The following is a 72,089-nucleotide window of genomic DNA, read 5'->3' on the forward strand; positions in this document are numbered from 1 at the left end:
CGGGCACCCACAAATCCTTATATGGACAGCAAAAAAGTAAAATAATTAACTTTAAATGATTCTTGGGCTTCTTTCTAACTCTTGTTTGAATTACTTAAAATTTATGATTTGTATGTTCAAATTATGCAATTGTAATTAATAATGATGACATGAAGATTTGATTTTTAACATTCAACAAACTAAATAAAATTATATGAACTTTTTAAGGTAGTCAAAAGCACTTAACATTTGTTACTCATTGCAGAAAGCAATCCCTTCAGTTCCTTGTTACCTGTGGATATACATTAAGTTTGACCAAGACATGTACTGAATATATATATAAACTATTTTGTTTATTATAATCCTACTTCTATGTATCCTAAGAGATGAACAAATAAAACACAACTGTTTTTGTACCATTTTATATCCAAAATAAAAGGACATAAACAAATAAGACACGGGCCGATTTAAGGAAATGAAAATATACAAATAACATTGTTGTTCTCATAAAACCTATAATGTGATAAATTGAGGATAATTCAAACACACAAACACACACATATATATTGCAACAATCACTGGAATGAAAACATCTAAATTAGGGCATGTGAATATAATGATTTACCATGGCGCCGTTGTACAGATGCATTACTCGGTCTGCCAGCTGCTAACAACCCGAAACTATCATTAGTTGATCAGATAAATAAAATAGTCATTCAATATGACTTTAATTATTCCAAAAAATTTTGAATTGAATTTAAATGTATAATGAATTGGCAATTCAAATAGATCATGAAGTTAATATAAGCTTTATACATGAAGTGAAAAACAAAACAAAAGGAAAGTAAGAAGAAGTAAATGGAGAAGAAAAAATTATATATATAGTAAGAAAACAATGCCAAGTCAGGAAAATGGTTAGGGTGGTTAGAATGAAATGCTACAAAACTAACATGGAACCACTTTTAGCAGTAATATCAAGCTTTAAGAAATTTGACCTTGGCCGGGATATATATATATATATATATATGCTACAACAATCGATATGTAAACGACACAAATATATACTAAAGTTATTACCAGAACTCTCTACAAGAGGGGAATCGGGTTCCGCATTCGGTGTTCCTGCTAACAATGTAAAACTATAATTAATAGATCAAAAGATAAATTATATTCATACACAAAATAATAGAAACGCATACCTGGGTTAGAAGAACGGTTACCCTGGATGTTGAATAAGAAAAGACGACTTTTGAAAAAAATTTCCCACTAAGAATTTTAACATAAAAAAAGGAAATAGCTAGTATCATGATTAAAATTATTAAGAACAATAACGTTATATAATACACGAATATCTTACGTTTTCATGAAGTTTTGCACGTTGAACTCTTCATCTTGCTATCTCGTATTAGAATAAATGAAAAACCACTTTAGAGTTGGGAAGATTTGAGGGTTGGAAAGAGCTAGTGTGACTGTTGATGAAGGTTGAGAAGAGAGGAGTTGTGAAGATTTGAGGGTTGGAAAGAGTTACTCTGACAGTTGATGAACTTTGAGAAGAGAAGTGCCGATTGATGAAGATTGAGAAGAGGAGCTGTGTGAATAGAGAAGAGGTTATTCTTTCACACAAATCTCCTCTACTGAACCTTCATCAACTATCATAGTAGCTCTTGAGCACATAATATATGAGAGTGAGTTAGAGAGAAACAGATACAAAGGAAATGAGTTTTGGCAAGGTATGATTTATGAATGGCGCAATTAATACTCATTTCCGCAAGGACAATCAACGGGGCAGGAAAAAAAGGCTTTTGATAGTAGGGTAATTGATGCTCTGCAAGTTTTCTAACTTCATCCATCCATCTGATAAAGTGAGATGGGACGAGGTTAGAGAAAATTTTCTTAGGATCGTATGTTTGTTCAGTATATATTATTTCATTATCAGTATATATTGTTAAGGGGGTTTAGCATGCAATGAATTGAAAAACAGATATACACATAAATACTGATAATGAAATAATATATGCCTATAAATGTTTTTCAATTCATTGCATTATCAATACCGATAATTGAAAAACATTTATACGCATACAATGCCAAAACTCATTTCCTTTGGGAACAAAGGAAAAATATATGAATCACTTGTTCAGACATTTTATCAAACAACTCGTAGGCATCAAATAACTTACCCTAATTTCTACAAATTAAGCTTAGCTTAGCTTCTACAAATTAAAATCCACATCTATACTTGTTAAAAAAAAAAAAAAAAAACATTAAAATTGCTATTGCTATACTCTTGCAATAACAACAATGGCGCATGAATTGATCCAGCATAATCACTACAAAATTTAAGAAGAAAAAAAAATTAAAAAAATAACAGGAATTGAAGCTACTTGGAGGGTAATCTCATGAAATCCATTAGTGGGTATTAACTCTAAATGCGTGTACATGTGTGTGTGGATATGAAATAGGGTGGGTATTGGATCTAAGTAAACAATATATATATATATGTGTGTGTATGAATTTCAGGAAACCCGGGTATTGGTTCTTGGAGAAGAGAACTGATGCCGTGTATATAGAAGTGTGCGTGAATAGATCTGTGAGTATGAAATAGGATGGGTATTGAATCCAAATAAAATAGTAACGCATTGTCAATTTGATGAAAATCGTCGCAGAACGTCGCCGGAGAAGATGACCAAAAAATTCGTCGGTACAATGCGTTCCTATTTTACCACCCTTTCATAATTTCTGTAATTGGGTGGGGCCTTTCTCCAACTAATAGATTATAAAAGGGAACTTTGTTGTTTTTTTTTTTTTTTTTTTCTAGGGTTTCTTTGTGTCTAGAGAGAGAATGAGATGCTGAGCCTTATCAGATTTCTAAAATCCAGTGGTGAATGCTACGTTCTCACGCCCTTCTTTATCTCCTAACTCTCATTTCCAACCCTCTAATATGCCATGAGTTACATTTTCTTTACATTCCATGTTGTTAAATCCATCATTTACTATTTTTTCCGGTCTTAGTCTACTATCACATTTTTGCATACACATACATGACTGTTTACTTGGATCCAATACTCATCATATTTTATACCCACTGATCTATTCACACACACTCCCATATACACTCCATCTCATTTCTCTTCTCCCAGAACTAATACCCAAAACTATTGGGTTTCCTGAAATTTACACACACATATACATACTGTTTACTTAGATCTAATACCTACCCTATTTCATACCCACACACACATGTACACGCATTTAGAGTCAATACCCACTGATGGGTTGTCTGAAATTACCCTCCAAGCAGCTTCAATTCATGCTATATTTTGAATTTTTTTTTTCTTCTTAAATTTTGTAGTGATTATGCTGGAACAATTCCTGCACTATTGTTGTTATTGCAAGTGTATAGCAATGGTTTTTTTTTTTTTTTTTTTGACAAATATGTTCAAATGGTAGACTTGGATTTTAAGTTGAAGAAGTTAAACTTCTGCAACTTAAAATCCACAAGCTATTTGACGCCTATCAGTTGTTCGATAAAATATCTGAACAAGTGATTCATGTATTTTTGTCTTCCCTCGTTCCCAAGGGACGTAATGCATTATTTGGATTGGTATTTATATTTTTCTTAGGATTTATAACTTTAACGGTAGATGACTAACTGCAAATTATGTTATGCCAAACTGAAACTTGTATATGGGGTCAAATACAGGATGCAAGCTTGCTTGGTAATGCTGACAACTTGTATAAGGGAAACAATGAATTGCTTCGCTGGGTAATTCTGATATTTTGGACTATATTTTTGTCAAATATTAATTTGAGATTCTTTAGTGGTTGATTCTCTGTTATTGTCACTGGTTTATAATATGCCTGAACTATTGATGTCTTTTTAGGTGAACTTCTTTACTCGGGAAAGTAATGGATTGCTCGGATTGGTAGTGTTTTGTTTTTTGCCTCCGAACTATGTTCTGCTGACTACTTTAATACAAGGTCTGAGCTTGCCTTCTTCTATTGTTCCCAAGAGACACTTTGCACTGCCTGGCTTGGTAATGCTTACTGAAATATTTCTTGAAACTGCTTATGACTCTCTTTTTTAAATATTTTTGGTGAAAAATTTCACGCGTCCTTAGAAGGAGATGGTAATCGGTTTTTGGTGGTCTGATGCCAAGGATGCAAATACCAAGGATGATATCATTTGTTGGCTACTTTTTAGAATCACCACGCAACTTTAATCTCAGACTTGTAAGAGGTTGCCATATAGTGCAAAGGCCCACAATCCTTATACCTCACCCAAAGAATTTGTAGAAACCACCCCCAACCAGCCCCACCTTCCCAAATCTTACCTCGATGGTGCTTGAACCCAGCATCCACATTCATGATATCATTTTACTTATGTTGTTCGTAAGGGATCGGTAGTGTTTTGTGAAATAATAAATTTTTATGTTTCCTGAAACTGCTCATGACTCTCACTCCTCCACAGACATAAAGCCAACATGTCGGTAGTACACCCTCTCGAAAACACACAATCTACATCCAAAAATCGACCAACCCTTACACTAGTTCTTTCAAGCCCTTATCACAAAACTGATCACGAAGATTCTTGGGGAATACACCTGTGCAGAACAATCTGCTCCCCAAAAACCAGTTATCAGCTCCTTCTAAGGACGCCTGAAATTTTCCAACAAAAATATTTAAAAAAAGAGTCATGAGCAGTTTCACACTCCTATATGTAATTTGTATGTTAAATGTCCATTTGGTTTATATAGCAACCCAAAACCTGGAGCTTGCTTGAGGTATCGGATAATTCAAAGAACTGCATTCCAATGTGGCATCCTAAAAGATCCAATTAACTGACTTACGGCACTAACTGCATATGATATATCCGGTCGAGTGATAGTGAAATAAATTAATTTCCTAACAAGACGTCGAAATCTGCCAGGATCATCAAATAGATCACCCTGATCTGACAAGAGTTTTGTATTTGGATCCATAGAAGCATTAATTGGACGACCAACCAACATACCTATTTCTTCTACTAAATCCAACACATATTTTCTATGAGATAAAGTTATACCTTCCTTAGATCTAGCAACTTCAATACCCGAGAAATATATGAGTTGACCCAAGTCTTTAGTGTGGAACTGGTTTTGTAGAAACAACTTAAATTTAACAATACCTTCAGAATCATCAGCTGTGATCACAATGTCATCTACATATACCACAAGGAAAATGAAACCAGCTTAAGTGTGCTGGTGAAACACCGAATGGTCTGTCTGACATCTTTTAAGACCAAATGCTAATGCTGCCTCAGAGAACTTTCCAAACCAAGCCCTTGGAGATTGCTTCAGTCCATGCAGGGCCTTCCTGAGGCGACAAACTGTATGACGATACTCCCCTTGAGCAACAAACCCAGGTGGTTGTTCCATATAAACTTCTTCAACTAAGTCGTCATGTACGAAACCATTTTTCACATCTAATTGAAACAACGGCCAGTTACGATTGGCAGCAATGGAAATAAGGACCCATACAGAAGAAATCTTTGCAATAGGGGAAAAAGTCTCATTATAATCAACACCATAAGACGAGCCTTCAAACGCTCAATAGACCCATCGGGAAGGCATTTGACAGTGTAGACCCACTTACAACCAACCGGTTTGGAACCAGGAGGTAAGGGAACAAGATCCCATGTCCCAAGGGCATCCTGCAAAGTCTTGGGTATAACAGTAGCAGATAATGTGGATAAAAAACAAGATAAAGAGGGTGAAACATGATTATGTGAGACAAAATTAGAAATGGGATCTGCAGTAACACAAGAACGAATACCTTTACGCAAGGCAATAGGAAGATCATCAGCAAGAGAAGGAATCTCAATAAAAGTACACAATTGGGGCGGGGTTGCCTGAGATCGTCGACTATACACTTGTAGTGGTCGTGGTGTGACAAACTCTAATGAAGTAGACATAACCGGCAGCGGAAGCAACAAATCAACATTTGAAGATGAACCATGGGCAGAGAAGTAAGGAGTGTCCTCAAAAAAGTTAACATCCATACACACAAAAGCACATCGAGTGTTAGGATCCCAACATTTATAACCTTTTTGAGTCCAAGAGTATCCAATAAAGACACACTTAATGGCACGAGAAGACAATTTATCGGTGCCACGACGTAATATGTAAGCAAAGCGCACACACTCAAAAACACGAGGAGTAAATGCAAATAACGGTCGATTAGGAAAAACAAAAGAATAAGGGCATTTCCAATTAAGAACGAAAGATGGCATACTATTAATTAAGGGTAATTTACACAAACCCCTCTATGGTTTGTCATAATTACAAAGACCTCCCCTCTGGTTTGAGAATTTACTTGAACCTCCTCTAATAATGAAAATATCCTACACAGACCTCCCTTCTGTTAGAGTTAACGTCAGTCAACAACGGAATATGCTGACATCATGTACAAATTTTACTAAAATTTCCATAATACCTTGCCCGTACTAATTAATATATATATATACAATCGTTGTTAGTGTAAATGGGTGTAAATATAATTTGATGGGTGCTCATATTCTATGGGTGTAAATGTGTCTCTCATGCCATGGCAATAACTTTCAGAATGAGGAATTTTTTATAATCATTGCAAACCACCATTTTTACATCAATAATAGGAGTGTGTGTGTGTGTATATAAAGTGGTTTTATAAATAGATGATTCGTCACTTTGTTACAGGGATCTTAGAAGCAGAGCCCCTTTTGCAGGTGTTTCCTTTTTTTCTGTTTCCTTTTCCCGGTACTGTTCATATTAGGATTTCCACTATGAAATCAGTTTTGGAAGCATCAGGCAGAAAAAGAAAAGAAGAGCGGAAAATAAAAAAAAGAACAATTCCCTTGGTTTGATAACAATTGGTTCCAGCTTTCAATCTTTAAAAAATAATAATAATAATAATAATAATAAAGCATCATGAGATTATCACAGATCTCCAGTAAAAAAAAAAAACTGAAGATCTGGAAAATAATTTCTCAATTTTCTCAAAGCATATATACATACATATTGCAACTTTGAATTCCATAAGAATTTCAGAGCAGAATCCCAAGAAAGAACTATAGCAGCCTCCCAAGTGAATCATTCTAAATGAAATATGATACCATGACTACCAAATATGACATGTGAGTACGTGATAATAGACTTCTTTAATAAGGAATTAAAAATTTGCTTAAAGAAATTACCATGACTAGCAAAATAAAACCTAAATGAAAATTTATTTTAGCTCGCCCAATCCCCGATGCTCAGATTCTTCCCAAACCCCACCCACCAACCTCCCCTCCCCAATACCAACCATATCATGAAGCGAGACCACTGTCTTCCTCCTTATCAAGAACAATCCAGCGGCGGCAGCAGTTACTTTCTATCTCTCTTTCTTTTCTCGAATCTGTCTTCCTCCTTATCAAGAACAATCCGGCGGCGGCGGCAGTTACTTCCAATCTCTCTTCTTGGCTCGACTCCATGATTTCCAAACTCAACCCTCTCCCTCTCCCTCTCCCCAATTTCGATTCCATTCCGTCTCCACTTCCGGCGATCGATGAATTGAAAAGAATATATATATAACGTCACTCTTATAAAAAACTTATGGATATTTTAGTAATTTAAAATAACAAAGCGAGAGTATTTCAATAATTTTGACAGATCCGTTAGTGTGTTTGACGATTCGTCACATATAAGAGAGGTCCGAGCTATTTCAATTAAATACCTATTTTTCTGTTCTGCTACGCTTCATTTTGTTGAGCATAAGAACAAAAGTTTGGTGCAAAATACTACCGAGAGTCACAAAATATAGAAATAGCACATTTGACATATTCCATAACATTATCAAATTGTAAAATTTTTAATACACAGCCAAACTGGACCTCAATTTTTTTAAGAAATAATTGAAATATGTAAAAAATTTAAGACTGGCCTTTTATTAAAAACATCTCAGTCATCTTGAATAGTCATCAACGAAGTTAACAAAATATGAAAAACCTGAATTACTCGCATGACGCACAGGACCCCAAATGTTAGTATGTACCGATTCAAATAAAGAAGACCGGCGATTATCGGGGAGGAAACACGACTCTATGGTGCTTGCCTAATTGACATGACTCACATTCTAAAGTAGACACTGACCTAAGAGAAAGACCGGCAGACTTCAAGTACCTTAAGGATGGATGACCCAATCGATAATGCCACTGTTGGGCATTGGCAGAGACCCGTGAATGGAGAGCAGTACCACTAGTAGGCGACTCACAATCCAAGTAATACAGACCATTTTTCGCAAGGCCACCACCAATTGTGAACTTCATTTTGAAATCCCGAAAGACACAAAATGAGGGATAAAAGGTTACAGAACAGTTAAGTGCCTGAGTGAGCTTGCTCACTGATAATAAATTGAAAGGAAACTCAGGAACCAATTGCACAAAAGATAACAAAATGGAAGAAGTGAGGTGAATGGCACCCTGTCCAGGGACGAGTCCTACCATCAGCGAGAGTAACAAAAGTAGAAGTAACCTTGTGAAAATCAAAAAATAAGGATTCATTACCCGTCAAATGGGTAGATGCACCAGTCAAGAATCCAAGGAGAAGATGAAGATTGGAAGTGTGAAAAACACGAAATGTTACCTGATTGGGCGAAAGTAACAACACCGTCAACAGTTCCGGCGTGTGCAGAGTTAACTAATGAATTAAACTCGGCTGTGGATAGTGTGACACTATCAGTAATGGAAGATTTTGAGACTGGAGTTTTTTTTTTTTTTGGTTATTTAAAAAAAAAAAAAAAAAACTACTGTGTTCCCAAATCAAAAAAAAAAAAAAACTACCGAGAAGGCAAGACAGAAAACTGGACTGATTCCGGATCTTAGAAATGGGTCGGATCCAGTAAATGGTCGGCAGAACCGGGTTGAACCAGAACCGGATCTCTGCAAACCTGGTTTTAGTAAACCAAGGTTGGGATAGTTCACATCCGTAGCCAAACACAGCTCTTCTTCTTCACTGTGAACGCCGACGAGGACCACAAGCTGCTGCCGACAACAAACACACGAGGATCTGAGGTCAAGAATGGAGAATCGAGACCTCCAAAAGGCGAAGCCCCAACCACAAACACAGTGAAGCCTCTACAAATCTCTCGGCTACAGCAAAGAACCACACTCAGTTTCAAATGAAGAAGCCGGCCACAAAATCAGTGGCAAATGGGGACTGCATAGCCAATCGACAACTGGCAACAGCAACAGAGAGTTTACCGCCGACTACAAATCCAAGGTCCCTCGAAGCTTCACACACCTTTGTCGACTACACAATTTGCGACGGAAACAACTTCAGATCGAAGCTCTGATACAATGTGAAAGTTTACATGGGAGAGATAGAGCAGTTGGAGAGAACTCAAATTGGAGGCTCAGCACCTTTATTCTTATTACTTCAACGTTAAACATAAAAGGGTTTGTATACAAAAATAAGGAAGGTCTATTTACATAATGGCCACAAACTCTATATATAATTACTATATAACCCCAACATAAGTATATATCTACATGTAAATGTTCCAACAATTGATATATAAAAATTTAAGAGTAAATTACAATGACCCTTCCTGAAGTTTAGATTAATTGTAATTAAATTTGCAGTTTGTCATTTTATTACAATGTGACCCCCAAAGTTTACTTAATTTTGCAAACACCTCCCCTCCGTACAAAAAGTAATACTTTTTGTCAAAAAATGGTTGAAGTGACCAAAATGCCCATCAACCAAGTAAAAAGACGTTATTACCCTTATAGTATTATCAAATGACAAATTTTAATGGACAAAAATGCCCCTCTCCCTTCCTTACATTAAAATTTAATTTACCAAACATATTCAATTTATCTTATAAATCACTTATAAATTTATTTTTTAAAATTTTACAAAACTTAATTATCTTGAAAATAAATATTTAATTAAAATTAAAAATTCACATGTTAAATATGTAATTTATATTTAAATTTTATATTAATTACATTTTAATTAAATATTCAAATCAAATCTATATTTTAAAATAATATTTATTTACAATTTAAAAACAAATAGATAATTTAATAATTATTATTTAGATTAATTAATTTACATGTAGGTGTTAAAGAAAGAGAAATTAGAACTCTTAATTCGGATTGACTATTTTTATTTTAAACTGCCTTACTCAATTTATTTAGAAATAAAAAAAAAAACAAAGAAAAAAAAAAAAAAAAAAAGCACAATTAAAAATCCAAACGCACCACCACTCCACTCCCTTCACCGCCACCGCCAATCCCCACCCTCCTTCATCACTCTTGTTTCCCTTTACTCTCAAACCCAACCACTTTTCCATTTTCGCCACCACCAGACCCACTACTATACCACCATAGCCACTACCATTAATTGTCTTTCAATATATATATATATATACATACACACACGTGTATATATATATGTACACACTCAAGAGCCACCACCAGACCCACCGCCACTACTGTTAACTGTCTTTCAATATATATATATATACACACACACTCGAGAGCCACCACCAGACCCACCACTATACCACCATATCACCCTTTTCTTTCAATATATAAATATATATATATATACATATATACATACTCAAGAGCCATAGATCGGAAAGCGCCGAACGGAGAGGTTTTTTCGAAATCCTGCAATTCTTCAATCAACTAAATATCCAACTAGTCTAACTAATTGTTTGTTCTCATCTCGGCTTCTTCCCCGAACCTTCCTCTATGCTCGGCTTGAGCCGACGATGTGGATGAAGAAAGATTCAAAGTCAAAAATTTTGGGGGAATACTTTTTGAGACCAGATTTGGAAACCGATTCCACACAGAAAAAAAAAATTATAATTTTAGGGGGAGTACTTTTTGAGACCAGATTTGGTGGTGGTGGTTTGGGGGGTGAAAATGGTGGTGGTTTGGGGATGTGGCGGTGTTTGTGGAGGTGGAATGGTGCGGAATCCATGGTGGTGGTGGTGGTTGACGAGGTGGGGATTGCGCTAGTGGTGGCGTGGCTGTTTTTGCACCCAAAAATTGAAAAAGAGACTCTGGAGATTAATGGAGTTGAGACTCTGGAGATTGATGAAAAAGTTGTTCTTAAGGACGCTAGGTAACAAATGTGGGGTTGTAAGTATAGGGAGTAAAATTGACGTGTGATATATTTAGACATTTTGATTATTTTTATAATATAATAATGAGAGTAGATAAGTAAGTTCACAACAAAATCTAACAAAGGGGGGTCCTTGAAAAAAATGGCAGACCTTCGGTTTAGTTGCAATTAGTCCAAACCTGAGGGGAGGTCATTATAGTTTACCCAAAATTTAGTTCCTATTTGTTTTATAAAAAATCCATTTATATTGCACATGAGGGTAGTTTGGGTATTTAAAAATTTGTGTGAGGGTTATTCAAAGCAAGGGTGGTGAAGGTTCAGTCAAAGAAACCTTAAGGGAGGTTGACCAATGTATTTTAAAAACTTTAATCCATGAATAATAAATAAGAACTTGAAGGGAAATAAGAACTTGAAGAGAGGTTAGCGTAATTTACCCTAAACAAAATGAAGATCATACTGGTTTAGTAATCTGGAGCCTAATCTTTCTTGTTCCAAACCAACTCCTATTCTAGACCAAGTTTTTGTAGGTGTACTTTTTTGCTGGGTTGCGATTCCATCCTTTCTTTTTTGAGTGTGTACCATTACTCATTAACTGATCGCATTTGTTAATTGTTGCTTAAAAGAATTTGTTCCATTGACATTTGTCTTGGCATGCCTTCTCATGGTTATAAATTTGGTATGCATGTTCTTCTTCCGTATCTACATTCCATATGTAAAAAACAATGTTTCTTTGCAGAAGATCTTCAACTCTCATTTGGTTCTATATATTTTTCTTTTTGAAAAAAAAAAAATCAGGAAGAACAAACTTTTAGACATTTATGCTAAGAAACTCAGTATAGAAGCAATCAATTAAACTAGAACAACCACTGTACAATTCCTTAGTGTTCTTGAATCATCTATCTCAAAATTAGATGCTTCAATCTTTATACTCAAAAAAATAATCAATCCGAACCACCTCATGTTGTTTTCATATTCTACATCTCCTAAAAATAGGTTCATTGAGCTTGGAAGCTTTTTTTGTTCTTCTCTTCACATTTGTATACAATTTTGACCATTTTTATAAAAATCCCCAAAATACCCTTAAGGGCATTGGGCATTTTAAGCTTTTCAATCTTCAATTTTAAACAACTAAACAAAGTTATTCTATGTACAAATTTCTAATGCAGGAATAAACTTACTACTGGATTTTCCAAACCTAAGAGTGCCGTTTTGATCATACGACTATTTTGGAGTAAAACTGGTGAGAGAATCAATTAAAATAATTAGTACCAATACATCGAAGAAAGTCACATAACAATAGTGTATTATCCTTAATCCCATAAACATACCTATATTTTTCGGATTCTACTCAATCCAAAGATTTTTTCTCTCCCAACATATAAACCTGAAATAATAGAGAAAATTTTAATATTTTTGAAATATGAAGATATAAAACTAGAATCATAATTATGAAGATACATAACATAGTAATAATACGAGGAACAAAAAATATCATTATAAATTTTAAAACCTGAACATCGACGAGGCATATCACCCTACACAATCTTAAACTTTAATCTAATCCTCCTCTGTTCGAATGATGCGAGAATAAAGCTCCAAAAGTTGCTACAGCGGTAATCATTAGCTCAATCAAGAAAGCGGTTTATGAAGGTAGAAGGCCGCCTCAACACACACACTCCCCTCTATTTCACAATTTTCTGTAAACTATAATAATTCGTGTTAAGCCATTAATCACAAATTTACATGAATCCCATATCTTAAAACTTCATGATTTTCACATATCTATAATGCATAAATAAATACTAGTTAGATATAAATACCTCGATTCACGATATCAATTCTTGTTAAAAATAAAGTCCAACATCCAGATCCTTTGGCCACGAACTAATCTGCAACTCTGATCAACAGGTAAAGGTGGAAACTGGTTTCTCTCTCTTGGCCTTTTGCACACATAAAACTTTTACGTGTTGTTTCATTAATTGTACATAATTGATAGAATATATGCACTTTTATAAAGGCAGAGAGATGACCAGTTTTCCTTATAGTAACATAATTCTACTTTCCATCAAAGTAAGGAATAAAAAAGGAAAACACTTCTCCAATAAGTAATTACCAAAAAGGTAATTATAAGTTGACCAAAAATAAATAATATTAATTGATATCTATTTACTTACCCACCAAGTAATATGTCACATGTCCAAATCATGTGGGTCACAATTAAATAAATAATCTTACATTCTCCCACTTGGCACATATGATAATTTCTGTAGTGGTTTAGTAAAATAGTCATTAATGTGCACCATAAATCAGATTAACTCATTAAATTGGTCATCATAAATACCATGGTAAATAAATTACCAATGCGAGTTATGGCGGTTATATATCCTTAAATGACACAGTCCCTTCCATGTACCACAACACTAGGAATCTATTCAACATAGTCTATAAATGAGAAGTATCAATAATGATCTAACAATAATGTCTTTTCCAAGACTATTCCTATTACTACTTATTAAAGCAATACGTACATGTACATTAATTAATAGAAAATATCATAAACACATTTAATCAGCGCAAAATGTCAAATATATATAAGCACTATTTAAGCAATTCACAATTAAAAAAATAATCATCATTAACTACATTTAAGACCCATTCTTTCAACATGTTCCATAAATGTCTTAGATGGTAGTCCATTCATTAATGGATTGCAATCATAAGTTGTGTGCTTATAATTTCAATAGACATTCGTTGTTTATAAATATCTTCTTTAATGATAAAGTATTTCAACTTTAGAATACCTATCATTTTTCATACAAGAAGATCAACAATTGCAGCATAAATTTTCAGCAATCTGAAAACGGTACCCATAACTCCAAGTCCTGAAATAAATTCTGCAACCATAAATTATAGCCTCAAAGCATGCTACAAATTGAAATTTCATAATAGACAAAGTAATCATAAATTATTTTGCACTTTTTCATAATATTGTTCCTCCAACCAAATTTTCTAGAACTCTTTTAATATATGCTTTATGAGACAATTCTAAAAATAAATCAATGTGATCTATAATGAAATATTTCTATTCCTATCACATAGGATGCCTCATCCATATATTTCATTTCAAAGTTCTTAGAGATAATTTTTAGTTTCATATAATAAACTAAAATCACTACTAACAAATAAAATATCATCAATATATAGAATCAGAAATATAAACTTACTCCCACTAACCTTCTAGTATATACACTGATCAACAGTGTTTTTCTTAAAACCAAAAGAAATAATGGTATCATTAAACTTAATATATCATTGTTAGGAAGCTTATTTAAATCCATATATTGACATCTTAAGTTTACGGACCATGAATTCTTTACCCTCTAATATGAAGTCTTCAAGTTGTTCCATATGGACTTCCTCTTATAAACTCCTATTCATAAAAATTGTATTCACATCAATTTGATGTAACTCTAAATCATAATAAGCTACTAATGTCATGATATTTTAAAAAATTCCTTCTTAAATACTAGAGAGAACGTTTCTTTATAATCTCTTCATTCATGACACTAATCCATTTAGTAAAATTATTACTGTTAATGACTTGTGAATATGTAACCGGATCCGTATATATCTCACTATATATCAAAATCAAATTCTTGCAGATATATCACATAGTTATCCGGAATAGCAGATCTCCTTTCTCTTTGAGATCGTCTTAATGTTATTCCTTATGATTCTTCTACAATCTATTCATTGGTGACAATCTCATTATAGAGTTGTTGATCATTTAATTCTTCTTCGTTGTTATACGGTTCAACAACTGAAGGAACAATTATTTCCTTATAAGTTATGGGTAAAAATATTTATACCCTAACTTCAGAAATAATCAAATTCTTATTTTTATCACTCCCACTGATTTCACCATTCTTAATGAATCTGACATTACCGGTTTCAATAATTATCGTACTATGTTTCGGATAGTAAAACTTGTACTCTTTAGATTACTTAATATCCACAACATTATGGGTAACGAGAAATTACTTAACATACTCCTAACCAATTCCATAAGAGTATAATTACGCCTTACAGCTACACGCTTCTGTTGTGGCATGTATAGCAAGGTGTATTGAACACAAATGGCATATATTTCAAGGAGTTTAACAAACGGTTAGAGTATTAACCTGTTTCATCATACTTTACATAATATTCGCCACCTCTATATGACCTTATGATTTTCACTTTCTATCTAGTTGTTTTTCAACCTCATTTATGTATACTTCAAGGGTACCCACTGCTTGAGATTTTTCACACAACAAATAGATATATCCATAACGTGAAAAATCAACTATAAAGGCAATAAAATTTGTACATATTATTTATGCAACTTTAATGAAAAATAATGAGTTCCTAAACCGTTAGCTCTGATACCACATGTAAACTATAATAATTCGTGTTAAGCCATTAATCACAAATTTACATGAATCCCATATCTTAAAACTTCATGATTTTCACATATTTATAATGCATAAATAAATACTAGTTAGATATAAATACCTCGATTCACGATATCAATTCTTGTTGAGATTAAGTCCAACGTCCAGATCCTTTGGCCACGAACTAATCTGCAACTCTGATCAACAGGCAAAGGTGGAAACTGGTTTCTCTCTCTTGGCCTTTTGCATACATAAAACTTTTACGTGTTGTTTCATTAATTGTACATAATTAATGGAGTATATGTACTTTTATAAAGGCAAAGAGAGGACCAGTTTTCCTTATAGTAACATAATTCTACTTTTCATCAAAGTAAGGAATAAGAAAGGAAAACACTTCTCCAATAAGTAATTACCAAAAAGGTAATTATAAGTTGACCAAAAATAAATAATATTAATTGATATCTATTTACTTACCCACCAAGTAATATGTCACATGTCCAAATCATATGGGCCACAATTAAATAAATAATCTTACATTTTCCGCTGCGAATATAAGGGTTTAGAATAAAGCCCTAAAGATCTACAAGCTATGAGCGAACCATGTCTGGTTCTTTTTAAGATATCGGACACCGATCGGACACGCTGAAGAAACGGGGACATTTTGTTTAAAATAGAGAGGAAGAAGATGAAGAGAGCAGAGATGAAGAAGTTGAAGAGGGAGACGACGTGGGTATTATATATATAATTTGAGTTTATGTGTTTGCAGATCTGAAAATTGTGAAATAGAAGGGAGGAGAGAAGGGCCGGAAGAGATGGAGCGCCTCCGTATTTTGAATGAAATTTCCTAAAGATGGAGGATGATGAGAGAGGAGGTGAGAACTGCGATAAGAGGGGATCTATTTGAAAGAGAGGGTCAGATAAAGAGAAAGAGAGGAAAACAGAGGTAAATTATTTATTGTTCAGGTTCAGAGGTTGAAGGTGATAGAGAAGAGAGAGTTTAGACCGTGTGAGAGATAAAAACAATAGATGTTGATATAGATATAGATACAGATATAAGAAAGTTTCTGAGCTTAAAGCTTTCGATAAAAAAATATATAATATTAAGTTTCTGAGCTGAATTATTGTTCGGATGCATAGGTTTAAGTTACATATCAGAGTGTCGGGATTTATATGTCCTAGCATAGCGAATTCTTATTTAAATTAAAGTGACATATGTTCCTAACGTATCTGAAATATTTATGCGTTATACAATTGGTGAATTCAATGTATTATGTTTCGATTCATTATGAAATTGATAGTGTTCACTTGATTACAAGAGATGTTTATATACGTATGTGATAACGACCAATACATGAATATAAATAATAATTATAAATTGTTCTTAGTCGGTAATTATGGATGGACACATAATTAATTAAGATTTGAACTGGATCCGCGTTAGGTTGAGATATATTGCGAGAGCCGTCGTATGCAATTGCTCCCTATCACTGTCATGGCATTTGACTCTTAAGTATAAGAGAAGTATAGACTCTTTTATTAATTAATAATTATTTTAATTTGTTCATTGGATACTTCGGAATCCTTAGACTGACATTTTGGGTAGTTATATAATTAATAATTAGAGAGTTATATTCTCAATATTTGTATTAATGCTACTTGTATTTATTTTGTATTGATTATGGTTGATCACAAATTAAATTTGAAGACCTTCGCGTATTTTTAGACAAAATAATTTATTATATATTTATTTATTTAAATTATTATTTTTGTCAAACAAATGTTTTATTGTGATCCAGCCAGAAATAATCAAAAGTACCAAAATAAATATATTAATTAAGTAGTCGGATTGATGGCTTTATTTATCCGATAACTAATTATGCAGAGAGGGGTCAAAGTGCAACAATGACTTAGAGGTTATTTATTATTTAATTGGAGTTCAATTAATTTCTTTTAGTGGAGTATAAATTAATTAATGAATTAATTTAATTGGGTCAATGGACCGGGCCGATTATTAATTCATTGTAACCAAGAAAATAATAAGCCCAATAGGATTCTCACTCATAGTCCAACTTGATATTGGAATCCTATTAGATTTGAGATATGTGAATTAGAGATTGAGAAGAATTTATTATTTCCTTATCTGATTTTTATGTTGCCTATATACATGTGGGTTCATGTATGTTTTAGATGAGACTTTAGATGAGAGATCTCAGGTTTACTCAAATCTTGATGTAAGTATTCAATTTATTAATCGAATGATACATCATATTTTATTTTTGAATAAAATTTGTCTTTATGTGATGAATCAAAATCTATGTACGAAAATCCCTCGAAAAGTTTTTTAAACTTGCATGTTTCCCAACACAGAGGAGATCTAGTCCGAGAGAACTCAGAAGATATGGAGCACTGGAGTAAGGATCTTTAGCAGAGGTGTTAGTCATGCATGCTGTATTGGGAGAAATAAGAATCTATTTTTTGAATCAAAGTGCACATCATTTTACAGCCCTAAATTAATATAAATTAAATGGGGGCATAGCGGGTATAATAATAAGGTTATACTTTTTCTAGTAAACACATTTACGATTCCTTTGTACGACTCCTTTAAAAGCATGTAATTGTAAAATTGGGATTAAAACTCCCAATAACAATATGCTTTAAAAAAAAAATAAAAAAAAAAAAAAAAAAAAAAAAAAAAAACGAGTAAAGTTTCAATGAATTGTTAAATATACTGTTTTTAGTTAGTTATTTATACAAGAAGTTAGTTATTTATATAACAAATAAGAGAATGGTTCCTCCACTTACTTGAAACTACACTTTGACACGTAAATATATCCAAAATATTTTTAGTGATTTACTTTTTCAATTTATATCATATGACTCTTAACCTTCCCCAAATAAAGTATTTGTATCTATGACTTATTTTTGTCCGTACAGGTTGTTCTAACCAAATTTTTGGAATAAATGTTTAAATTGTTTTTTTTTTTTTTTTTTTTCATTTGATTGAATTGCTAAAAATGCCTAAAACCAACAAATACGGGTTCACATACAGCTTTGCCATATGCATCATAAAATATATATGCCTAATATTTATTTTTTAATTATCACTTAAAAAATTGTATTATTTAAAATTTTGCTCATAAAATTTCAATACTTAATTTTCAATTTTATCAAAGCTCAAGTAAGTTGTGTTGAATATTTCCTTTTAATTTTTTATGCAAATTGGTTCATGCTTGAACTTTTTTTTTAACATTAATATATTTTATGTATCTATCATCTCATTTTAGTAAAAATTTTACATTAATGTTCACATTTATGGTTCGCAGTATCGGTCACGATCGCGGTATTGATCTAAGTGTAACGGATTCGGATAAAGTCAATTTAAACTGACAAATACAAATTATATATCAAACTTGAAAAAAATATCGCAATACAGCGAACCATCATATATATATATATATACACACACACACACACACACATATGAGATTGTGGGTTGCATTGAGAATGTATTGTATTTATCATAATTGTATTATGTAATAAATGTTATTGTAGAAAATGTAAAAACTGAATATGGCAGGGAATAAAAGGAATGTAAAAACTGAATATGGCAGGGAATAAAAGGAATGAGAAATTACTTAATTGGTAATTCCCTTACTACTGGAAACCCACAAATTCATTCTGTATATATAGATGTTTTATACAAGCAATATTTGACAAATATTGGCAGTTAACAAATCCCAAAATTATAGCTAACCAAACTAACGTACACGTTACAATTGCTGTAATCAAGCTTTCCAGATTTTACAATTGCTGTAATCAAGCTTTCCAGATTTTATTTTGCTGGTCTATTGTTGTAATGCCTTGATTGTCTCCAATACTCCCCCTCAAGGTGGAGCGTGTATGTGAATAACGCCCAGCTTGCTCATGAGACAATGAAATTGATCCTTACCCAAAGGTTTTGTAAAAATGTCAGATTTGTTTAGTGGATAGAATGTAACAAGGAGAAATCAATTTGGACTGAATTTTCTCGCGAACGAAATGACATTCAAGCTCAATGTGTTTTGTGCACTCATGAAACACCGGATTCTCGGCAATGTGAATGGCTGCTTGGTTATCACAATAGAGAGTGATGGGTGTTGTGTGAGAGATACCAAGGTTATTCAAAAGGTATTGCAGCCATTAGAGTTCAGATGTAAGTGTTGCCATGGCACGATACTCTACTTCAGCGGATGAGCGAGAGACAATACTTTGCTTTTTTGTTTCCATGAGATGGGATTAGAACTAAGGAGAACACAAAAACCAGTGGTAGAGCGATGAGTTGTGGGGCATCTAGCCCAATCAGAGTCACAAAAACCTTTCAAAGTGAGTGAGCTTGATGAAGACAGCATTATACCTTTTCCAGGTGTGCCTTTGAGATAGCGAAGCACTTTAGTGGCTGCATCCATATGAGGAGTGCAGGGATCTTACATGAATTGACTCAAAATGTGAACTGAATATGCAAGATCAGGTCTAGTAACTATAAGGTAGATGAGACGTCCTATTAGTCGACGATAGGAAGAAGGGTCTAATAAAGGTGTACCATCAGTAGGAGTCAAATGAAGGTGTTGTTCCATGGGAGTGGCGGAAGGCTTAGCACCAAGTAATCCTGCATCTTTAAGGATGTCCAATGTATATTTGCGTTGGCACAAAAAAATGCCTCGCTGGGAACGCGCAACCTTAATTCCAAGAAAATATTTCAGTCTCCCAAGGTCTTTGATGAAAAAATTTTGTGCAAGAAAGTGTTTCAATTGCTGAATTGCATAAAAGTCATTACCGGTAATGATGATGTCATCGACATACACCAAGACAAAAATGGAAGATTGTCCTCTGATTCAGGTAAACAAAGAGTAATCTGCTCGTGATTAGGAGAATCCAGCATCATGAGGAGTGTGGGAAAACTTTGTAAACCATTGGCGAGAAGCTTGCTTCAAACCATAGAGAGATTTATGTAATTTGCAAACTCGAGTCTCCCCCTGTGGAGCAAAACCAGGTGGAAGATTCATATACACTTCTTCATCCAAATCACCATGAAAAAATGTGTTGTTCACATCAAGTTGATGAAGAGACCATTTTTTAACAAAAGCAACTGATAGAAGAGCTCGTACAGTAACAATCTTGGCGACGGGGGCGAAAGTGTCATGGTAATCAAGTCCTTCAACTTGTATGAAGCCCTTGGCAACTAAGCGGGCTTTGTATCTTTCAATGTTGCCATCAGAATGATACTTGATTTTATAAACCCATTTACACCCAATAGGTCTCTTATTGGGTGGTAAAGGAGTGAGGCTCCATGTGTGGTTGTTTTCAAAGGCAGTAAATTCTGCGGTCATAGCATCATGCCAGTGTGGAACCTTGATTGCTTGGGAGAATGACTTTGGCCCTTCATTAGAGGAGATGGCAGAAATGAAGGCTCGATGGGCACCGGAAAAGTTAGTATATGTAATATATTGATCAATTGGGTAGAGGATACTGATCTGAATAGAAGTCGCTGGAGTAGGTAGTGCAACATTAGTGACCGTCGAACAATGATAATCTTAAAGGTAGGCTGGTTGACGTCTTTCTCGAGTGGAATGAATGGAACTAGTAGGAAAACTTAATCTTGTTTGTTTTGCTTGTGGACAAATATCACAAACATATTTATTGGAAAAGGAGATTGAGGGAACATTCTTAGCTAATTCAGACAAACGATGATGAGAGGGATATCTAAGCCGCCAATGCCAAATGTCGATGGTGGGTGTGTTGGGATTTATATGCCCTGGTATAGCAAATTCCTATTTGGATTAAAGTGACATATATTCCTGACATATCTGAAATATTTATAATTTATATAATTGGTGAATTCAATGTATTGTGTTTCGATTCATTATAGAATTGATAGTGTCCTCTTGATTACAAGAAATATTTATATATGTATGTGATGGCGATCAATACATTAATATAAATAGTAATCATAAATTGTTCATAGTCGGTAATTATGGATGGAATCATAATTAATTAAAACTTTGACTGAATCCGCTTTAGATTGAGATATATTGCGAGAGCCGTCGTATGCAATTGCTCCCTATTACCGTCATGGCATTTGACTCTTAAGCATGAGAAAAGTATAGACTTTTTTGTTAATTAATAATTACTTTGATTTGTTCGGCGAATTCTTCGAGATCCTTAGACCGACACTTTGGATAGTTATGTAATTAATTGTTAGAGGGTTATATTTTCAATATTTGCATCATTGTTACTTGTATTTATTTTGTATTGATTATGGTTGATCACAAAATAAATTCGAAGGCATTCGTATGTTTTTAGACAAAATGATTTATTATATATTTATTTATTTAAATTATTATTTTTTGTCAAACAAATATTTTATTGTGATCAAGCCAGAAATAATTAAAGGTACCAAAAATAAATATATTAATTAAGTAGTCGGATTGATGGCATTATTTATCCGATAACTAATTATGCATAGAGGGGTCAAAGTGCAACATTGACTTAGAGGTTATTTGTTATTTAATTGGAGTTCAATTAATTTCTTTTAGTGGAGTAGAAATTAATTTATGAATTAATTTAATTGGGTCCGTGGACCGGGCCAATTATTAATTCATTATAGCCAATAAAAATAATAAGCTCAAAGGATTCTCACTCATAGCCCAACTTGATATTGGAATCATATTAGATTTGAGATATGTGAATTAGAGATTGAGAAGGATTTATAATTTCCTTTTCCTTATCTTTATATTGCCTATATATATACATGGTCTATGTATATTTTAGGGGTGATTTTTATGAGAAGGAAAAAGGAATAAATTTTCTCTCTCTAGAAAATTAGGGTTAGTGTTCTCATCTAATGGAGGCTCCCACAAGCCTAGTTTTCCAAGGTCATTCATAGAGGCTTATGAGTAATTCCTAAAGGCAAGATCATTACCAAGAAGATAGAGATCCATGGAAAAGGTGTCTAGCAAAAGGGATCTACAATAAGTGAGAACATTCACTTTAAAGAAGAAATCTAAGGTTTACTCAAACATTGATGTAAGTATTCAATCTTTTAATTGAATGATACATCATGTTTTATTTTTGCATAAAACTTGTCTCTATGTGATGAATCAAGATCTATGTTTTAAAATCCCTCGAAAAGTTTTTAAAACTAGCACGTTTCCCAACAGTGATATCAGAGCATGGTTTGATTCAATACTAGAGATCATGTTTTTATGAAATTCATCATCGTGGATCCAAATTATATATATGTATTGATGTATGATTTAATATATTGATACATGATGATGTATGTATAATTGTGAATGGATGATGATCTGTGTTTGGGTCATGGATGAAGCTTATAGGTTTATTGAATGTAATTTTATCTTTGGATGACTGTAATTAATGCTTTGATTTAGCCGTATGACAGTTTAATGATGTAATTTAATTTTTTTTCATTGTATTTCAAATTGTAAATATTTTTAAAGCCATGTAATATTCATCAAAGGATGCTATGAAGCTTCAAGAGGGTCCGAAAGGGTTAAATTATACTTCAGTAATTTTCTAGAATTTTTTTGAATTTTTTTGGAATTTTTCTGGAATTTTTTTAGGCTTAATTTAATTTTCTGGGAATTTTTCTGATTTTTCTGGAATTTTTCTGCGATTTTCCGGCGACCGGAGTATGGCCGGCGACAAGGGACAGCTCCGGAAGGTGGACGGATGATCCGGTGTGGTGCGGTATACATGAGCGCGCATCAGCAACCGTCGGATCAAAGTTTAGCGAGGCAAAGATCCAGTGGAGCGCGGCTGGAAGTTGCCCCATGCACCACCAGTAGCAAGGCGCGTGCATGACATGCACCGGAACCACATCTGCGCGCATGGCGCGTTCCAGCGCGTGGAACGCGCTAGCAATTCGCACACGCGCGTGCCCTCGCGTAGGAGCGCGTGGCACGTGCTTCAGCATTCTCCCAACGCGTGCAAGCGCGTGGCACGCGCTGGAGACCTCTAGAGACACGTCCAGGAGCGTGAAGAAGTTGGAAGGCATGTGGTAAGCGCGTGTTGGCGCGTGTAAGACCATTCAAGCGCATTCGGACCGCCGTTTTGCTTCTCCTGGTGCGTACTAGCCTTATGTGGGTGTTTGCAAGCCGATGGATGATCTTCCCGCAATACTTAAGAGTAATTAAATGTTAAAAGCTGATTCCATTGGCCATTTTATTTGCTTTATCTGTCATTTATTTATTTATGCAATGTATGAAATGCATGGAATATATAATTGTTAATTAATTATTAATCATGTATTGGATCCATGATATTTAATTAAATGACTTGATTTATATTAATTAAATTATGAAAATGAATTGGATTTGATTACTAATTAATTAGAGGGCACTTATTGGGAAACGAAAATTTATTTTTGTAAATTATTTTTAAAGTGTGCCTCAAATTAAATATTAGTGAATCATTTAAGTCCAATATTTTCTAAATTTAATTGAATTAAAATTAAGACATTTTGCATGCATTATATCATGTAAATAAATAAATTCAAAACCTTAATTATGAATGATTAAAAATTGAGTGGGAGCGGGGATTTTTATACATTACCCCATGGCCTTCGTTATTAAAACCATTGTAATTAGATCTTCAAAAATAAGACCCCACCCATGATTTGAAGAGTCTTAATATTACAAGAATGGTTGTCTCATGAAAATAATAATATTAAATTTTTATTGTAATTAGATCTTTAAAAATAAGGCCCTACGCATGATTTAAAGAGTCTAGATTATAATGACAAGATCTTTAATGTTTTATTTTTTATTAGAGCATTAATAATGTTATACACTCAATCTAAAATCAATAGTGTTAGCTCCCCAACGGAGTGGTCTACACTAGGTGATTTTAGAAAGGTTAAACATAATCGAGAATCATTTCATATAGATAGATAAGGCATTGTCTTAAGAGATATGGAGATTATGGGATTTGCCCGCCAATAGCAATAATGAACTTCGCCAACCGAATAAGTTATTGGTGTATTGGTTATCCGATTTTTCATGCAGTGGTTAAGGGACCCACATACTATTTTAATGGAAGTGCTCACCTAATAGTAGATGAATCTCAACAATAGTAATAATGAACTCCTCCAACAGGATAAGTTATTGACATATTGATTGGTTGATTTATTATGCTACAGAGTTGAGGGACCCGTATTAATTAAAAGGGATTGTTCACCAATAATGATAATGATCTCTTGTTCAATTGAGATTTATTATATTATGTGGTTAACAAACTCATTTTAATTTTAAATATGCATGACAGTATTAATAATTCACCTTGCATATTGTATGAATGCATTTATATTCAGATGAATTATGTATAATCCAGTTTATCTGCTTGCTTACATATTCAATGTAACTGAACCTCATTTATAATGACTGGAAAAAGAATTTAGATATTTTATTCACAACGTAAGGGTACAAAATATATTGAATACTCCTATACCTAATTCCTTTACTTTAAGATACTTAATGAGATGTTTTGGTGAGATTAGATAGAGCATATGCCTAAGTACTGTGTCAAATTTAAATATCATCAAGATAGCCTGAGGAACTCCAGTTTTGATATCGGATTTTGAAAATTGATTGTTTATTATTTAAAAATTGAACTAGAGTTCAATAGGGCTGACTTGAATGGTAAGTTTCAAATTGACATGATTATTGCCTTGTTACCAAACTGGTTCGGTTTTTAGAGTGAACTAAATAAGGAATCAGTTTGAGTTCACACTCGCTGATATTCTTATAGAATTGGTAACAGATGAAGGGATAATCAAGAGTATGGGCGTTCCTATCAATCTAACCTAGTCTATACCATCTTCTTCTAGGCCTAAGTGGACAGGCAAAGCAAAGAAGAAGGATGATCATAGGACTAGGCTAGCACAAAATATGGGTATCCAAAAGGTTAAAGGGAATAAGGCAGTGTATATTGAGGGCAAATTAAATTGTTTCTTTTGCTGCTAACGAAGACACTAAAGGATGAACTGTCTAAGCAATGACGTGGTATAGGAAAATATATATTTAATCATTGAGCCATGTTATGTGGTTGTATCTATTAATTCCTGATGGATAGATTCTGGAGCCACTAAACATCTTGCAATTCGTTGCAAGGATTTTAGGAATCCAGAAGCCTCGATGATATGGAATATATTTGTACTTGACCTGATGTCAAGGTTGTAGCTAAGTCAATGGGAGTATTACATCTGAAATTAGAGAGTATGAGGATATTAGTATTAGAGAACTATCTTTATGCATAGAAGTTAGACGCTATCTAATTCTTGTTTCACTTGTGCTTTATAAAAACTGTGTTGTTATTCTGTAAAACTGGTTTTATAAAATTAAATAGATATGCGATTGTTTCTGGTGCATTGAAAGATGGTTAATATACTATAATCACAAACTCTTAAGATTTGCAGGATGTAGAAACTAATGTTGCATCTTTTAGATTGAATGTTAAGAGAAAAATTGTTATTCTTGACTCATTGTATTTTTAGTGTATATTTTTGGGTTGTAATCAGTCAAAATGAGATTCAAAGATTGGTCAAAGAAGGTTAATTACCTAGTGAGGCAGAGGAGTCTAAACGAAACTTGTGAACCCTATTTTGAAGGATAGATAACTCTAAGGGCTTAATCAGCCAAATGAAATAGACATAAAGGACAATTGGAGTCGGCACACACTGACATGTGTGGTCTTATTGTAATACCCCTAATTTTTGAAAGGATAGTCTCGGTTAATTTGTTTAATTGTTTTCTGTTTATTAATTATTTTTGGTTCATTATTCATTATTTTTGGTTCATTAATTGTTTTGAATTGTGTTTTAATTGACTTTTTAATGATTTGATTTAGTTGACTTATTTGTGTTATTTAAGTTAATTGTTTTAATTATTTATTTGGCTTTAAATTCTCTGTAAATTGTATGTTATTTTCTGTTTTACGGTTAACTTGAATTTTTATTTGTTTCTTTAATTGAATTAGTAGTTAACTTGGAATTTTTATTGTTGACTTAGTAATTACATGTTTTAATTTGTGACTAGGTATAAAAGTGTGGTTAGGGTTTTAGTTCTGTTTAGGTTTAGGTTTATTTAAGGAGCCGACAAGGTTTATAACCTAGGTTGAGTTTATGGGCCTCGTTTCAGACGGTAGGTATAATTGGACTTAGGGTTTTGGTTGCCTATAAATACATAAGAAAAGTCTGCTTAGGGAACAAAATAATACAACCAAAACACGTCTGTGGAATTAGAAACGAGGAACGGAGGAAGTTGCAGTAGGAGTCGCCGGAGATTGTAGAAGACAACGTAGAGATTTTAACAAAATCTCAAAAGGCAAGTTCTAACCTTACTCTCTCCCTTATACTCGTGTTCTTTGCATACTCAATGGTTCCAGGATGAATTACATGTTTAAAAAATAAAAGACGTTGTCTGTGTCATGTCTAGAGTGTAACTGAAACTGATTTTGGTTTAAAACTTGTAAACTGTTAAACTTTGAACTGTCTTATTTAATTTTTGGTCTAATCCATATTAGTAGCATAATAAGGACTGAGTTAAGGACTGGAATCTTCTAGGATTAATTGAAACTCTCTGAAACCTTCTACTGTGAAGTGTCGGAGGCGTAAACGGCGACCGGAGAGGAGAACACGAAGAAGAGGAGGGAGAGAGCCGGCTCCTATTGGATTAGAGCCGGCTCCCCTTGGACTGGAGGCGGCTCCAATGGTCTAGGAGCCGGCTCCAGGGCCATTGGAGGCGGCTCCAATATTCTGGAGCCGGCTCCAGGTTGTTTATGCGTGAGTTTTGGTTCTGTGGGTTGTTTTTCCAAATTTTTTCAGTGATTAGGCTTCCTACTGATTGTTTTAATGTGTTTATTGGTGAATGAATACTGTAATGGGTGATTTAGGAGTGGTCTAGGGTAATCATAAATATGCAAAGACCAGATTATATAAAATTGGACACAAAGCGTTAACCATTAGGATTACATGGAGTTAATTACGAAGGTCTGGTAGACTGTGTAGATTTGGAGTTTCTAATTTCTTAATTATATTAGAAATTTTCTGTGAGAGCTTGTCCACTCGAATTATATGTTCATGACAATAGAAACTATGCTAAAAATTTATATTTCACTGATAATTAGTTGATAATTAAATTTAACGGTTGGTGCGGCAAGTTGTTGGACAGGAAACTATAAGTATAATAGATTACTTATATTTATTCTGCATGCTATGGATGTGAGTGGGAAAATATCTATTTAGGCTCTGTTAATTCTATGGAAACTGGGAATAGGTTATCATTATAAAGAAAGCCCTGTATGATCAAATTATGGGTTCTGAATTGGCTTACTTAAGCATGTTTGTTAATCTGTTCTAACATGTTTAGTTTGGACTGTTGGTATTGACATTTATATGGTCATTATTTTGTCAACTGTGCATGTAAATAAGCATGTTGATTATCTACTTTAATATGCATAGTAAGGAGTAGTTGACATTGATATTTATATTTTCAATGTGAATCAATTATTGGTATTTTTAAGAATGGTTGCTAATGCATTCTATTATGTTTAGTATGGAATTGTTGATATTGTTGTTATAATTATCGATGCTTTATCAACTATTGGACGGATTGGATTGTATGTACCGGTATGGGACGGTGACATACTGGGTTGGATTAGCTCACATTGCTAAGTCCTACCTATTTTGGAGTAAGGGCACGGGTTATAAACTACAATCCTCCTTATATATATAAGTCGGTACGGTTGACTACGCCGAGTGACTTACTGGATTTCTGGTGGATGGATGGAAACGGAGTTTAGATATATTTTTATGTTACCGTGTCATGAGCTTGAGTCTCAGGGTCGACGGTTAGGGTGCGTATATGCAGTTGGATGTGTAGCTGACTGTGAAGGTTGAGGTATACCCTGTTTAGGTTTAGGTACTCATACCCACTCAGGTGCGTATTGTGTGATGCCTTCTATCCAGGTTGAGACCCCCTTCATGGCCTAGCGAGAGTCCAGTAGTGTGGATATATTTATGTACGGATTATTAGTTATTGTTGAACTATTTAGTATGTACATGCGTATCGAGTCTCTGCTTGGATTGTAGTAGGTTAGAACTTGTTCGTGGGCCTGACCCACTCCTATTTTTCAGGTGTACGTCAGTTCCAGGCTTGAGGTTGTTCGTGCAGAGCAGAGACGATCTTCCATTCTACCGAAGATGTAGGGTTTCTTTCCAGATCTTGGATTTGGGTTTTATCTTTTATTTTACTTTCATTTAGTGTGAGACTTTTATTAGGGGTCCACTAGAGATGGATTCCCGAGTTGTTCAAATTATGGATATTTGGTTTATCAAATTTAAGTATTTAATTATTTAAGGATTATCTTTTAGTTTCTTTTCAGCTTTAAACTTTCATTTCTTAATTCATTTTGTATTCTGTGTTCGCTATAAAATATTAATTGTTTGATACTCCCTCGGGTTTGGGCCTGGGCCTGATCAACCCGTGTCTCGGATCCGAGGGGTATCACAGTTGGTATCAGAGCACTCCAGGTTCAAGTGTCTCTAGGATGTTTTCGTATTAAGTCTTCCGCGTAGCGTTCTCTTGAATAGAGCTTAAGTTAGGATTCATTGTATTCCTTATGGTTCGTATAGAAATAGTACTGATGTCTGTCTTTTCGTGTTAACAGATGGTTAACGCTAGAAATGGACAGAACATGCAAGGAACTAGGAAGGAAAGGAGAGCGGCACGTAGGCAACAATATCTCCTACAGCGTCAGCAAATGGAAGAAGAGCAGCAAATGCCAGGGTTTCAGGAGGAGCAGGAGGAAGTTCAACAGACTCAGGGTCGGGACAGAGATCCAGAGATTCCTCCTCACCTCAATGACCTCGTTGCTCGGGCTATAGAGGCTGGGGTAACAGCTGCACTCCGAAACCAACCACAGGTTCAGCAGGCACATGTACCAGCACCAGTGGTTCAGACGGATTCTTGGGGAAAGGCTAGGGGCGCTTTCACAAAGGGGAGTCCACCTGTGTTCTCAGGCTCAACCGATGCGAGAGCAGCTCACCAGTGGAAACAGGACATTGAGCGTCATCTTCGTTTGGTTCAATGCACGGAGGTTCAGAAGCAGATGCTTGCTACTTTCAAGTTAGTTGGGGATGCACTACAGTGGTGGGAGTCAGTTACCACCCCAGAGGAGAGGATGACATTGTCTTATGATGAGTTCAGTGCTCGCTTTGATGAGAAATATTTTCCCTATGCAGTCAGGGCAGCTATGAAGACCGAGTTTCTAAGTCTGCAGCAGGGAAACATGACAGTGGCGGAGTATGAGCAGCAGTTCACACGCTTGTCTCTTTTTGCACCGGAGGAGGTGGATACAGAGGAAAAGAAGCGCAACAGTTTTGTCAAAGGACTGATGTGGTCTATCAAGAGAGCTATTACAGGTAGTCCAGCCTATACTACCTATGCTCAGGTGGTAGACGCTGCTCTACAACAGTATCAGTTGACTGTGGACATCAGACAGGCTCGTGGTGAGAAGCGGGGAGATAAAGACTCTACTAATCAGTCAGCTGAAAAGGGGAATGGCAATGGTCACCGGCAGAATGACAAAGGCAAGTTTCAAGGGCAACAGCCTTGGAAGAAGCACAAGGGTGGTTCAGATGCTCATCGGAATGGGGCACCTATTCAGAGGCAACAGAATGGGGGACCACAGGCAGGACAGGGTCAGCCACAGGCTAACCGACAGAGGAGGCCATTTGGTACTTTCCAGGGTAGTTGTTATACTTGTGGAGAGTATGGTCATACCACCAGGCAGTGTCCTAAAGCAGGACAGGGACAGGGACATGGACAGTATGTGCAGCAGGGACAGAGGGGGCCAGTGCCTCTACCAGCTCCACAGGTTCCACGGATTCAGGGACAGACACATCTGGCTTTACCGGCACCGCCGCAGACTCAGGGACAGGCGCCACAGCAGTTGCATTATGGCAGGGTGTATAACCCCAAGCCACAGGATGTTCAGGCACCTCAGACTATTGAGGGTAAGTTTCCTATTCATGGTTTATATGGACGTGTTTTATTTGATACGGGTGCTACACACTCATTTGTAGCTAGGACTTTTGTTGCTTTATCTGGGATGAGGACGAGGGTATGCACTAGACCTCAGGGTATTTCTACACCATTGGGTGATACAGCTATTATACATGAGAGTGATGGGCCTGTGACACTAGATATTGGCAGACTCAGATTTCTAGCCAATCTATTGGTCTTGGACATGCACACTTATGACGTGATACTTGGGATGGATTGGTTGTCTCACTACCATGCCCAAGTTGATTGTTTTGATAGATCTATTATTTTTACCATACCTGGTCAGGATATGTACGTAGTAGTTATGCCACGTTCTAAAGGAGGCGGTAGCACCTATTTGTTCCATGTGGAGGAGGAAAATAAGGAGGGGATTACTGTGTCATCGGATAACATACCAATTGTACAGGATTTCCCGGATGTATTTCAGGAGATTCCAGGGTTGCCACCTAGTCGCGAGATCGATTTTGTGATAGACCTAGCTCCAGGCACTGCGCCTATTGCTAGGGCACCCTATAGGATGGCACCGGTGGAGATGAGAGAGCTGAGGGATCAGATTCAGCAGTTACTCAGCCAGGGTTTTATTCGTAGGAGTACATCACCTTGGGGAGCACCAGTTCTGTTTGTGAAAAAGAATGATGGTTCGCTTCGTCTGTGTATAGATTACAGGGAGTTGAATAAGGTTACGATTCGTAACAAGTATCCTTTGCCCAGGATTGATGACTTGTTTGATCAGTTAAGGGGAGCCACATACTTCTCCAAGATTGATCTGCGTTCTGGGTATCATCAGCTGAGGGTTAGGGAGCAGGATGTTCCTAAGACAGCGTTTCTCACGAGATATGGTTCTTATGAGTTTCGTGTTATGCCGTTTGGGACGACTAATGCACCTGCAGTGTTCATGGATTTAATGAATAGAGTCTTCCGGGCTTATTTGGATCAATTTGTTATTGTCTTTATTGATGACATCTTGATCTATTCTCGGTCGGAGGACGATCATGCTAGACATCTTCGCATAGTCTTGCAGACGCTTCGTGAACACCAGTTGTATGCTAAGTTCGAGAAGTGTGAATTTTGGCAGCGGGAGGTGAAATTTCTGGGTCACGTGGTGTCAGAAAAGGGGATCGCAGTGGATCCGGCCAAGGTTTCGGCGGTGGTTGAGTGGGGACAGCCTACATCACCTACAGAGATTCGGAGTTTTCTCGGTCTGGCAGGATATTACAGGAGATTCATCCAGGGGTTCTCCAAGATAGCAGGACCACTCACTCATCTGACCAAGAAGGGTGTACAGTTCGTGTGGGATGAACACTGTCAGCGGGCTTTTGATGAGCTGAAAAGGAAGTTGACTTCTGCACCGGTTCTGGCTACTCCGTAAAGCGGGATAGAGTATCTTGTTTACACGGATGCATCGTTGCAGGGTCTTGGATGTGTATTGATGCAGGAGGAGCGACCGATTTCTTATGGATCTCGGAAACTTAAGCCTCATGAGCTTAATTATCCGACACATGATTTGGAATTGGCAGCAGTGGTCTTTGCCTTGCGTATTTGGGGGCATTATCTGTTGGGTGAGTCTTTCAGATTATTCAGTGATCACAAGAGTCTGCAGTACTTGTTCACTCAGCGGGAGCTGAATATGAGACAGCGCAGATGGTTGGAGTTTGTAAAAGACTATCATTTCTCTATACAGTACCATCCAGGGAAAGCGAATATGGTGGCGGATGCACTCAGTCGCCGACCCGTTGGTAGTCTTTCTGCTCTATTCACTACTGAGTGGAATGCTTTGAAGAATGTAGATGAGTTGTCAGATGCTTTTATGGCTTGCATGGTGGTTACACCTTCCATCATTCGCAAGGTTTTACAAGCACAACTCACTGATCCGCAATGTGTCGACAAGGTCACAGAGATAGCTTCCGGAGAGGTTCCATTCTACCATGTTGGGGCTGATGGAGGTTTAAGGTACAAGGGACGGTTAGTGGTACCTTCTGCTGATAATTTGAGGAAGGATGTGATGACTGAGACTCATCACTCTGAGTTCTCTATTCATCCAGGAGGCGATAAGATGTATCAAGATATGAAGCGGCAATTTTGGTGGGCAGGTATGAAGAGGGACATTGCTCTTTTTGTTTCTCAGTGCAGTACTTGTCAGATGGTTAAGATTGATCATCAGAGGCCGCCAGGAGCTTTACAGTCACTACCAGTTCCGGAGTGGAAATGGGAGAGCATATCTATGGATTTTGTGGAAGGGTTGCCAAATTCTTTCAAGGGGCATAATTCCATATGGGTCATTGTGGATAGGTTGACCAAGTCAGCTCATTTCTTGCCTATTTGCACTGACTACACTTCGGAGCAGTTGGCGAGGCTTTACATTTCAGAGATTGTGAAGCTACATGGCATTCCATTGTCTATTATATCGGACAGGGATTCGAGCTTTGTATCTGGATTTTGGAAGAGTTTTCAGCAGGCTTTAGGTACGGAGTTACACCTTAGTACTGCTTACCATCCTCAGACTGACGGACAGACTGAGAGGGTGAATCAGATTATGGAAGATATGCTTCGGTCGTGTGTTCTGGATTTCAAGGGCCACTGGGAGGAATATGTGCCACTTGTGGAGTTTGCTTATAACAATAGTTTCCAGAAGACTATTGGGATGGCACCTTTTGAGGCGTTATACGGTCGACCGTGTCGATCACCTGTTTGTTGGATGGAGGTTGGAGAGAATCGATTCTTAGGTCCTGAGTTCATCAAGGATACCTCTGAAAAGATTGCTCTTATTCGAGATCGCATGCGTACTGCCCAAAGTAGGCAGAAGAGCTATGCTGATCGTCGCACTCGTGCTTTGGAGTTTCAGGTTGGGGATCAGGTTCTTCTTAAAGTATCTCCTATGAAGGGTGTTATGCGTTTTGGGAAGAAAGGGAAGTTGTCTCCACGGTTTGTCGGTCCATTCATGATTACGGATCGCGTTGGAGCTGTCGCTTATCGGTTGGCACTTCCGGATACTTTGGATCGCGTTCACAACGTGTTTCATGTTTCCATGTTGCGAAAATTTCTGCGAGATGAGGATCGATATCAGCATATCGATGTTGGGGAAATTGAGTTGCAACCGGATGCAACTTATTTAGAGCCACCGTGTCGTATTGTCGACCGACGAGATCAGATTCTTCGTAATAAGGTTATTCCTTTGGTTCGTGTTCAGTGGAGTCATCACAATGAGGCTGAGTCTACTTGGGAACGGGAAGATGTCATTCGCTCGCAGTTTCCTGATATTTTGGAAGAAGGTAAGAGCGAATTCCGAGGACGGAATTCCTTTTGTTAGGGGGGAAGAATGTAATACCCCTAATTTTTGAAAGGATAGTCTCGGTTAATTTGTTTAATTGTTTTCTGTTTATTAATTATTTTTGGTTCATTATTCATTATTTTTGGTTCATTAATTGTTTTGAATTGTGTTTTAATTGACTTTTTAATGATTTGATTTAGTTGACTTATTTGTGTTATTTAAGTTAATTGTTTTAATTATTTATTTGGCTTTAAATTCTCTGTAAATTGTATGTTATTTTCTGTTTTACGGTTAACTTGAATTTTTATTTGTTTCTTTAATTGAATTAGTAGTTAACTTGGAATTTTTATTGTTGATTTAGTAATTACATGTTTTAATTTGTGACTAGGTATAAAAGTGTGGTTAGGGTTTTAGTTCTGTTTAGGTTTAGGTTTATTTAAGGAGCCGACAAGGTTTATAACCTAGGTTGAGTTTATGGGCCTCGTTTCAGACGGTAGGTATAATTGGACTTAGGGTTTTGGTTGCCTATAAATACATAAGAAAAGTCTGCTTAGGGAACAAAATAATACAACCAAAACACGTCTGTGGAATTAGAAACGAGGAACGGAGGAAGTTGCAGTAGGAGTCGCCGGAGATTGTAGAAGACAACGTAGAGATTTTAACAAAATCTCAAAAGGCAAGTTCTAACCTTACTCTCTCCCTTATACTCGTGTTCTTTGCATACTCAATGGTTCCAGGATGAATTACATGTTTAAAAAATAAAAGACGTTGTCTGTGTCATGTCTAGAGTGTAACTGAAACTGATTTTGGTTTAAAACTTGTAAACTGTTAAACTTTGAACTGTCTTATTTAATTTTTGGTCTAATCCATATTAGTAGCATAATAAGGACTGAGTTAAGGACTGGAATCTTCTAGGATTAATTGAAACTCTCTGAAACCTTCTACTGTGAAGTGTCGGAGGCGTAAACGGCGACCGGAGAGGAGAACACGAAGAAGAGGAGGGAGAGAGCCGGCTCCTATTGGATTAGAGCCGGCTCCCCTTGGACTGGAGGCGGCTCCAATGGTCTAGGAGCCGGCTCCAGGGCCATTGGAGGCGGCTCCAATATTCTGGAGCCGGCTCCAGGTTGTTTATGCGTGAGTTTTGGTTCTGTGGGTTGTTTTTCCAAATTTTTTCAGTGATTAGGCTTCCTACTGATTGTTTTAATGTGTTTATTGGTGAATGAATACTGTAATGGGTGATTTAGGAGTGGTCTAGGGTAATCATAAATATGCAAAGACCAGATTATATAAAATTGGACACAAAGCGTTAACCATTAGGATTACATGGAGTTAATTACGAAGGTCTGGTAGACTGTGTAGATTTGGAGTTTCTAATTTCTTAATTATATTAGAAATTTTCTGTGAGAGCTTGTCCACTCGAATTATATGTTCATGACAATAGAAACTATGCTAAAAATTTATATTTCACTGATAATTAGTTGATAATTAAATTTAACGGTTGGTGCGGCAAGTTGTTGGACAGGAAACTATAAGTATAATAGATTACTTATATTTATTCTGCATGCTATGGATGTGAGTGGGAAAATATCTATTTAGGCTCTGTTAATTCTATGGAAACTGGGAATAGGTTATCATTATAAAGAAAGCCCTGTATGATCAAATTATGGGTTCTGAATTGGCTTACTTAAGCATGTTTGTTAATCTGTTCTAACATGTTTAGTTTGGACTGTTGGTATTGACATTTATATGGTCATTATTTTGTCAACTGTGCATGTAAATAAGCATGTTGATTATCTACTTTAATATGCATAGTAAGGAGTAGTTGACATTGATATTTATATTTTCAATGTGAATCAATTATTGGTATTTTTAAGAATGGTTGCTAATGCATTCTATTATGTTTAGTATGGAATTGTTGATATTGTTGTTATAATTATCGATGCTTTATCAACTATTGGACGGATTGGATTGTATGTACCGGTATGGGACGGTGACATACTGGGTTGGATTAGCTCACATTGCTAAGTCCTACCTATTTTGGAGTAAGGGCACGGGTTATAAACTACAATCCTCCTTATATATATAAGTCGGTACGGTTGACTACGCCGAGTGACTTACTGGATTTCTGGTGGATGGATAGAAACGGAGTTTAGATATATTTTTATGTTACCGTGTCATGAGCTTGAGTCTCAGGGTCGACGGTTAGGGTGCGTATATGCAGTTGGATGTGTAGCTGACTGTGAAGGTTGAGGTATACCCTGTTTAGGTTTAGGTACTCATACCCACTCAGGTGCGTATTGTGTGATGCCTTCTATCCAGGTTGAGACCCCCTTCATGGCCTAGCGAGAGTCCAGTAGTGTGGATATATTTATGTACGGATTATTAGTTATTGTTGAACTATTTAGTATGTACATGTGTATCGAGTCTCTGCTTGGATTGTAGTAGGTTAGAACTTGTTCGTGGGCCTGACCCACTCCTATTTTTCAGGTGTACGTCAGTTCCAGGCTTGAGCTTGTTCGTGCAGAGCAGAGACGATCTTCCATTCTACCGAAGATGTAGGGTTTCTTTCCAGATCTTGGATTTGGGTTTTATCTTTTATTTTACTTTCATTTAGTGTGAGACTTTTATTAGGGGTCCACTAGAGATGGATTCCCGAGTTGTTCAAATTATGGATATTTGGTTTATCAAATTTAAGTATTTAATTATTTAAGGATTATCTTTTAGTTTCTTTTCAGCTTTAAACTTTCATTTCTTAATTCATTTTGTATTCTGTGTTCGCTATAAAATATTAATTGTTTGATACTCCCTCGGGTTTGGGCCTGGGCCTGATGAACCCGTGTCTCGGATCCGAGGGGTATCACACTTATGAACATCCAAGCAAGATTACTCACGTTTTGGATAAATTTATCTGATGCGACACAAGTCTTAAATTTTTGGTATATTCCGAAAGTGTCAAGACTTACGTGGAGCACAGATTAGGTAAACTTATCAAAACACTTTGATCTGATCGTGGATATGAGTATTTCTTGGGATAGTGCAAAGACTATATAGTCAATGAGGGTATTGTGTACCAGTTTTCCGCAATTGATGCTCAATGGGTTGAGGTGTCAAATAGGAAAAACAGAATTTCTGCTTAACATGGTTAGATCTATGAACAGTTATGCTACATTATCTCTTTCATTTAAGAGTTTAACGTTAATGATGTCGATGCGTATTATGAACTGCATTCCATCTTAGTCTGTCTCAAGGATACCATTGAGCTGTGTTTTTTGACTAAATATTAGTTTGAATCACATGCACATATGGGGTAGTCTTGCACGTGTGCGCTTGATATGGACAAGTAAGTTGGAAGCAGATCATAGGCATGCTAGATTTGATAGCTACTCTAAAGTCACTATGATGGATTATTTTATGATCTCAAAGATAAAAGTTGATTGTTTTCACTCACTGTTTATTTATAGGAGAATCATATTATAAATCACATACCTAGTAGCATAGTGTTAGAGAATATGGTAAGAGTACCAGATGTACCACATATGAATACACTTAGTATAGAGATTTAGAATTATAGATGAATTCCCTATTGATGCGTCAGCATCATCTAGTACACAGATTCCTTCATCGGTACATTGATGTAGTGGGAGGATAATTATCCAATCCGACAGAATCATGTTTTTAGGTGAGACCATTATGGACATCCCTGTTAAACATGAGTTGGACCCAGTAAGCTACAAGGAAGCGTGAACCGATATGGATACAGATCGTTTTGGCGAGTTACTATGAAATCAGAGTTAGAATCTATGTATTCTAATAAATTCTGGAATCTTGTAGAACTTTCTAGTAGGGTGATACCTATGGAAGGCAAGTTAATCTATAAAAAGACACCAAAAGATTTCTTAGTGAATAAATCATGAGTGTACAAGGGAATGTCATTATTTTTCTGATTCTATATATATTGATGACATCCTACTCATTTAGGATGATGTGGAAATTTTGTCATCAATAAATAGGTAGTTGTTCAATTACTTTGAAATGAAGGATCTTCAAGATGTAAGCTATATTCCGAGGATCAAGCTTTTGCAAGATCAGGTTAAAAGGAAAATAGACTTATCTTAATAACCCTACATTGATAAAGTTTTGACCAGGTTTGGTATGCATAACTCAAAGAATGAGTTCTTGCTTTATTGATATGGATTGCTCTCTCTAGTAAGTAGTTTTTCCAAGACTAGCAGAGGAGATTGAGCAAATGAGACTGGAACTATATGCTTTGGCATATGGAAGTCTCATATATGCCATGGTCTATACCAAATAGGACATCCGCTACATAGTAAGGATAGTTAAAAGATATCAATCCAATTCTGGACTTGATAACTAGTCTGTTGTGAAAAATATCATTAAGTACCTAAAGAGGACCAAGGATATCATATTCATTTATGAATGTGATGATATGGTCCTAGTCAGGTATGCTAGTTCTGATTTTCAATCAGAAGTAGATACTATGAGGTTCATAACTTAGTGTATGTTCACTTAATGGAAGGGAAATCAGTTGGTAGATTGTTAAGCAGATTTCAACTGCTGACTCAAACCTGCAGGTGGAATATATTGCAGCCTTAAAGGCGGCAAAGGAAGCCTATTGGTTTGATCTCACTGATTTAGAGGTTGTGGAGTATACTAACCTGCCTATTGAGCTATGTTGTGACAATAATGCAGAAGTAATCGAAACCAATGACCCAAGGTTCCATAAAGGAACAAGGTACACTGAGAGGAAAGTATCATGTCCTACATGATATTGTTCGGCAAGAATATGTACTCATGGCTATGACATTGCATTGGAGCACAACTTTGTTGATCCATTTACAAAGGTGTCATCGATCAATAGTTTTGATCAACACCTGGATAATATTGGAGTTAGATGCAATTTGAATTAGCTATGAGGGCAAGTGGGAGCTGTTGGGATTTATATGCCCTGGCATAGCAAATTCCTATTTGGATTAAAGTGACATATATTCCTGACATATCTGAAATATTTATAATTTATATAATTGTATTGTGATTCGATTCATTATAGAATTGATAGTGTCCTCTTGATTACAAGAAATATTTATATATGTATGAGATGGCGATCAATACATTAATATAAATAGTAATCATAAATTGTTCATAGTCGGTAATTATGGATGGAATCATAATTAATTAAGACTTTGACTGAATCCGCTTTAGGTTGAGATATATTGCGAGAGCCGTCGTATGCAATTGCTCCCTATTACCGTCATGGCATTTGACTCTTAAGTATGAAAAAAGTATAGACTTTTTTGTTAATTAATAATTACTTTGATTTGTTCGGCGGATTTTTCAGGATCCTTAGACTGACACTTTGGGTAGTTATGTAATTAATAGTTAGAGCGTTATATTTTCAATATTTGCATCATTGGTACTTGTATTTATTTTGTATTGATTATGGTTGATCACAAAGTAAATTCGAAGGTCTTTGTATGTTTTTAGACAAAATGATTTATTATATATTTATTTATTTAAATTATTATTTTTTGTCAAACAAATGTTTTATTGTGATCAAGCCAGAAATAATCAAAGGTACCAAAATAAATATATTAATTAAGTAGTCGGATTGATGGCATTATTTATCCGATAACTAATTATGCATAGAGGGGTCAAAGTGCAACATTGACTTACAGATTATTTATTATTTAATTGGAGTTCAATTAATTTCTTTTAGTGGAGTATAAATTAATTTATGAATTAATTTAATTGGGTCCATGGACCGGGCTAATTATTAATTCATTATAGCCAATAAAAATAATAAGCCCAAAGGATTCTCACTCATAGCCCAACTTGATATTGGAATCATATTAGATTTGAGATATGTGAATTAGAGATTGAGAAGGATTTATAGTTTCCTTTTCCTTATCTTTATGTTGCCTATATATATACATGGTCTATGTATATTTTAGGGGTGATTTTTATAAGAAGGAAAAAGGAATAAATTTTCTCTCTTTAGAAAATTAAGGTTAGTGTTCTCATCTAATGGAGGCTCCCACAAGCCTAGTTTTCCAAGGTCATTCATGGAGGCTTATGAGTGATTCCTAAAGGCAAGACCATTACCAAGAAGATGGAGATCTATGGAAAAGGTGTCTAGCAAAAGGGATCTACAATAAGTGAGAATATTCACTTTAGAAGAGAGATCTAAGGTTTACTCAAACCTTGATGTAAGTATTCAATCTTTTAATTGAATGATACATCATGTTTTATTTTTGCATAAAACTTGTCTCTATGTGATGAATCAAGATCTATGTTTTAAAATCACTCGAAAAGTTTTTAAAACTAGCACGTTTCCCAACAGGGTGTACCGATGATGAGATGTGCAGAAGGGGTCTGAAGATAGTAGAAGCCGCCATGTGCACTACCCAGTCCAATCATCTTCTTCTCAGACAGGTCCTAGAAAACACATCGATCATGGAAAAATGTTACTGAATATGGGTGAGTTTTTGTGAGCTAACTGACAAATAAAAGATTAAACTGAAATAAAGGTATATGGAAAACATGCTCAAGTTGGAAGGCTGGAGAAAATTTTACAGTTCCAATATGGGTGACTTGTGCATGTGAACCATCGGGTAATTGAACATGAGTGGAGCAAAGTGAATATGATGAGAAAGATGCCAAAGAGGAGCGCATGTGATTGGAGGCTCCAGTGTCAATAATCCAAGCAGAGTTTAATGCGGCGAGTGCTATACCTGCTGAGTTTGCTTGGGGATTAATGCTACCTGAAGAAAGCATGGCAAGAATTTCGTGGTATTGCTCCTGTGTGAAGAGTGGCGGAGAGACCAGTGCCTGTTCATCAGATTGGTGAGGTCTTGAAGGAGATGGCCTTGAAAAATTCCTGGTTTCGAGGATGGTTCCGTGATCTATCAGCAGGAAAACCATGAAGCTTATAGCATACATCTCTGGTGTGACTGTTGTAGCCACAATAATCACTGTGCAAATTTGATTTTCCATTGCGACGATTGTCCCTTACATTATTTCGTTGGCTGTTGTTCGACCAGTTGGATGAGTGTGCACTTGCATTGGCCTGATTTTTGGGAGAAATATCAACAGTATTAATGGGCGCTTGGTTGACAGAAAGTGCAGTAGCTTCTGGTGCATTGACAGAGGGGGACAAAGAGTGGATTTCTTGCTGTTTTTCTTCTTTTCGAACTAAAGCATAGATTTTTGTGGCGTCTGGGAATGGATCCATCAGCAAGACTTGGCTGCGGAGAGCCGAATATCGATCATGAAGCCCCTGGAGAAATTCCATCGCACGGTCTTGTTGTTGAGTTGCAATTCCCTTTCTATGTCCACAAGTGCAGGGTTTCACCACCGTGAGTGAGTTCAACTCATCCCATAATGCTTTCATCTTTGTGAAGTAAGCAGAAACAGAATTTTCTTCTTGTTTTAGAGATGCAATCGATTGCTTGAGTTGATAAATTTTCGGTGCATTTGTTTGAGTAAAGCGATCGCTAAGATCAAGCCATATTTCCCTGGCTCTCGGCATAGAGTACGCTTGCCCGACTTTCGCTTGCCCGACTTTCGCTATCTGTCGAATTGAGGATCCATGAACTCACTAGATCGTTGTATCTCTGCCATTGTTGCAGCTCTTTGACATCGGTTGGTGGTTTGAGGGTACCATCAACAAACCCAAACTTATTCTTTGCGCGGAGCGCCATCCTCATAGCGCAAAGCCATGTGGTGAAGTTGTCTTCCGTGAGAAGTGGAGAGACAAAAACTGTTGTAGGATTATCAGAGTGATGAACAAAGAAGGGATCATGAAGATCGTTGTCCAGGCCTTGTTCGTTGGAGTTAGGAGCTTCAGTATCTGCCATGAGAAACGGATCTTTCACCTCTCTGATACCATGTAAAAACTGAATATGGCAGGCAATAAAAGGAATGTAAAAACTGAATATGGCAAGAAATAAAAGGAATGAAAAGAATGAGAAATTGTTTGATTGGTAATTCCCTTACTACTGGAAACCAACAGATTCATTCGGTATATATAGATGTTTTATACAAGTAATATTTGACAAATATTGACAGCTAACCAAACTAACATACACGTTACAATTGCTGTAATCAAGCTTTCCAGATTTGATTTTGCTGGTCTGCCTTGATTGTCTCCAATAGAAAAGATATGGACTCAGAGAATCGAAAGATGACGTTAGAATATGTATTTGAGATTCTCTTTTGCAGACTATTTTCGATCTCCTATGTCTTGTAGTCAATTCCATGTGAGAAGAGTCGAAAGACATTAACTGCAGTCTATAGATATAGACTCTGGTACCAGGCTTGGTTGAATCTTTATGTACACTGCAAAGTCTCACAATCTCTCTATTGATTCATTCCTTATTAAGTAAGGAGTATTATTATGCCAATAGACCAAAATTATAGTATACAAATAGATACAGACATACATATGTATGAATTTTCATGTGTAGAGAGTTCTGGTACGAGACACAACCAAAATGGTTTTTCTTATTAAATCACTACATTTAATATAGATGCAGGCTCTGGTATCAGACTTGGATTCATGTTTCTGTTTCGCATTTTTTTTTTTTTTTAAGTTAACCCAAAGTGTCCAGGATAGCACAAACTCTTACGGCCCCTCAACAACCCGACTAATTCTCGAGGATCCGGAAGGACACCTCCCCACCCGGGCCGGGTAAGTCACTGTAGGGGCAACGGAGGCTAGTTACAAAGAACACCCAGCAGGACTCAAACCGCAGACTTTTGGACTTTCTAAGCTCCAAAGTCCAACGAATAAATCACTAAGTCATATCCAAAGTGAATTTTCTTGTTATAATGTTGTTAATTCAGGTTCTGTAGTATTATAAATATAAGAAATAATTACAGATATGGGCCAGTTGGCCAAACAGCCCCTTTGGGGAGAACAGGCCCAAGTTAGGACAGTAAGGGCCAGGCCCATGTCCCGCCTATCCTAGCATTTAAGCCAAAACAAATAACCATAATTAACTGTTATTAATTGCCGTTAATGGTGGTTGTTGTGCTCACCTATTTTGGGCACCTTTTTGGTTTATTTTTGTTTGATGGAGATGGGGTACTGTGTGTGTGTGTGTGTGTGTGTGAATGGTAGAATAAAAACTATGAGCCACATAGTCAATGAAGCCTTAAATTGTCTCCTTAAGTCAATGTGATCCAATTACACATAGTCAATGACGCCTTAAATTGTCTCCTTAAGTCAATGTGATCCAATTACACATAGTCAATGAAGCCTTAAATTGTCTCCTTAAGTCAATGTGATCCAATTACTAGTGAAAGCATAGCTGAATGTTTAATGTAGATATCAAAAAAGGCATTTAGTAAACCAAACATACCATATTTAATGGTATATCGTATACCTCTCAAATAAATAAATAAATAACTGACCAAACATAATAAAGTCTCACCATCTATCAACACTATATTTTAGTGGAAAGCATTCTGAGCAATTTCATTAATCTACACATCTATACAATTAAAACGCAGTGTACAAATTTCAAGCTTTACTTTCTACAATGCATCTAAGTGGGAGGATTTTCAAAATAGATAATAAAAAAAAAAAAGAATTGACCTTCCAATGTCCATCATAGCACAAGCAAAATGGTTTTTCTTATTAAATCACTACATTTAATATAGATGCCGGCTCTGGTACCGGACTTGGATTAATGTTTATGTTTTGCAGAGCTTTTCTTGTTATAATGTGGTTAATTCAGGTTATAGTCTTTACAAGACGTTAATGCTGATGCTGTGCTCACCTATTTTGGGCACCTTTTTGGTTTATTTTTGTTTGATGGAGATGGGGGTACTGTGTGTGTGTGTGCCTGTGTGTGTGGAATATATACGAATGGTAAACTAAAAACTATGAGCCACATAATCAATGAAGCCTTAAATTGTCTCCTTAAGTCAATGTGATCCAATTACTGGTGAAAGCATAGCTGGATGTTTAACGCGGATATCAAAAAAGGCATTTAGTAAACCAAACATACCACATGATATGCTATAATTTAATGGTATGATTTGGTATCTCTTATACCTCTCAAATAAATAAATAAACCGACCAAACATAATAGAGTCTCACCATCTATCAACACTATATTTTTGTGGAAAGCATTCTGAGCAATTTCATTAATCTACACATCTATACAATTAAAACGAAGTGTACAAATTTCAAGCTTTACTTTCTACAATGCATCTAAGTGGGAGGATTTTCAAAATATATAATATAAAAAAGAATTGATCGTCCAACGTCCATCATATCACAAAGTTGAATCCATTGCCAGACTGGGTTCTTCTCTAAACTTAAATACAAAACTCCATTTTCTTTTCTAAACCAGTGAAAAAGCTTCTGTTTCCTCCACTTCTTACCTCTGTTTCTACATTCAAACCAGGTCCAAGTCGAAGACACAAGCTTTTAACTGGCAATGAATTGCTTCTTATACCCGATTCAACATTTAGTTGCTTGGCTTCCTCCACTTCTTACCTCTGTTTATACTTTAACTGCCAAGGAATTTCTTCTTATACCCGATTCAAGGTATAGTTGGCTTGGCCCACTTGCAAGTACTAAACATGAAAATCACAGGCCGGGAGGTTCGACGGATTGTAAAACTAATATTAGTAAAGCTTCCACCTTGGAAGAAAATGCTAAAAAGGTCAGTTCGCCAATCTACATGTTTCCACCATCAGAACTGCTGCAGGCTTGATTCGGAAGGACACTGTTACCAAAATCACCATCCAAGCTCATTTGTTGGACTTCTTGAGGTGAGAGGATCTTGATGCATCGAACACAATTAACAAACTCCCTGAAATGCATTGAAGGACCAAACCAAACATGTTAATTGACATGGCCCATCTATTTTGATTAATTGGAGGTCTGAAAATCAGTTTAGATTTAATAATGCAGAACTAAAAAAACCAATGAAATATTGCTATAGGTAAAAAAATTGAGCATGGTGGCAGAAATTTGTAAGACTGATTTTATGGAAATATGCAAGTCCAAATGTGATTAGGAGAAGGCAATGCATGATAAAATGAAGCATATGCTGTCTCTATAGATACATTCACCTTTATGAGAATAAGGGAATGAGAGCAACTCAAGATTATTCAGGTATGATCTTTCATATTACCTTTATGGGAATAAGGGAATGCGAGCAACTCAGCTTCTCAAAGAGGAATAGTAAATTAAGAAATGTTAAAAAGTATTTTGTTTAGCCTTTTTCCATGGAGTAAGGTCTGATTTTGACATGCAGTTTTCTCAGGCAGCTTTTGACCAGTAGACATATAATTGATTTTGAACCAAGGTCATTTGTTGTTGTCATGTTCAAATTATTAAAAATGCATTGGAAGATGTGAGATTCTAAAAATTTAAGGTAAATTTAGTTTTTGGACTTACTCCCAAGGGTCATCCCCAACTAACAGCACATCATTCTCATGATCCACATACACAAGTTTCCAGCCTATTCTTTGTCGGTCCTCCAGCTGGCCCTCTACGCCAAACATACGAGCCAGATCTTGTTTAAGGTCCTCATATCCTGAATAACGAGCAATATCAATTGATCTCCCTACAGCTCCACGCTTGTACACCTTCACAAACAAACTTCCCAAATCAGAAAATGAGGCTAAAAAGAAGGGAATAAATACTATAGTTTCAATTGCTGCAATGTTTTCAACAACAAACCTTCGTATACGTCCGCAGCCGCTGAAGCTGTGGTGGTGGAGCCCAGGCACCCCTATTCAAGAAGCTACCATCGTTTATTGTGGAATCAATTGAATTGAAGGCTATATCTGGAACTCCAAATGACTGGGAAACCATTGACGATGAAAGTTCTGGTTGAGTATCTTTGGCGTTTTCATAGTGGGCAAACATGCCGCCTCCTGAAGAGAGATTATCTGAGAAATCTTTCCCTGAACCCACCATACCCTTTGCATCCAAAGGGTCAGGAATCATGGGCATATCCAATTGATTCTCAATGTTCTCTCTAAATGGAACATTGTACCTGGGATCACCCTGAACTTCCCCAAATTGACTTGTATCTCTAAACAACATTGCTTGTGGATTAAAAGACAATGGGTTGTTGTTCTGCTGTAAATGGACATCATTCTGAGAAATACAAACTGAAGTTGCCGACGATGATGTCTCCAAGTAATCCATCTGGGCTACACCAGCATTGGGGTATGTTGGTGGGATGAAAAATGATTGGTTTTGATTCTCGGAAATTTTCACTGAAGGCTTGATATCAGGTTTTTGCTGCAAATCTTTAACTAAGTTAACATTAGAAGGCATGGTCTCTAAACCACTGGAACTCAAAAGAGTAACAGCAGACTTAGTTGTCTCCTCCCCCGTGGTTATGCTTCGGGGGACCTTGCTGTTCATGATGGGTTGAATTGAATTTGGACAATTGTTTGTGGAAGGTGAAGTGGAACAAGAGGGAACATCATCAGTAACACCAGACTGCCCCAAACCAGTTCCTGTCAATAAACTGCTCCCAGCTCTGGAGAGATGATTGGTAGTTGAAGATTGGGCGTGTCCCGCTTGCCCAGGAAATTCAGGCAACATGCCAGGTTGCTGCTGCGGCTGGAACTTTGGTTGCTGGGTTGGATGGGAAAACAGAACATTTGTTTGGCTATTATTCTTTGTCATCTGCTGCGGGATATCGTGTGACTGAGGAAGAGAAGTTGCTGCTGCTTGAGGCATATCCAGCATTTGGCTAGGCGTTGCATACCTAGAAAAGCTCTGAGATACATTTAACAGCTGTTTCTGTTGATCTTGGACTTGAGTAAGTTGAGGAGGCTGTTGCAGTGTAGACTGCTGGGCTAAAAGTGCTTGCTGTTGCTGCTGAAGCTTCTGCAAAAGTTGATACTGGATCTGATTCTCGGACATTTGCAACTGTTGGTTTACTTGATCAGGCAGCTGGGATGGAATTAAGTTCTGTTGTTGGTTCTGACCCACAATTTGTTGCTGTTGCAGCTGCTGCAGGCTCTGAGGATGGTTGCTGTGAAGCTGATGGTTTTGAATAGGTGGCTGCTGAAGAATATTCTTATTTTGAACAAGAGCCTGTGACTGCAGAATTTGCGCCTGAACTTGCATCGAGGCTAGTGTTTGATTAATCATATTTTGTTTTGGCTGCTGTGTTACATCAGCCAACTGTTTTTGCGGCTGCAAAATCGAACTTAATGGGTTCAATGAGGCAGCCGGCAGCTTTTGGAGCTGGTCAAGCTGAGCTTGCTGGATAGACCTCTGGGCATTGAACTGTAAGTTGTTTTGCTGAGGGATTTCCGGTGTAGGCAATCCTAATTGATGCGCCAGATCTGCCCCAGCACGGTTTTGCTGAACAGGCCCAGATGAGGAATGCAGATAATTTGGCTGCATCGAGTTACCCAGGGAAGGGTTTTGCTGCATGTTCATCCACTGGAATAAGCTTAGGCCAGGGAGAGCTTGGGGATCTTTCATGCCGATATCATCACCAAGCCAAGGCATTGTCCTCTTAAATAGGCTCTCAAAATCAGAAGATTCATCATCTGCAAAGATTAACATAATGGTAGATTGTTAGATATCCTCCTACAATAGTTCAGCCTTCAATATCCAGATAACTGCTGAGCTGAAAAGTGACTTTTTCCTACATAAGCATCTTCAACCTTTTAATCATGACCTTGTGACATTTGACACCATGCACCATTCAAGGACCACAACAAAAGGCCAAAGCTTTCGGGAAAATTACATGTTAGCCCTTGTTTTTAATTGAGTTGGACCATTAAGCTCTATAAAATTTTATTAGGATAATGAAATCGTAGTTAAAAGAATATTTCTAATTAAGTTCACAAGTCTACTAAAAATAACTTTTTCCAATACTACCCTTTCTCTTTAAAATAGCAACAAAAACAAAATTATCTTGATCTATTTTTTATAAAACATAGTCTAATTTTTTTATAAATTTACTATTGCCTTTTGAAATAATTGTACTGAAAAAATGTGAAGTAGGAAAAATTTGAAAACAATTAATCATTGATTATTGATGAATATACTACATAAAAAAAATCATGGAACTTTTTTATGCATGTTAAATAAACCCCAAAGAGTGAAAGTTAATTAATTTGTAAAATATCTTAGGGAATTCCTAATTAGGTGGCTATGTGCTTTTTCATTGATATATTGTAAATTGATATCAGTTAAAAATTTAGATATAAAGGGCTTAATTAGAATTTTAATAATAAAAGAAAGGTAGTGTTGGAGAAAATTCATTACTTGATAGAGTTTTGAACTTAGTTGAAAATATTTATCAAAATTATGACTTTGTTGTTCTAATAAATTTTTATAGGACTTATTGGTCTTTGTAACTAAAAAGCAGGACTACTATGTAATTTTTCCTATTATAATTGGATCAGCTGATGGCATCCACTTTTATCTAGGATAACTTCTTGGTGGATCCACTTATTTGAAAGGGTCAACCCACTATTGGAAAGAGTCAACCCACTATAATCAAACATCCGAAGGGGGCCTAGTTAAGAGGGGTACCCTAAGTCCCTAACACAACATGCTTAGGTGAGATCCAACCAACAATATTATTTCAATAATTTGATTGAAACAAAAAGATAAAAATATTATAGCAAAAGGTAAATAAAATGAATGCCCTGCAGTATTATATCTTCTATTGTTCTACCTGGCATTCCTGGTTGCCTGGGACGCTTTGATCTGAAAAACGAGGGAGTCGGGCAGATGAAAAAGGGAGCTGTTACAGGTTCAATCTCCCAAATTGAGACTCGGTTGCGCCTTTCTCCAGCAGTTGACTCGTCCCAACCAACCTACTCAAGAACAAAGATTTACAGAAATGGACAATATTACTAAACAGGTAAAACCTACTAGTCCTCTCCACGCCAATGTAAAGATAATTTTTTTAAAAAAAATAAATATATAAATAAATAAAATTAACACAAAGATGCCACAATATCTACCTGCAAGTTTCGCCATTGAGAGTTTTTCCATCTTACGGGATCCAGATCACTGATACCTGTGATTGTACCCATATACCTGCAGAACAGTTGCTTCTTTCTTTTAATCAAATTGGAACTCACTCTTTAAGTTGTTGGGACCAAACCATATTAGGTATTCTGATTCTTAATATCATATGCCAAACCAGGTTGATTGTTGACATTTCCAAAGGACTCAAACATAATTTACCTTCTCGTTAATTAGGAAAAAAATAATTACCTTCTTGTTCCAGATTCTTCAGTTTCAAACATCATCCGAAAGCGCATGCCAAGGGATATTTGGTTGCTGCACGCTGCTTTGTAGTACTTGGCAAAAGGAATGACAAATTCAGATGGACTAGCCCTGCATATACAAAATCATCTCAGAATTTTCTCAAAAGAAGCAATGTAATTCCGACAAATAATGACTAGCATGATTGACTGCAATGTCCCACTACTCATTAGGAACCTTGCATCTTCTACGACTTGAGCAATTCAAAAGAAAATAACAACAAACAAATGGGAAATCAAACCTTGGATTATAAAAGATGGTAAATGGGCTATTATTAGCAGCTGCATGGGCTGCTGCTGCTAGGATCCCGATATGCATACTATCACTTGACAATACTGATGATGATAAATTGGTAGGCTGCCTGTTAGCCCGTCTAATACCCAAGAGAAGCTGCTGCTTTTCATCCCTGCTCACGACCAACATAAACAATAAGGTTCATGCAAAAAAATCCAACTGGAAAAAGCATATGCTTGCATAAAGCCATAACGCTTTTATCATGATCAGAAAATTGCTATTAACCTAAATCTGAAACTTAGCAGTTCAAACTAGAAAGCTTCTAAAACTCAATTGCATTACCTTATAAATAGGACCGAGTCACCTGCAAAAAGCCTCTTTCCACTAACAAATAGGCTCCATCCCGTTGTAAGTAAATGACGTTTTGGTTGCCCTGCATTATGAAGGGCAAGACATTTTAAATATTCGTAAACAAAATAGCAAAGAGGTTTAATAATAACAGGGAATGTTCCAATGAGTTTTAAATAATGAGCTTGAATGGCAACATGATTAACCTACCACGATAGATATGACGAAAAGTCCATACATTATCATGCAAATCCCTGGCTACAAGCTCTTGAGCAGGTGGTTGCATAGAGAAATCCTAGAAAGAAGTAAGAATGTTGACTTCCTCAGACAAATAATTTTAAGATTAAAGTAACAAATAGTCAAATACTGCCACGAGAAAATTTGCTTACAAGGGGAGGGAAAATCTTTTCTGCAGCACGACGGGGTACAGAGAAACCTCCATGAGTGCTTGTATCGCTTGCTGTCAAAGTTTTACAAAAGAATTCTGTTTGAGGTTTATTTGCCTTCGTGGAAAGATCTGATCTCAACAATGCATCCTTGTCAAACTGCATATGAGTAAAAAAAAAAATCTGTTTAAAGTTGGCAACTCCTCCCATGCAGGTATAATTGACTTACATTTCCAAAATTTCTAGATATTAAGGGGAGCACTTTGCTAAGTCTTTTTTGAGATCTATATTTTCTTGTTTTCTGGTTATTTTGTTTTACAATATATATGCACACACATTCAGAATACAAAATGGTAAGTTATATTACAGTAGGTCCTTACAGAAGGAACTGGTTGTAGCGTCATCTGCGCATATACTTCATCTGTCTCTGTATCCGCCTAGGAAGTCATACATAAAGAAAATTAGAACAATTAAAATTACTAGTTAGCATTAAAGAAAATAAAACCAGATAAACTGATTCATACATGCAGTGTAACATTGTGAAGGAGGCAAAGTATCTTTGATGGAAGATTTGGATAGCTCGGGATTTGAGCATCCACATCCTTCTTCATAGATGCTGCAACCTAAAAAATGGGAAATTTTCGCATGCAATGAGGATAGGCATTTATTCAAAGGGGAAATCAGAAGAGGCAAAAAGAAAATTTCCATTGATTTCAACAAGTATAGCCAAATATGACACTGAGCTTGTTCCATGATTGAACTGCAACAAAATTTTTAATTGGCATGAAACACCCGAGGCTTTAAATTTTGACTTTGTTCAAACAAATAATGAATTGGATTAGTTCTTGTCACGTATAAGACTGTAGAGGATAATAGTAAATAAATTCCACGTGCCTTAATCAGCAGCTTAACTCATACCCTATATATTTCGATAAAACAAAAACAATTGCAAGTATATATATGTCAACACAAATCTACATCGGTCCTTAATCTATATTCCCCATGGAAAGCCAAGTGACTACACTGCTATTTATCTATGTTTACTTCTATCCCCTAAATGCAGATTTGATGGGTAATTAATTCGTATTAACTACGAAACTGTGTCATTATTAATTGATTGAGCATATATATTGATACTACTAACAACAACAAAAAGGCCGTTGACTTTTGAAACCGATTGACCGGCAGACTAAATTTTTATTAAGTGGCACCCGTGTTCAGAAAAAGGCACATATTGGACATGGAAGGATATCGCGATGAACTGGTCCTTCAAAATTGTAATTGTAAATCTGATAATTTGCTGTTCTCCATTGAAAATACTACATCACTGCATAATCAACACAACTCCAACTAGGACTAAAAGGTAATTTGACAATACAAAAATACCCCATATGGTCAAAACACACAACCGCCACGCATTAGCAAATTCCAGACTATTTTTTTCCTTACTTTCTGTTCATTCCATCATTCAGCCAACTACTTTAAGCAAACTTTAACAACAGCGCACAATAGAAGTAACCCTAAACATTTGTAGTAAGTAATCAGACAAGATAAACGGCAGGTATGTGGTGAATGTTAAGCGGATTCACCCTAACGGCTCAAGATAGCAAGAATGCATACACACATATATAATCAGACCTGTTCGCTGTGGCCTTGTGGGAAGTAGACGACGTGGGTCCCAGCAGCCGGTAGGTTGACCAGAGGTCCGGCGCACGCTTGCCATAGCTCCGGGTTTATGCTCTTCTTCTCTCCTGATTACACAAGGATCAGTAAATCCTTGTTTGGTTGGCGAGAAAAAAGTAAAAGGAAAATGAAATAAAATATGAAAAACTTGGAAATGCTACAGTAACTGTCGCTTGAACTGAACGAGTCACGAGATTACATAGTTTCCATATTTACTCCGAAAACGTATTTTACTTGGGAAAATTTCAGCTAGGATTATAATTAGAGGACAAGAAGGTCCGACAAAGCCGGAACAAATAGAACAAAGAGGAAAAGACAAATATACAGCTTATTACGCGATCGATACAATGAATCTTCCAATGTCTCTAAATCTAACGTACAAAGAGAGAAAGAGAGAGAGAAGGGGGTTGAATCTCACCTTCGCTGGGATTGGTTGTTGCCGTCGCCATTGCAGCGCCTGCACAGTTCGCCGGCGTCTTCATTCAGCCGATTCCGGCGACCGTCCCTCGCGATTCACCGCCGAAGCAGAAAATTATTGGGGACTCTCACGGGTAGTTCATCACCCAGTGACTTTCCGATGCTTTCTCCGGCGAAAACAAAAAATAGAAAACACAATCTCACCAATTGAACCACCAAGATAGGAGCTTCGAGTAGCTCTTCTTCGCTATGATAAGTACACGGATTTGAAGATGTAGAGAACAAAGAATAAAACTGTGGATTCCTTAGCTAAAAAATGGATTTTTCTGAGATATTTTCCAAGAAAAGGGCAGAAAAAAGATACAGGTCTGAATCTCCCGGCGAGCTGTTGTTTTCCGGCGAAGACGCGCCGGAAAAAGTTGTGGTAACGGGTTGCCGGAAAAGTAGCCGACAAGAGAAAGACCGGAGGAGCTTTGAAAAAGGAGAGTTTGCCGACTTTGCAGAGACCAAATGCTGCAGCTTTGCCCCCTATTTTCCACTACAACTATCAGACATCTCTCTCTCTCTTCCTCCTAGTTCTTCCCCCCTCACCACATTTTACTTCTCTCTCCTAAAATTTTTCGCTCTCTCTCTCTCTCTACTTTTCTATCTCTCTACTCAATTCTGTGTCCCCCGAGTCTCTCTCTCTCTACTCGAGATGGGATGGGACCGGGTAATGCTGAATCTATTAACTAAAGACCATGAGTTAATCCTTAATTTTAACAGGGTTATCTTTCTCAAACCATGACGATTTTTCAGTTCCCAAATTACCCCTTTCCCTCTTTTATTTATTTATTTTTACCTACCCACTCTTTTCAATTAACCAAACCACAAGCAACAAAAATAGACAAATAATCTCTCTCTAAGGGCTTGCTTTTTTTTAACCATTACATTATAATCTTTTCTTCTGTTTTTTTCCTATTATGATCTGATATGACCGTATTGAGACCGTGTATATATATTTTTCTTCCTTACCTTTTCTATTTTTTTTATCATTATTATTTTTATAACTAACCTGATTACTATAAACTTTTGGATAATTTGTAAACTCCAAATATATACAACTACCTGTAAACTTCACATATTATTTAAATGTAAGTGTTAATGAGCTTTATGAAAATCTTAAAAACCATTAATGAAATGAAAAGGATTCATGTATTTCTAATTTTGCTGTTGGGCAAAAATGTTTATTTTATAGTTTAGGGAAATATTTAATTACTCCATGAAATGATATATTTGGAAAATAATATTAGCAGTACAAAAATAAGTTTGAGACGCTCTATTTCTTTTGATTTTTAGATTCAATAAATGAAGTGACAGAGACTTTTTTGGGACCTCAATATTGAGTTCATGTTCTATACTTTAGTTATGACGACTCCTTTTTTATCCAGTCGGCTAAATTTGTTAATTAGCAGTCGATTTGGAGGTCTCCAAGCATGTTAAAACAATTCAGTATTATATATACTATGTATAGAATTTATCATATTGATTGGAGTCATGTTATTGAAATCACAAGCACTTTACAAATATATATATGTGTGCGTGCGTGTGTGAATTTGGATATTGTTATGTCAAATCAATTATAAAGAACGTTAGAATAAATACAGTTAAATATACATGTAAAAATATTTGGATTAAGGTATTTTTATCTAAAAATTCAATCTTTACATCTTAAAAAATACTTTGTTACTTTAAAGTGCGACAGGTATGCTGATGATGTAAAAAAAAAAAAAAAAATTTAAAATTAGACTAGGTCAACATTGATTGATATCTAATTTTACAATTTCATGCATTAATTAATTAATCCAATTAAATAAATGACATAATAATAAGTGTCATTAATCCAATTAAATTTTGACATAATAATAATTTTTATCATAAATCATTTTAAAACAAGTGTCATCACCATCTTTTCAATGAAAATAAAGACATAATAGTTAGCCGTAATAGATCAAAATAAAACATTTTAATTAAATGCCATAGAGAGGTGGTTTTCCATTCCATGTACTTAACGTAAATTTTTTTCAGTATACAATAGAAAATACTTGCCTCCGGCAAAATAAGTAAGAATGTTTTTCTGATATTAACGTGGACTAATAAAAATATAATGTGTGTTAAAAAAATTTTAAAATAATTAATAAAAAATGTTTGAATTTTTTTCCAAATCATCCAAAAGAAAATATGTATATATATATTTTCCTCGTGCGTTTGAAATTATCTATTGCAAACCCTTCATATTGCAATCGGTTATAGAAGAAGTTAAACAATTAGCCCAAACATGGTAAATTAACCACAATTATAAGACTCCAATTATCAATGGAGTTTAAGGAAATCAATTTGGTTTCAAATTGCAACAAGTGATGATAAATTTCAAAATTTTGGATGCCACTAGAATTATGCGTATTTATTAATTGCTCAACTTCTTGAGTCATCTAGAGATAGGATTGCAACAGAGATGGCAGGCAACGAATTTAACGACTTGAATCATCTCTAAAGATTGAATGTAAAAGATTAGGATTTGGGAATGAAGGAGGTGGTAAATAGTGGAGGTGGTGGATGGCGGAAGAGAGGATTAATATTAGGGTTTCAAGATTGGGGATATGGTGGGCATCAATAGGGATTTGGTGAGAAGAGATAATGAATCGTGAGTTAATGAGAGGAAGAGCCCGCTACCAAGTCTCACACATGTGTGAGATAAATCCTCTTTCTTTTTAGATGACCCCGTGAAAAGATCCTAATGATTCAGGTTTAATATTTTAATTTTTTTTTAACACATGTCATATTGTTATTGGTCCATATCAACATCAAAAGGAGAGCCTTACTTATGGGACTTAAGGTAAACTTTTTCCTTTATAATAATAGTAAATTCAAAGGCAGAGATGTCAATGTTAAATGACTATTTTGTGTATTAATAGGCATATATTTCTTGTGTTGTAGATAGAGATTAGATATGATATCTTAATTTCAAATGATCAATTCTCAACAAAATATAAAATATATTTAAAATTTTGGTTTAAGAGTTCGAATAATCTTCAATAAACATTCATAATATTGGACATTTATTGATAATAAACTTCTCACATTTACAATGTGGCTAAAATTTTTTTATGTAATTAGATGAGTATTACAACAAACATACATTGAGATTTTTTTTTTTTTAATCTAATTGGAGAGTTACAAAATTCTTTAAAAAAAGTAATGGCCATGGTCGGGGCGGAGCAACAATTCCAATTCGGGGGTATCGTGCAAAAATAAAATAAAATAAAAATAATGATAATTTTAGATAGTAAAAAAAGAAAAATGACATAACTTTGAAAATATATATATAGAATTAGTTGGTGATGGAAGGAATGAAGTTTTACCTTTTTAAGGAAATTAATGAAATTTAAAAAGAAAGAGAAAAATAAGAAAAATATTGAAAAACTAAAATATTATATATAAATATATATATGTAAAAAAAATTACAAAAATCACTATATATAATATAATAGGCAGCCAGACGCGCGCGGGGGGCTACCGTAGACACAAAAAGGATAAATAAATAAAATAAACAAAAAAAAATAAAAAGTAACGGCCATGGTAATATAAAGGTTGGTGAGGGGTAACTTTGTGTCAAGTCTTCAAAACTTCAATGGGATCTCCATTATTAGAACTGGGAGAGTTAGTGCTGGCTTGATTTAGCATGCGAACAATAAGGATAAAACCCTTTTTAAGTTGATACAATGATTAAAGATCGAATTAAAATTAAGTGTGTTTTAAGAAACTTAATTACACTCTCTCTCTCTCTCCCCCCCCCCCCCCCCCCCCACCCTCCCTGTGGGTCTAATAACTACATGACCTGCCAAACCATGTTGGCGGCTACGGGCCCCACGTGCATCTGCGACGTTGACATCTCTAGCTTGCTTTTATTGCCATTCTTTTGTTTTTGAGCCCCTACTCTTTATTCAATTTAACTCTATACTTGGTATAGTTTGTAGTTTTCTAAAACCCCACAAAATATCTAAATGTTGTTCATATAAGCCCTTGTAGTACTTAGATGTTGTCAGTACTGTTATTTATTATGCCATTTAAGCGAGGTGAAAAGCTTCTCACGTTTTATTTTATAACAAGATATGAACTGGGCTTTTATTTTTAAAAAATCACAAATTTATTTATTTATTTATTTAAATTTTTTTTTTTTGTTACAAACAATCTCGTAAGCCAACTGGCTTCTAGACTAAGAGCATCATGTTTAAACACTCAACTTTTAAATATTTTAATATTAAAGTTCTATATGTCACCTTGTCAATATAATATGTTTTTTTTTTGGTAGTTAAGCAGCACCAATTAAGACGACAAATTTTTTTTAAGTTGATGCAATATATAACTTCTTGAATCTTGGGAATATTAATTTATCATGACGTAATTAGGTTAGTTAGTTTAATTAGGTTAGAATTTTTTTTTATTTGTAAATTATTTGCATTTGAATGAAAATAATATTATGACAATTACATGTTTACGTTAGAGGTGACAAAGTTTGACACGATCCAATAACACGATTCGAATACGACACGAGTTAAACGGGTTTAGGTTGACCTTAAACGGGTCAACACGATTAACCCGTTTATTTAATCATTTCATATTTGAATTTAAGATATTAACCCGTGTAACCCGTTTAACTATACTGTCATAAACAAATTTTTGTTTAAATTCTAAAATAACTATCTAAACTTATACTTTATAATTTATTCTTTTGTACATCGTAAATTATTTAGTAATTTGGTTGAAATGAAACTTATATTTTTTTAGTATTTAATGTTTAATCGAGTATTATTAATAAGTTAAATACTAAAATATTTTATTTTTATTTAACATGTCATTAAACGGGTTACACGTGTAACCCGTTTAATAAACAGGTCGGGTTAGTGTTGAGGGTTCTTGACACAATTATCAAACTAGTCGTGTTCGGAATAAGCTGTTTAGTAGAATATCCTTAAATCAACTCTACACGATTATGATCCACGAACACGAATTGCCACTCCAAATTTAAATTGGAAATGTTTGAATTACTTCCAAAATTTTATTAATATGTAAAATTATTTAATCAAAATTAATGATGATGTATGACGACACTTAACAATGACTTTCTTAATTTTATTTATATATTAAAAAATGATTATTATATATATTTAGAACATGAAAAAGTTGTTGAATTACATATACAACTCCAAATAAGGAAGAAAAAAAACAGGTTATAGCACGAAGTGTGATTTTTCGACGTAGGCGGACCAAAGAGGGAGAACGCTCTAATTTATATTTTAGGGATAATTTCACTAACACCCCCAGTAATTTGGCCAAATATCAGTCTAAAATATCTTTCGAAAATAACTATCAATTAGGTCCAATTTTGTTTTTCCATTACTGCCTCCGTTAAAAACGTGTGAAAAGACATGTTTGCCCCTAATTTTTTAATCACATTTATAAAATTACAAATTATATATAATTATATATATATATATATATATATATATGAGGTCTCATATATATATATATATATGAGCGGATCTGAACGACGATTAGGAGTAGACAGTTGTTTTGACAAGAATCTGAACGGCGAACACGGAACGGCAAGAGCAAGAACTATCGTGCCCGGCGAGACGTGAACTGAGCCAGTGAGCACGGACTGAACCGAGGAGACTGAACTTACAGTTTAGCAAGAACTGTTCCGGCAATCAGAAACTACGACGACAAATTTGGAGATGCAGAACTTGATTAATTGTACTGATTGTCGGCGAATGTGGGTGCACTGGTCCGGCAACCGAGACTGATTCGGCAGAGGGAAAAAAAACAGGGGAACCGACGAGTGTCCAACACTCCATCAAACCAAAAACCGACGAGCTTCAAAACAGAGCTTCGTTTGGAATTTTTAATGTCTGTTTGCTTTGCCGCTATGTATATATCCATGAACAAACAGTTTGGATTGCAGACACACCCATCATATACATCACACATATATTTGCACACACAGAGGTGTATATATATATATGGGTAAATATATATATGTACATGTATATATAACAGAGAATATGAGAGATAGTCGACAACCATCCCAACGTGGCGAGCTCAAAACGGCGGTGGCCCTCCATGATTTCGCGATGCTCCACAGCAGCGTTCACAAGTCACCACCACCACAAAGGCGGCGTCGCAGAGCTCAGACCGTCGCGCCCGCCATTCGCTGTGGGTCGAATCAAGATCGGGCTGTGGTCGTGGAACTGGGTTCGAGGAGCGTCGTGACCGAAATCGTTGCTGTCTCAGGCCGTTTGTGACAGCCGTTCGTTGTGGGTTGGATCAAGATCCTGATCCATGGTCGTATCCTCGGGTGACGATTGAGAGGTTGGATATGGGGTTGATGATAAGGGCGATTGAGGAGGAATTGAGAGTGATATGGTGTATCAAACTTCTGTCGTCACAGAAGACCTCTGTTGTTGGGTTTCTTTGTGGAGAGAGACAGAGAGAGTCTATAGGGACTGTTGAGAAGAAAATAAGTTTTTTTGTCAGAAGTAATGATGGAAACTGGAAAACCAAACATTCTACGTACACTATTTCATTTAAATCAACTTCGGCGAGCACTTCACCACCTAATCCTAACCCAACACCCATCAGAGGATTGGTTCCTCAAAGTCCTCTGTTTTATTCACCGGAAGTTGCAGAGTTGCAGCAACCCAGTTCTTGCTTCATTGTCAACCAACATCAAGCTCTCTCACCGGCGACAAGCACGAGCTTAAGTCTAATCGGAATGAGCTTAGGTCGACAAGTACAAACACAAGCACAAGTGGTTTTCTTCATATGCAAAACACAGGAATATGCTTCCGTAGACCATCAAGGTTAGAGAAGAGTAAAACATGTGAGGGGTGTACACACAAATTTTGTAAGTCTGCAATAGAAACAAAATATGGAGCAAAATAGAATTTTATTAATTTATGAATGTGGAGTACAGTCCTTTGTAATATCTTTTACAAAAAAAGAATGGTCACCTGATTCGATCTCCTTGTTTTTGGTTGGTTGGATCCAAAGGCTGTACGAGCTTGTTCTTGAATCACTGTGGAATTTGATGAAGAACGGCACGTTGTTGGATGTGCTTGATGTTCTTCGCTTTTGGGTTTCGATTCTGAATTTGTGTCTGAATTCTGAGTCTCTGGATTTCTGAGTCTCTGAACTTCTGAATTCTGAATTTGTGTCTGAATTTGTAAACTTCTGAATTCTGAATCCTCTCCCCTTTTTCTTCCTCCAAGCCTCTATTTATAGGCTTCTTGGATTAATAGGATGATGACACGTGTTATCTCCTGATAAGGAAAAAACTATAATTGGGCTGGGCCGGATATATTATGATAATTATCCTTAAAAATAATTATTCCAAATATATTTTATTAGGAATAATTATTCTTTTTATTTGACCATCTAGACTCTAGACTGGCTTAATTAAATAATTTAAGTGGATCATACTTGGGCCAATTAAATAACTTAATTAAACATTGGGCCCATATTTAATGGGTCCATTTGTCCAAATTAAAGTCCACTAAAATTTTAGTGTCTACAAGGGGTATAAAAGTCTAACATTATAAGGGTAAATATGTCATTTCAATCATAAAAAAATAATTAAATAGGTCAAATTAAAGTCAAAAGGTAAGAATGTTTTTTTATATGTAAAAAGTGGTCTGACACACCTGTCAACTAACTTTTGGGATGTGAGTGAAAAACGGAGCAAACGTTTGTAATGTGAGTGATAGTTATTTTCGAAAGATATTTTAGACTAATATTTAGCTAAACTACTGAAAGTCTTAGTGAAATTATTCCTATTTTTTAAAACTATTTTATAGTAATATTCTTTTATCAAGGCATGAATGATTAATTATTCAATAAAAGCTTTTTTTATATATTTATATCTCATCTCCCCACTATTCTCTCCACTGCCGATGCAGCTCAGTGGGTCCCATTGCCGTGTTTCCTGGACTGGGGTGCGCGGTCGGAGCCGCTGGTTTGACCATAAACTAATGGTCGCAACGCTGTGTTTTTGTCGTATATGGTATGCTGACGTGGAAGGATCTACGGTCTTAAGTGGTGGGCCCGTTGGAAGCAAAGCTTACTGACCGGGCCAAAAACAACAGACAACACCCTTTTTTTTCTTTTTCTTTTTTTTTTTGTAACAAAAATATTAAAAATTAGTGATTAATGGGAGGAACTCTAAAATTGGTTCTTTTCCACCGTTAAGCTTCTTGTCATTATTATTATTTTTTTTTCTGTGATTCGTAATTAAAATTGATTAGTTAAAATATTGATTGTGATATAATAGATTCAGACAAAAATTAATATAAATTAATTAAATTAATTAATTAATAAAAATATATAATAATATTGAACAATTATGAATTGAACGTTGAACCGATACAATTTGTATTTATGATTTGATATTAAATATCATATGTGCTTCTTATGGTTGGCTAAAATAATATATAGACAGGGCTCTAAAAAGTCAATGAACCTCATTTTCATAAGCCTGTTTTTGTGGAAATGAAGGGCCCACCAAGTTTAGCACCCCATGCCAGTGTCACATGCTAACTTAGAATTCCCATCTATCTAAACATTATTCTATACCCCAAATTGATTTTAAAATGCAATACTTCTGGTAAGAACATGGTTCTGGTATCATGATCTATAAAAATATACTTTCTGTGTGAATATGAGGTGTGTGTACTGTCGCATCATCTCAAAAAAAACTCTAAACATCTTTATGACCAAAGAACCAAATTCTTACTAGTAACTTCTCTCTTCCCCTCTCCGCAGAAAATATGTTCCTTTATTTCTTTCAGGTGCATTTGAATCAAAGGTCATGCGTGTGAATATTTCTTATGTTAATTGATTGATAGTTATTAAAAAATAATCTACAAGTTCAAATTCTGATTCTCAAAAAATTCATAATGTCATGTGAAAATCACTCATTTGGAGCCCAAATTCTGACTCTCTTTCGTCACTCTTCACTCTTGAATTTTTTAAAGATCTCGTATGCATTCAACAAAGAGGGTTTTTTATTTTTGGGAATAGATCTGGGATTTAAGCTCCATTTATTTCAACCTAAAATTTTTTTTCAAAAAATATTTTCTTTTTAAGAAAAAATAGTTTTTTATTTTAATATTTCGGTGTTTGGTAAATGTTTAGATCGAGTCCATCGGATGTGATATGTAAAATAACTTGTCGAAAATTGATTAGTAAGGTGTTGTTTGATAGAACTAAAAATTATAAGAACTGAATTTTAAGTAATGAAATTTTTAAGTAATAATTAAAAAATAAATATTTTTTTGATAATTTTTGGATTTTTAACGTTTAGCGTATTTGATGATAAAAATGATGTCTCTATTACTTAAAATTTTAACTCATTTTAAATGATAGTAGTACTTATCATTTTCAGCTATTTTCAAAATATAAACATTTAAAATTAAGCACTCAATTAAGTAATTAAACGCCTAACTAAAAAAACGTATTTTACAACCAAATAAACATAACAAAAATGATTGAGAGAACCAACAGCCCGCAAGTGAGGGCCCTTTCAAATTAAGTCATGGATTGAGACTTATGTGAATCATCCAATACATATAATAATAAATTAATAATGTAGACTCACTCGGAAATTTCATTTTCTTTTCTTTCGAGTAAGATGATTGACCTAGACTTTCATGTCATATCATTTCATACTACTGTATGAGCCAACTATTTGGTATATTTTTATATACTTTGAACACTCATGAATTTGTATAGAAACTTCGCAATACATTTATAAAGAAAATAAATCAGTAAAAAAAAATTCCAGGATGAGACATTGGTACAAGTGTACTTGTAGATTTATCGATGTATTTAGTTATCATGTAACCATTTTTTTTTGTAAGATTTCAGGAGATTTTATTATGTAAAGTCACCAAAAATTTAAATTTTAATATATTTTTATGTACTTTGAACACTCGTGAAATTGCATAGGACCTTCACAATACATTTACAAAGAAAATAAATCACTAAAAAAAAATCCACGATGGGACATTGGAATGGGTGTACTTGTAAACTTGTCGGTGTATTTAATTGTCATGTAACAATCTTTCAGTAAGGTTACAGGAGATTTTGTTGTGTAAAGTCACAAAAGATTTAAATTTTTTCTTGCGCACGATACGTTTTAGTGTATGGAGTGAGTAAAATAAAGACTCGAGTATAGATTCTCAACACATCAACCCAATTATTCGAGAAATACGACTTGCACAAAATTCATGACACCTCAACATATAAAAACACTGAAAAAATATTCAGGATCAAAATTTTCTTCCAACACATTTGCTCAGGCAATACATTAGGGAATATTTATGACCATGGACCATCACCAATTGGCTAGCTAATGTCATTTTGAAACTTTTTGTGTATTTACAAGCGAATTTGACCCAAAGCTCAAAATCTTTCTAAACACTGCTGATTTAGGAAAAAAGTCCAAGGCATAAATCAAGAAGCTGAATAATTAGAGGTTCTTGTTCCACACTAAATTCGGATAAAAAAAGATTAATGTAACACAACTTGAACAATCGTCCGATTCGTTACACAATGGCACTTGCAGATCACAGTGTTAATCCTACTGATTATTGAAAAGACAAAACATAATTATGGCTTTGATAAATTTGTAAGGTTGGAAGAACGAAAGTGAATGCCATTCCCTTTGCTTTTGGGACAGCTCTTAATTTTGAGTGCCCTAGTTGGTGACACTGTGTTGAATGTTTCCTCTCAGAAAGCCAAGAGAGTTGTCATCTGAATGAAAAATTAAATGACGGGAAGAAATTCTCACTAGCTCTTTTATTAATGTGCCTTAAACAGGAAGAAAATTTGTTCTTCAATTCCCCTGAAGAATTTTGTAGGACCCATTTCCATTGGCATGTCCTTACCAGAGGGTCACCATGTCCTCTAGGAAATGGACTAAAAATGGTGCGTTGATGGTGCCAATATTAAATGTCTAGCGTGTCCGCACCTGTCTTGTTAATGCTTGCTTGAGATATATAGCTCATGGGAAACTTCCAAAGTGCAGGTGGGGCCAGTTGACAAATAGACGACCTTGATATTGCCACGTTTTAAACAAGTCAGCAGTTGAACTTATGTCAACTTTATTCGAAATTTCGATTTGTAAAACCATTTTCTTATGAAGATATTATTGATAGCATCCTAATTAGAGAAATTCATGAGGCAATCTTTATTTGCATTATGTTTTTAGTTCAAGTTTAACCTTTTCAAATAAGGTGATTTCAATTCGTATTTGGAATGAATATAGAGTGTTTATTCAAGTGTCTTTCTCGTCATCTCATATATGAAACAAATATGAAGTTTATATATTGAGTTACACATTTTTTTAAAAGTGTGCTTCTCTCAAATTTTGCGTGTACTTTTGTTTTGGCACTTTCACTCTTACTTTGACTTTGTGTGACTTAAATTTTGTTAGTTTCGTACTCCTACTCACTTAGGTGTTATTTAATTACTCAATTCAATACATACTTCTAAATGTATTTGGCACTTTTCACCAACCAAAAATATTATGCGTTGTTCAATAAGAATGAAAAAAACTTGATGGAAGAGACATTCTTAAAGAAGAGATTATATATTTCTCTCTTTTTGTTTGATTAGATAAAAGAGAAGAAAATAAACTCAAAATTTTCTAGATTCACTAGAAGAAAAGGGAAAAGAGAATTTTAAGTTGTGTTTACCATTGTATCCTTCAGTATTTATAATATTATAATTTATAGAGTATAATAATTTAAAACTTATATAATTTATAATAGTATTGTAATTTAAACTTTCATAATAACTCCACTTGTCTCTTCTCCTCTCCTTCACGTGTCTCTTCTTCTCTCCTTCACTCATATTTGAAAGGATAAAAAATTTGTAAAGAAAAATGCGTGACTCGTCCCCATATTATCTTTTTCTCTTGTTATCTTCTCTCTACGAAATTCTTTTCTCTCCCCTCCCTTCTTTGTATGAGAATTGAAAGAAGTAATACGAAAAGAATTGTGATAACCTACCATCGCAACACGCGAAGATACAATTCTTTATATTGAAGTGAAAATTTCACATATTATTTAGGAAATGTATTACATGTCATTACTAAACCATTCTAGATTCTAATTTTCTTAAACTTACTCTGATTTGTGCACATCCATAAACTGAAACACGCAATCCTTAAAAAAAAATAAATAAATAAAAAAGAGAATAAAGCCACACAAATGGCACAGCGACAGGCATTTGCCGAGATAAGAAGCCAAAACAGAAACAATTGCCAACTCAATAATTTTGTTAAATGGAGTTCACAAGTCACAAGGCGGCAGCTCATTAGACACATCCAATAATGCTTGATCAAGACAACTCCCTCTAAGTAGGGTACCGTCCTATGTATGTAGGGTAGCAATCAAATCGAGTCCATTATTTGAATGCTTTAGCTTGGTTCAATAATAATTGATAGTTGTTTAAACTCAGCTTGATTCAACTTAGGATATTCCAAGTATCATATTGTTTACATGACCTATTTATAAGTCTGTTCATGAGTTTCATTTACTTTATAAAGATGGTTACAATTTGACTGATGGTTACAATTTGACTCGTTTAACAATTAGGACTAAAAGTCCGTTGAACTCAAAGTCATTTAATAAATAAAAAAAACTAGAAACACAATAAAAAATAAACATACGGTTAAGTTCGACTCAATATAATCTAAAATCTTAAAAGGAAAAAATATAAAAGTGATATTTTAATATTTAAGTATTTAACATATTAGCTTGAAAACAAAAATAGTAAGGTAACAGAAAGGGTGAAAGACATGGAGACACCATAATGGAGAAAAAAAAAAATGAGGAGTGATACCAACTATTCATTAGATAAGAATGAATACAAAATGAACTAAATTACAAGATATGCTATTAATACATTGTACATGTTATTGGTTGGAATCTGAGTATAACATGAATTAAAATTTTAGAAATCTAATTTTAATACATTTATTAACTTCTATTTTAGGCGACTGTAAACACTAAAAATTTAGTGGGCTTTGGTTTTGACAAATTGACCCATTATGGGCTTAATGTTTAATTAAGTTATTTAATTGGCCCAAGCTTGATCCAATTAAATTATTTAATTAGCCTAACCCAGATAGTTAAATAAACAGATAATTATTCCTAATAAAATATATTTTGAATAATTATTTTTAAGGATAATTATCATAATATAACCGGTCCGCCCCAGTTATAATATTATCCTTATCAAGAGATGACACGTATCATCATCCTATCAACCCAAGAAGTCTATAAATAGAGGTCTGGGGGAAGAAGGAGGGGGACAAATTGAGAGTCCAGATATCCAGAACGTCCAGAAATTGAGAGAATCAGAAATCTAGAGAGCCAGAAATTCCGAGGGCAAACCTGAAGGCGAAGAATACCAAACACATCCAAAGCCGTGCCGTTCTTCACCAAATTCAATAAATTTTCTCTTCTCTGAAGACGAAGAACAACAAACACATCCAAAGACGTGTCGTTCTTCCTCAAATTCAACAAAGGATACAAATTCAGAATTCAGAAGTTCAGGAATTCAAACACAAATTCAGAATTCAAAAGTTCAGAAATCCAAAGACTCGGAAGTCAGAGACACAAATTCAGAATCTAAACTCAAAAGCGAAGAATATCAAGCACATCCGACAACGTGCCGTTTTTCATCAAATTTCACGGTGATCAATAACAAGCACATCTAACGACGTGCCGTTCTTCATCAAATTCCACGGTGATTCAAGAACAAGCTCGTGCAGCCCTTGGATCCAACCAACCAAAAAGGAGATCGAATCAGAGGACCATTTTTTTTTTTTTTTTTTTTTTCTAAAGAATATTATTACAGAGGATTGTACTCCAATTGTTTACAAATTAATAAATTACGATTTGCTCCATATTTTGTTTCTATTTGCAGACTTACAAAATTTGTGTGTACAAATTTTTGGCACGCCCGGTGGGATTTCCTCTGCTTCTCATCTCTTTCTCCTACATCAAATCCTCAACAAATTCATCATCAGATTCTATGACTTTCAATAAGATTCAGACGAAGAGCAAGAACACTACCAAACACATCGTGGTCATGACGGACAACATCAATACCATCGTAAAATGTGGCAAGAAGGTTGCAACTTCATCAAGTGGTACAAACACCTCTGCAATTTCAATGATGTGGAGCATGGTCAAACCATCCGTTCCTGCCAAAAGACAGCACGATGCGATGAGAATCAATTTTGCCAAATCTGTCAAAGTAACAACTCAAACTCATACCCCCTTCATCTCGCTGGGGGCAAGGAGGAAGGTTCCTACAACCTCAAAGGTTGCTCTAGTCACAAGTTCAAGGCTAGTCCACCCAAGGCCAAAGATTTTTTTTGACTCCATCACTATGCCAGTCATGATGACGAGTACTACCTCGTATGAAAAGCAATTGACGACTATGGCCCATGCAATTGAAAGATTATAACACTCTCTCGAGGAACAAGATCTGAAAATTACCTCGTTGACAGAAAAGTTAAAATTGCGTGACGACAATGCTGAGTCAAGCAAAGGCCGAATTCCTCATTCTAATTCTATGCCAGCGACCACTCCAATTGACGATCAAAATGACATGTCTGCTAATCCAACAATTAAAGCTGTCTCCGTCACCTCACTTTCTGTTAAACAATTTCAAGACATGATAGTGAATTGCATAAACGAACAATACAGTGGTGTTCCTCAAAATGCTCACATGTACTCAAAGCCTTACACGGAAAGAATTGACATCTTAAAAATGCTGGTTGGGTATCAACCTCTAAAGCTTCAACAATTTGACGGAAAAGGCAATCCCAAGCAACATGTCGCACACTTTGTAGAAACTTGCAGCAATGCCGGTACAAACGGAGATCTCCTTGTCAAGCAATTCGTTCGTTCCCTCAAAGAAAATGCATTTGATTGGTATACAGACCTCAAAGCTAGAGGTATTGACAGTTGGGAGCAGATGGAACGAGAATTTCTCAACCATTTCTACAGCACTCGTCGTACTGTAAGTATGCTGGAGCTTACAAACACAAAACAGATGAAGGGTGAACCCGTGGTTAATTACATCAACCGTTGGCGAGCTTTAAGTCTTGACTGCAAGGATCGTTTGTCTGAAATTTCTGCAATTGAAGCATGTATGGAAGGCATGTGTTGGGAGTTTTTTTTTACATCCTACAAGGGATTAAGCCTCGCACATTTGAAGAGCTTGTTACTCGAGCTCACGACATGGAGCTTAGCATAAAAAATCATGGTGCTAGAGAAGATATTCCTGATATATCCGACAACCTTCAAGAAGATGAGAGAAGTGAGTCCGAAAAAGAAGACAATATACTTCCTAACTTGGATGACGAAATAGCTTCATCTTTCATTATTAGTATCATCTCGAAAGACTTGCATCAAGAAACGCACCATGCTACAACAACGACTTCAACCGAAAGTGCAAAATCACAGGGGACATTAAGTCAAGGAAACCAAGAAAAAAATCCTCAAAGTGACGATGAAATAGTCCATGCCCTTCAGCATAGGTTTGGATTGTCGTCTGATTCTTGTAAAGTTGAAGAAAATTATTAAATTTGAAGTGCTCCCAGATACGAGCCTAAACTGTCGATGACACGAGTTTAAACTATCTACCTAGAAAAAAAAATCAAGAACTCCTTGATACGAGTTTAAACTGTCTCCCAAACAAAAAAATGACACTCCTTGACACGAGCTTAAACTGTCTATTTGAAAAAAAATTGACACTCCTTGATATGAGTATAAACTGTCTATCTGAAGAAGAAAAAAACAACACTCCTTGGCATGAGGATAAATTGTCCACCTGAAGAAAAAAAAATCAAGAACTCTTTGACATGAGTATAAACTGTTTACAAAAAAAAAAAAAAAACTCTGTGACACGAGTATAAACTTTTTCAGAAAAACTCATGTCTCTATTGAACTACGTAATGACTTGATCCCTCTTTTGAGGGTACGTAGGCAGCTTAGAATTTTATTTTAAGTTCAGTACAATGCTAAAAAAAAAAAAAATTCTCAGAGTATGCAAAATGGCAAAGTGTACTCGTCACAAGATATCAAAATGACTAGTCGCAATTAATCAACTTGGCTTACTATTAAGATATTGTTGTCGCTCGTCACAAATTTTCAACGTGGCTCGCTCTCAAGATGTTGTCACTCATCATGTGATATCAAAAGTGCTTGTCGCACCTGTCAACTTGGCATGCCACCAAAGTGTAGTTGCAAAGAAAATTTTGGTCTGTAGCCAAATTGTAGCTGCAAGGAAGAAATTTGGCCCACCGCCAAAATGTAGTTGCAAAGAAGTATTTTGGTCCGTCGCCATAATTGTAGCTACAAAGGAAATTTTGATCTGACAAAGTGTAGTTGCGAAGAAATAAATTGGTTCGTCGCTAGACTGTAAGTGCCAAGAAAAATTCTGCTCACCGCCGAGGTATTGCTGGAAAAGATTTTCGTTGAGCTATAGTTGAAGAAAAAAAAAAAATTGTTCGTCATTGAGGTAAGGCTAGAAGAAATAAATAAAATTGATTTGCCGACAAGGCGTCGCTGAAGAATTCGGTTCGTCGCCAAAGTGTTGCTGCAACAAAATTTTGACTCATCGTCGAGGTGTCGTTAAAAAAAATTTGCTTGCCACTGAGGTGTTGCTGATAGAGAAATTTGATTTTCTATTGAGGTATTGCGTCAAGGAAAATTCACGGCGTCGCCAAGATATTGCTGAAGTAAAAACAAATCCCCACACGGAGGCATAGGTATACAAGCTTTGTTTGTCACATCCTTACAACATTTGCAACAGAGCTCTATCTTTGAGACAGATATGCACAAGCACACTTGTGTAACTCGGTAACTTCATGTCAAGTGGCTACTGGTGTCTGATGCATAAGTAAACTTATACACTGAGTCAGATCTTTTGGTGGAGCTTCGGTTTGAAATCATCATCAAAACTGATAATGGCTAATGATGCTGGTGGTATGACCTCTCGGAGTATGGTCTTACTCTATCAATGGCTACTGGATGATCCATGGCTGATGAAGACGCTCTAGCGATGGCTAACAATGCTAGTGGTATGACCTCTTGGAGTTTGTGCTTACTCTCTGATTGGTTGATGTCTGATATGTGGCTAATGAAGACTACATCTGTTGTTGCTCTTTGGATTGATTCATGGCTGTTGACGACACTGTCTGTGCTGGTCGCATGACTTCTCAGAGTATGGTCTCGCTCTATCAATGGCTGTTGGATGATCCATGGCTGATGAAAACGCTCTGGCGATGGCTAACAATGCTAGTGGTATGACCTCTTGGAATTTGTTCTTAATCTCTGAATGGTTGATGTCTGATCTCTGGATTGATTCATGGCTGTTGACGACACTGTTTGTGCTGGTCGCATGACCTCTCGGAGTATGGTCTCGCTCTATCAATGGTTGTTGGATGATCCATGGCTGATGAAGACGTTCTGGCAATGGCTAACAATGCTGGTGGTATGACCTCTCGGAGTATGGTCTCGCTCTATCAATGGCTGCTGGATTATCCATGGCTGATGAAGACGTTCTGGCGATGGCTAACAATGCTGGTGGTATGACCTCTTGGAGTTTGTTCTTACTCTCTGAATAGTTGATGTCTGATATGTGGCTAACGAAAACTGCATCTGTCGTTACTCTCTGGATTAATTCATGGCTACTGATGACACTGCCTGTGCTGGTGGCATGACCTCTCGGAGTCTGGTCTCATTTTATCAATGGCTGCTGGATGATCCATGGCTGATGAAGGTGCTCTGGCGGCGGGTGTTGACAACGTTGTATGAGCTAGTGGTAAAACCTCTCTCCATCTACATCTGTCGTTGCTTTCTGGGCTGATTCGTGGCTACTAACAACATTGTCTGTACTGGTGGCACGACCTCTCGGAGTCTGGTTTCGCTCTACCAATGGCTACTAGATGATCCATGGCTGATGAAGACGTTCTGGCGGCGGGTGTTGACAACTTTATCTGAGCTAGTGGTAAAACCTTTCTCCATTTACATCTGTCATTGCTCTCTAGGCTGATTCGTGGCTGCTGACGACACTGCCTGTGCTGGTGGCATGACCTTTTAGAGTTTATTTTCGCTCTATCAATGGTTGTTGGATGATCCATGGTTGATAAAGACGCTCTGGCAGTGGGTGTTGACAACGTTGTCTGAGCTAGTGGTAAAACCTCTCTCCAACTACATCTGTCGTTGCTCTCTGGGCTGATTCGTGGCTGCTGACGACACTGCCTGTGCTGGTGGCATGACCTCTCGGAGTTTATTTTTGCTCTATTAATGGCTGCAGAATGATCTATGGCTGATAAAGACGTTCTGGCAATATGTGTTGATAATATTGTCTGAGTTGTTGGTAAAGCCTACTTGGGTCTACATATCTCGCTGCGCTCCAAGTCGATTCGTGGCTGCTAACGACACTGTCTGTGCTGGTGGCATGACATCTCAGAGTTTGTTCTCGCTCCAAAACGGTGATAGTATGGGGCTTGAAACTCTTGAAAAATACTATGGTTGACTAGCACCACTGAAAAAAAAAAAAAAAAAAAAAAAAGAAAAGGGAAAAAAAGAAGGAAAGAAAAAAGGCAAGTGAAAAAAAAAAAGAAAAAAAGGAAAGGAAGAAAAAAAAAATTTGTGAAACAAAAAAAAATAGAAAAAAAAAAAGAAAATAGAGAAAAAAAAAAAAGAAAAAAAGGAAAGAAAAAAAAAAGTCGTGAAAAAAAATAGGAAAAAGGAAAGAAAAAATTTTTCGTGAAAAAAAAAAAAAAGAAGGAAAGAAAAAAAATCGTGAAAAAGAAAGAAAAAAAATTCGTGAAAAAAAAGGAAAGAAAAAGAAAAAAAAAAAGGGAAAAAAATGAAAGGAAAAAAAAAAAAAAAGGAAAAAAGGAAAGGTTGAAAAAAAAATTCGTGCAAAAAAGAGAGAGAAAAAAAAAAGAAGGAAAGAAAAAAAAGCGTGAAAAAAAAAGAGCGTCTTGAAAAAAAGAGAGAAAAAAAAACGTGGGAAAAAAAAGATAAAAAAATGGGGAAAAAAAAAAGAAAGAAAAAAAAAAGAGAAAAAAAAAAAATTCGTGAAAAGTTTCTAGCGTGAAAAGCATGGGTGATGAAAATTTTCTAACGTGGAAAAAATGGGTGAAAAAAAAGAAGAGAAAAGGCTGAAAAACAAAAAAATAAAAAATAAAAAATAAAAAGAAAAGAAAAGAAAAAGAAGAAGAGTCATACCAATTATTCGTTCGAGCAGAGGCCGCAATCCAACACTGTCTTTAGAAGTTGTGATCTGACAAGTCTTCAGAGAATATTGAAATTGATGTCAAACCCTATACTATTGGGGGTATATATAGGCAACAAAATACCTCCTATTTGTATTTGGATTTGTATAATTTAGTTCAAATAGGAAAGTAAAATTCCAATCCAAAGTTGGATAGAAAAACAAAAGAGGAAATCTTACCATCCAAAGTTGGAGAGGAAAGGAAAAAAAAAAAAAAAAGTAAGGTTGGATACTTCAAGTCCCACTTGAAAAAGGAGACCAAGTCTTGTCAAACCTGGAACTTGAAGTGGGGGCAATTTGTAAACACTAAAAATTTAGTGGGCTTTGGTTTTGACAAATTGACCCATTATGGACTTAATGTTTAATTAAGTTATTT

At 35.6% G+C, this 72,089-nt stretch overlaps 3 protein-coding genes, 1 long non-coding RNA gene and 1 other non-coding gene across 5 annotated transcripts; 1 reads left to right on the plus strand and 4 right to left on the minus strand.

Moving 5' to 3' along the window:
* Positions 1–6,524: 6,524 nt before the first annotated feature.
* On the minus strand, positions 6,525–6,614 carry LOC132280658 (small nucleolar RNA snoR8a). The gene has a single exon (XR_009471662.1). It is a non-coding gene; the product is annotated as a small nucleolar RNA snoR8a (small nucleolar RNA).
* Positions 6,615–30,464: 23,850 nt separating this feature from the next.
* Positions 30,465–36,647, plus strand: LOC132279098 (uncharacterized). Its single transcript, XR_009471218.1, has 2 exons — positions 30,465–30,620; positions 36,425–36,647. It is a non-coding gene; the product is annotated as an uncharacterized LOC132279098 (long non-coding RNA).
* A 3,629-nt stretch (positions 36,648–40,276) lies between these two features.
* LOC132277946 (uncharacterized) lies at positions 40,277–41,345 on the minus strand. Its single transcript, XM_059779784.1, has 3 exons — positions 40,928–41,345; positions 40,529–40,857; positions 40,277–40,390 (listed from the first exon to the last, which is right to left on the minus strand). Exons 1-3 carry the CDS (start codon positions 41,343–41,345, stop codon positions 40,277–40,279), a joined length of 861 nt encoding a protein of 286 aa, XP_059635767.1.
* Positions 41,346–41,454: 109 nt separating this feature from the next.
* Positions 41,455–42,908, minus strand: LOC132277947 (uncharacterized). Its single transcript, XM_059779785.1, has 2 exons — positions 42,834–42,908; positions 41,455–41,850 (listed from the first exon to the last, which is right to left on the minus strand). Exons 1-2 carry the CDS (start codon positions 42,906–42,908, stop codon positions 41,455–41,457), a joined length of 471 nt encoding a protein of 156 aa, XP_059635768.1.
* Positions 42,909–43,949: 1,041 nt separating this feature from the next.
* LOC132278938 (auxin response factor 19-like) lies at positions 43,950–53,006 on the minus strand. Its single transcript, XM_059780844.1, has 14 exons — positions 52,305–53,006; positions 51,842–51,954; positions 50,728–50,826; positions 50,584–50,640; positions 50,207–50,362; positions 50,028–50,112; positions 49,812–49,902; positions 49,477–49,641; positions 49,185–49,307; positions 48,929–49,004; positions 48,637–48,778; positions 45,657–47,497; positions 45,372–45,562; positions 43,950–44,781 (listed from the first exon to the last, which is right to left on the minus strand). The coding sequence occupies exons 1-14, from the start codon at positions 52,366–52,368 to the stop codon at positions 44,646–44,648; spliced, it is 3,339 nt and encodes a 1,112-aa protein (XP_059636827.1). The 5' UTR covers positions 52,369–53,006; the 3' UTR covers positions 43,950–44,645.
* Positions 53,007–72,089: the final 19,083 nt, after the last annotated feature.

This window comes from Cornus florida, unplaced genomic scaffold, assembly GCF_030987335.1.
Source record: "Cornus florida cultivar Cherokee Brave unplaced genomic scaffold, ASM3098733v1 CherokeeBrave_3.0.0_Hap2_Chr10, whole genome shotgun sequence".
Lineage (NCBI taxonomy): Eukaryota > Viridiplantae > Streptophyta > Magnoliopsida > Cornales > Cornaceae > Cornus > Cornus florida.

What these genes read in the sequence shown, in the direction of transcription:
- LOC132277947 (XM_059779785.1), bottom strand. Translation starts at nt 42,908, where the DNA reads ATGGGCCTGGCCCTTACTGTCCTAACTTGGGCCTGTTCTCCCCAAAGG. An exon ending in TGGCCAACTGGCCCATATCT is followed by an intron (nt 41,851 to 42,833) that starts GTAATTATTTCT and finishes TGCCATATTCAG; the next exon opens with TTTTTACATGGTATCAGAGA.
- LOC132277946 (XM_059779784.1), bottom strand. Translation starts at nt 41,345, where the DNA reads ATGAAAGCATTATGGGATGAGTTGAACTCACTCACGGTGGTGAAACCC. An exon ending in TGGAAAATCAAATTTGCACA is followed by an intron (nt 40,858 to 40,927) that starts GTGATTATTGTG and finishes TCCTGCTGATAG; the next exon opens with ATCACGGAACCATCCTCGAA. An exon ending in AAGTCACCCATATTGGAACT is followed by an intron (nt 40,391 to 40,528) that starts GTAAAATTTTCT and finishes TGTGTTTTCTAG; the next exon opens with GACCTGTCTGAGAAGAAGAT.
- LOC132278938 (XM_059780844.1), bottom strand. Translation starts at nt 52,368, where the DNA reads ATGAAGACGCCGGCGAACTGTGCAGGCGCTGCAATGGCGACGGCAACA. An exon ending in ACCATCTTTTATAATCCAAG is followed by an intron (nt 49,308 to 49,476) that starts GTTTGATTTCCC and finishes TTGTATATGCAG; the next exon opens with GGCTAGTCCATCTGAATTTG. An exon ending in CAGGCAACCAGGAATGCCAG is followed by an intron (nt 47,498 to 48,636) that starts GTAGAACAATAG and finishes TAATCTTTGCAG; the next exon opens with ATGATGAATCTTCTGATTTT.